At 40.2% G+C, this 72,089-nt stretch overlaps 3 protein-coding genes and 3 long non-coding RNA genes across 6 annotated transcripts; 2 read left to right on the forward strand and 4 right to left on the reverse strand.

Moving 5' to 3' along the window:
- Positions 1 to 22,975: 22,975 nt before the first annotated feature.
- LOC116048430 lies at positions 22,976 to 23,796 on the reverse strand. The gene is made up of 3 exons (XR_004104629.2): positions 23,637 to 23,796; positions 23,194 to 23,304; positions 22,976 to 23,093 (listed from the first exon to the last, which is right to left on the reverse strand). It is a non-coding gene; the product is annotated as an uncharacterized LOC116048430 (long non-coding RNA).
- A 10,517-nt stretch (positions 23,797 to 34,313) lies between these two features.
- Positions 34,314 to 38,886, reverse strand: LOC116048232. The gene is made up of 11 exons (XM_031297203.2): positions 38,803 to 38,886; positions 38,409 to 38,555; positions 37,450 to 37,595; positions 37,181 to 37,317; positions 36,963 to 37,056; positions 36,761 to 36,872; positions 36,449 to 36,672; positions 36,187 to 36,358; positions 35,929 to 36,056; positions 35,392 to 35,803; positions 34,314 to 34,626 (listed from the first exon to the last, which is right to left on the reverse strand). The coding sequence occupies exons 1-10, from the start codon at positions 38,882 to 38,884 to the stop codon at positions 35,486 to 35,488; spliced, it is 1,560 nt and encodes a 519-aa protein (XP_031153063.1). The 5' UTR covers positions 38,885 to 38,886; the 3' UTR covers positions 34,314 to 34,626; positions 35,392 to 35,485.
- A 3,082-nt stretch (positions 38,887 to 41,968) lies between these two features.
- Positions 41,969 to 45,354, forward strand: mtnr1ba (melatonin receptor type 1Ba). The gene is made up of 3 exons (XM_031297546.2): positions 41,969 to 41,977; positions 42,473 to 42,655; positions 44,420 to 45,354. The coding sequence occupies exons 1-3, from the start codon at positions 41,969 to 41,971 to the stop codon at positions 45,167 to 45,169; spliced, it is 942 nt and encodes a 313-aa protein (XP_031153406.2). The 3' UTR covers positions 45,170 to 45,354.
- An 8,348-nt stretch (positions 45,355 to 53,702) lies between these two features.
- On the reverse strand, positions 53,703 to 54,170 carry LOC116048334. Its single transcript, XR_004104613.1, has 3 exons — positions 54,092 to 54,170; positions 53,888 to 53,975; positions 53,703 to 53,773 (listed from the first exon to the last, which is right to left on the reverse strand). It is a non-coding gene; the product is annotated as an uncharacterized LOC116048334 (long non-coding RNA).
- A 408-nt stretch (positions 54,171 to 54,578) lies between these two features.
- LOC116048513 lies at positions 54,579 to 59,648 on the reverse strand. The gene is made up of 3 exons (XR_004104664.2): positions 59,639 to 59,648; positions 58,716 to 58,720; positions 54,579 to 54,744 (listed from the first exon to the last, which is right to left on the reverse strand). It is a non-coding gene; the product is annotated as an uncharacterized LOC116048513 (long non-coding RNA).
- Positions 59,649 to 68,761: 9,113 nt separating this feature from the next.
- Positions 68,762 to 71,199, forward strand: LOC116048424. Its single transcript, XM_031297544.2, has 5 exons — positions 68,762 to 68,897; positions 69,534 to 69,799; positions 69,914 to 70,104; positions 70,400 to 70,490; positions 70,891 to 71,199. The coding sequence occupies exons 1-4, from the start codon at positions 68,805 to 68,807 to the stop codon at positions 70,459 to 70,461; spliced, it is 612 nt and encodes a 203-aa protein (XP_031153404.1). The 5' UTR covers positions 68,762 to 68,804; the 3' UTR covers positions 70,462 to 70,490; positions 70,891 to 71,199.
- Positions 71,200 to 72,089: the final 890 nt, after the last annotated feature.

Below are 72,089 nucleotides of genomic sequence, written 5' to 3' on the forward strand. Positions count from 1 at the left end.
TTTGTACACTGAACGGAGTCACTTGTTAGAAGTGAAATGAAAGAAGTGAATTTTCTTAATTGTGAAAATCGTTCTATTGATAGATTCTTGTTTTAAGTATTTTCACCTAATACAGTTAAAAAACGAAATCAAGCACAAAAGTATTGTTTTTAGCAAAATTGATATCAGCCTAAAAATAAATATATTCTCTTGCTATGCTGTTTATCTTACTTAGATTTTATAAGACCAATAATTTTTGAGTGAATCTAAATCAAGTGACTGCAAACCTTTTATATGCTACTTAAGGCGAGACACTACAGGTGAATAGGCTAAAATTTTTAAATAATAGATATCTCCATGAAACTTCCTCAGTTGATTACTTACACAAGTCTATAAAAAAATGTATTACAAGTTTTTGAAATGTTTATGTTTAATTATGCAAATTAGGCATTTTCTCATTAAATATGCGCAATTTTGCATATATTTTCGGTAGATAGATCTGAACATATGATAAAGCCAGGTGCAAAATTCTTTTTTCATTTTGTTTACACACAAGATGAAAACAAAATTACAGAGGGATTTCAGGATATCTGCTTTCATTACCTAGGAAATCAAAATATACTGTCCATAGCCCTAAAAAAATCGATTTTCGCCATGTTTTTTAGCTTAAAATTTCACATAAATCAGGGCAGGAATGATTTATTAACAAATCCCTCTGTAAATATCTTCAGAATACTACTAAGTGTATAACTGGAAAGTTTGGTGTACATAGGCTGAGATGTTTATACTGGAGAATGACAAAAAACTCATTTTGAGAAAACGGCATTTAAAGATTTAAATAGTGGAATTTAATACATTTCTATTGGAAAAATTGCTCAAAAACAGAATAAATGCCCAGGCCCTTAGTGATAATAATATAGAATATTTCAAGCTCATGAAAATTGATTATTTAATAAAATGGCAGGCATATAAGGCCTACAACTGCAGTAACTCAATGAATTAATATTGGCGTATCATGCACAAAGTTGCAGACAAAACCCACGCTGGACAGTTGTATGGACACAGAACAAGACCAACAATGGATGTAACAGCTTTTTTAAAGTCCAACTGTCCATTCCAGCACCGTAGGCATATGTATTTTAGCTGTGCTTAGACTCTTGCGCCTATGTTTTACACTGGCAGCTGTGACGGTCTCAGCTTTTGAGGTCCTGAGCATATCAGTTTCTCTCATTGAATTGACCGTCACAACTGTGCTCTGAAGCCACAACTTCTCCATAAAAGAAAGCATGGCAGAGGCACCTTCATGGCCATACTTGCTGCTGCTCCAGCTTACTTTTCCCACAAAACAGTCCCCTCAGTCAGCTGATGGTGAAGATAACTAACCAGGCTCCATTCAGCACTGGTTCATAACACAACATAACAAAACTAATTATGACTCATTCAAAAGACCAATATTTAGAACATTGGAGAAAGCAAACAAAGTAGACTAAATTATTATTTGACAGATTATCTTCACACTGTCAGAGATACAAAGAAGAGACGGATCCTGACTAAATACAGGCTCAGTGACCACCAGCTGGGTCAGACAGAGATACACTTCCTCCTCCACTGGGAAAAACTATCTTCACTAAGAGAATTACACTTTGAAAAAATAGCCAAAAAAAGTTAACACCAGAAGAGAAGCTGGTAGTTCTCCTGACAGCTACATATGGATCTGCCTGCTACAGCCTGAGGGACTCACACCACTTAGGATCCCAAAATTACAGATTTGTTTAGTAGCCTATTATATAGTAATTATATTATACAAAACTGTAACTGTTGTGTAATGTAATTGTTTTGTAATATAGTGTGTTGTATCGCGATCAGTACAGTGTGGTACATATGTGACAAATATTTAATATATGACATGTAGGCTATCACTTTCTGTAAACTGCTTTGAGAGAGAGAGAGAGAGAGAGAGAGCGTCTGATTACCTCCGCTGTCTGAACACTCCTGTTTTCTGAACGACAGTTTAAACATCAACGTACTATGTGAAGGCATTTCATCATCTGTTGTTTAGTTTGTAACCCCCTGTGTCTTCTTGCTAATGACAACTGTTTTCGTCTTCTCTGAGGTGATTTTCGGCCGTTTTCGACGCATTTCTTTCAACATTTTGAGCTACCGCGGAAATGTCAGAGCACGTCACGTGACGATTCTGAACGAATCACGTTGTCAGAAATTGGCATCAGCCAATGAGATTGCGCATTTTGAGTTAAATCCCCCCTTTTACTTTCACGATTGGTTGCTGATAAAAAGGAAATGACCATATTTGGATCCGACAGCATTGTAGAGGAGAGAGAGAGCTTTCCAACGGTATATGTGATGACAGGGTGCAGACAGCGATCGCGGAGCAGCGGGATGATTTAGAACGCCAACTTTTTGTTTGAATTTAGGTGAAATCTACCGCCACAAACAGACAAAGTGTAGTAAAATAAAGACCTAAATGTGTATTTCAGACTTTATTTCACCACAAGTCTGAAAGAAGACATGTTATTGAAGACAAATAGCCCAAAATCTCAAAATTGACCAGTGAAAAAAAACGATGTTTTTGCCTGCCGTGTCTCGCCTTAAAAAACTTAAATGGAGCTGGTTTAAATAAACATTTCAAAACCGCACTCAGAACAACCAAAAACAACCAAACGGGAACGTTGTGTCTCTACACAACGTTCCCTAAACGTTCCCTAAATGTTCTTTGTTAGTGGGGTAACTGTCACTAACCCCCACCCCCTCCCCCAACCATCTTGTAGGTGATTGGCTGGAACTGGTTTGTTGTATTTTGGTGCACAGCCTGTGCCCCTAGTGTTTGTTTGACGTTTACGACCCCTGTGTTGTCTCCCGAGACCGGGCTTTTTCACAGTGTATTCAGGGGGCAGGCAGCTAGTGGATCAAGGAGAGATTCCTACGATTTGAGACACAAATGAAATCATACTGAAACCATGCAGGAACTCATAGTGCACCTTTAAAGGGGAACTATGCAGTTTTTTTTAGCTTAATTTACCTTAACTGAACAGCTTCGGAGTCATTGGAATGGTTATATGACTTTTTTTGAGTTGAATGGTGGTCGTCTCACCTCCCCCTAGCGCCTGTGAGCGGAAAAACCACCCTTGCAACTTTTGGCCGGCAAGCCGCATCAGGAAGTATTGCATGATATCAGGAACAAATTGCTTCACGGCACTGCACACATATGCCCATTCAGGAACCGGCCAACAAGTTAGTGATGGAGTTTTTCACACTATCGTCATGGCTGAGCCGGCAAAAAAAGAAGCAGAAAACTAGGAAAGCATTGTCAGAGGAATAGAGAAAGAGGAAACGGCAGACTGACCGAGCTAGGAGTCAGACAAAGTAAACATAGCAGCTGCCAAATATCTATTCCTAAGCTGTAGGGGGAGCTCTATAGCGAAACCTTAAAAAACAGCGAAGAAATTACCAAAACTGCATAGCGCCCCTTTAATTATTGAGGTCATTGTTAAATGAATAGGAACTACTAACACTGTATTTTGTGAATACAGCCCATTTGCTTCAATGTCCAGTTTGTTTTGCATATGATCAAAGCCAGTTGTTGACTTTCCAATTTTACTGCTTTTCATTTAATACATGTTTAATGGATTTATACTTTTTTGTGCTTTTCGAGACTTAAAGGAATACTTCACCGATTTAGCATTAACCTTTGTATCAGTAGAAACACGGTAGTATTTCCGAATGACTGTGCTTCCCTCCCTCATGTCCCCCTGAGACGAGAAATCTCTGGTCTGGAAAAAATCTTCCGATGACGGAAAACGACGACTTTTGCGTCATCTGAAGATTTTTTGCCGAGAGGCAATGGACTACAGCCAGTAGTAGGCGCCACTTCCGCATGTTTTCAACCCACCCTTAGGGGGTTGGACTGTCATCTTTACCCGAAGCTTGCCGAAGCAAAACGAGTGTCAGCCATCTTCGCTAAACTGGCTCCGTCTTTTCATCAGAAAACTTTTACAACAATTATGTGCATTCAAACTACCGCACAGCCGGCACTAGCCAGGGAAAGGGACCTCGACAGCGGCGTGCAGGAGGTCGAGACAAGCTAGATGGAAAGCTAACGCTAGCGGGCCACCTGTTCCATCCACCTGTTAGGCGTGGCTTGGGAGTGGACTCTAAAGCAGCGAAGCAAGTGCATTCTGGGATTTGGTGTCTTTCATCCACATGAGCCAAAAACACATGTTCTGGCTTTTTTCGGCCTAGAAGCCACCAATTTCTAAAAACAATTCACATTTCTACTACATAAGTGACCCAATTTAAAGATATATTCATCTTTCCAACAGTGAAATATCCCTTTAACCATTTGAATGATGGCTGCACCAGTAAAGCTAGGGATTATCCTTGGCTCCAACAATGATGAAAAACTGACTATAGAGTCTGGCATGCCAAAGTCTGTGGAGGATCTTTTAAACGAAATCAGATGTCAGTTTGATATAGATGGTGACATTAGACTCCAGTACATTTACACCGACTCCGGTAATGAGTTTTACTTAACCAAATTAGCGACATTCAAGACAAAATCATCCACTTGTCTGATGCTACAGGCAACATTAACCAGAGTGGGGATGAAACATCCTTGTCATCTTCTGACACAATATTACTCTCCTCCCCTGATTCAGAAACTGCTCGATCCCAGCGGCCTACAGAATTCCAAATACCTAAGTTCCCATATGATGTGGACATACAACTTGAAAGTGCAAATTAGGCTTTCATATCAAATCGAGTTCTTCTGAACCCCAGTCACAAACTTGTTGGTTATTAGTTATTATTAGTTGGATATCTTGGAAAGTCTGGCTGAGTAAATCCTCCAATTCAAGGCATATCCTTCAAACTTGAAAATAGAATCTGCTGCTGAAGCTTTAATCAAAACACACTCATGTTTGAGAGAACAAGGCTTTTTCAGCGGTTTCTATGAATGGAAAATAAGCCTAAAGTACAAGATGGCAAACTATAGAACACAACTTAGAAACTTGGGGTGCCCAGAACTGAGCATCAATTCCCTCAAGCACAAACCTGCAGACAGATGTCAGCCTGCCTATAATGTCAAAAAACCCAGTAAGGTAGAAGTAAAAAAAAATTCTCGCTATCCTGCTGGACAGACCCAGGACAGCCTTGAAGGTGAAAGATTGGCATTGCTATCTGAGGTCAAGAAGAGACATAATGATAAAGTTGTCAATGAGAAGATGGCCAGGACCTTTGCATACAGGAAGCCAGGGGTTTTAAAAGTGTGAGGCCCATCTCCCATGGGGGGCGCCATAGAGTTTCAGGGGAGGCATAAAAAAAAGCAGGGAAATATTTAAAAAATAATAAAATAATTGATGCTTTCTGGAAAATAATGATTTGGTGGATGAATGGAATTGAATATATATATAATGCAATTTGATAATCACTCTCTCAGTCCTGACAGCAGATGTGTGAAATTATTTTGAAAGGAAACATCTAGTTAGCTAGCAGTGAGAGCAACTTTACCCAGCACGATAGAAAATGTCTAAACCCAGCAGAAAGCGCAGAAAGTATGGTGATGTATATTTAAAGTTGGGATTTTCTTGGACAGGGCCAGCCGATGTTCCACAATGTGGGGTCTGTAAAGCGGTTTTGGCTAACGATAGCATGGGACCCTGCAAACTCTGCAGGCATCTGGAGACCAAGCACCAAAGTTTGGTGTCTAAGCCGCTAGAGTGTTTTAGTACAAAGCTAAAGGAACTAAAGACACAGAAGAAGACAATCGAAACATTCAGTACTACAAACTGCAAGGCAACTGAAGCATCATATCTCATAGCATTACGCATTGCAAAGGCAGGTAAGCCCCACAACTTCGGCGAAGCCTTATTCCTACCTGCAGCAAAGGATATGTGCTTGGTGATGATGGGAGAAGCTGCTGCGGCCAAGTTGAATGTCATCACCTTGTCTGACAACACTGTCCAGCGCCATATCTCTGACATGGCATTGGATGTGAAGAAGCAGGTGCTGGACGGTATTCATGAGAGTCCTTCTCCATTCAAATAGACGAGTCCACCGATGTGGCTAACTGCGCACAGTTAATGACTTATGTGCGCTACATCAGAGCGCTCAATGTCCAGGAGAAGTTTCTGTTTTGTCATTCTCTGACAGCTCACACCACGGAAGAATTATAGGCCTTGAATGACTTCATTGAGTATAACAACATTGATTGGAGGCGGTGCTGTGGTATATCTAGCGACGGGGCCACGGCAATGACAGGTCGCCACAGTGGTCTGGTGAAATGCATGCAAGACGTTGCTCCTGCTGCTGTTTGAAGTAACTGTATCATCCATCTACAGGCCTTGGCTGCCAAGAAGATGCCCGAGGAGCTGCGTGCGGTCCTGGGTGAGGCAGTCAAAATTGTGAACCTGATTAAATCCCGCGCCCTGAATGTTGGTCTGTTCTCCATCCTCTGCGATGAGATGGGCACACACTTTCGCCAGCTACTCCTGCACTCTGACGTCTGCTGGTTGTCCCAGGGCAAGGTCCTCACCCAGCTGTGTGACTTGCGTGAGGAAGTCTTCCTATTTCTCACCGAAATAAACTCTCCGTTGGTTAAACATATGGAGGACATGAACTTTGGAATTCAAAACCCCCTCATATTTGCACACTGGACTCTATGACAGAATTCAAAATTAAAACCCATCTTTTTAAACTAGCTTACTAATTTTAACTGCAACAATTTACCGTATTTTCGTTTTTCGGTCAAATGGCCTTTTGAATGGGAGTGCTAGGGGCACTTTTATGCTAGCCTCAAAATAGCTATTTTTAAAACACTAAGAAGGCTTGACACAACATGAAACTTTGCTCTAAGTATCACCAGGGGCTCTACACCATTCACAACATTGTTTGTGTACGAGTTTACTAAAAAGAAAGGTTTTGAACAACTCACCGTAGGTCTTGTTGTTTCCGGCCGCTACCACCTCGTTAGTCAAAACGAGTCGATATCCGAATGCGAATGAACGGACTCCATATGAGGCTCTTTTTTCAACTACGAGGTCAATATTGTTTTTCAATAACGACAAAACAAGAAATAATCTGTGCATTTATATGGAACTAAGGTTTAGGAATTTTCCATCTTTACTCTCCTCCCTGTTATGTTGCATTCGGAAATCGATTGTTTTTGACTGAGAAAATGGCTGCGGCCGGGAACAACAAGACTCGGAAGTCGGAACTGAAGAAGCATTTTGGATGAGAGGTGAAATGTCTTCAAGAATTTCTAGCTAGTCCAGTTTCCTTTGCTTATCACAGACAACCACAGACCAACAACATATTTTGTCATTCATTCATGGAGGACTTTTAAGAGCAACACTATTTATCCAGAGGATTAATCTACCAGTAGTTAATAATAATAATAATAATAATAATAATAATAATAATAATAATAATTTTACATTTTATTTATTGCTGCCCTTTAAGACAAACAAGATCACCTTACATCACATAACAATAAAACATACAATAAGCAACAGCATAGCAAAACAAGTGGGGAGTAGTGGGCAGATATTTAACCTCTGGTGGGTTGTGTCACCTGAGGGTAAATGAGTCACATGGGAGCTGTTGGGAACTGTTGTGAGTGGTTTGGAGTCACATGGAAGTCGTTGGCACATCCAGTCAAGGTGGTGTCACATGAGCAACAGCAGCAGCAACAACACGGTAACAGCAGCCACAACAGGGGGGCTAATAGGTTATTTAAATCTGCTGTACCGGGTGAAATGTGCTTTCTGACATCATGACGCTGATTATAGTGTTTATGAATGAATTAAGGGACCGTTCGGTATTTATGGAATGGACCACCGGAGGAAAATAGGGTAGGGTCATATTTTTTTATTCTTTGTTGAGGGGAGGGTCATCCAATTTTTTTTTGTCTACGGGGAAGGGTCACCCAACTTTTGTATTCATGAGTAGAGCAGAATTTCAAAGTGGCTTGTTTGGTGCATATTTATCCATGTAGCTCCATGTAGCTCTCTCAGTCTCGGCCCCTATTGCTAGCAGATGGATCCCTCCCTGTTTAGTCAGCCAGACCTGTAGCTTTAGAGACCGTGGGATTACCCACACTGAATAAATCCCGCTCGCACATACAAACACAAAACTGCTTTGCTAGCTCAATCGTGGTAACGTATCGTAACTAAGACATCTGATGAAAAAATAATTTTATTCATTAGCATGATTGCCGTACCGCTTAGTTCAAAAACATCCAAAACACCGTACGAAAACATAGCTGACCAGACGCAAGCTTTTATTTTGAAAAGCCGAAACTCGGGGCGCAGACAGCACCATCCGGCAGCCGGGAAGGCATGAGATGGGAGGTATATCCTTTCAGTCCCGGTGATTATTTGTGATTATTTGTGAAAATGTGCAAACGACAGCCTTTTCAAGGCATTTGAGAAGGAAGGAGTGGTAACATGCAAGTTCCCAAATTGACGCTCATCTGAGAAATGGAGTTTTGGATAATGTTCAGCTTCGGCAAGCTTACCTATGCTAAAATATACAATGACTGAGGAAGCCTAGTGACGAGTCCATAGCAACCAGTCTTGAATTACTCAGTGTGCTTTGCTGAATGGTCTCAATGTTTTATTGTTTTATTTCTAGGGCTGTCAATCGATTAAAAAAATTAATCTAATTAATTACATACTCTGTGATTAATTAATCGAAATTAATCGCATACATAATTAACGGTGCCTGAACCGTTTGCCTGTTTCAGAGCATCAGAGAGAAGCGCAGACATATCAGTGGCACCAGATTTCGGTAGCCAGGGTTGGCAGGAAGAACATTTTTACAAGTAAATGTTCTAATCAATGATCCAGGCAGAACATTCTCGTCTCCCTCCTTCATTTTACAGTCCAATGGTGGCTAGAACGGCTCCGGGTCAAACGTCAATATGGAATGGATTAATCTGCGTTATTTTTTTTAATGCGTTTTCTCAGATTAATTAATCGAAATTAACGCGTTATTTTGACAGCCCTATTTATTTCATGTGAATACTAGTTCACTAGATGAGTAACTTAGTATTTGAAGTAATGCAGTAATGCATGAAGTGTGCATTTAGTTTCCATGCTTATTGTGTTTCCACAACAATGTTAGTGAGTAAATCTACTGAAATGGCCACCACGCCATAACAGAGGAGTGTGATGTGTAAGATGAGAATGCAGAGGTTTAGTCATGTACATCATGGCTTTAGAAAAACAATGGGAATCTGTACATCTTTGCCAAGCGTAAACCAGTAAAATACATTGTTGGGGAGGGTCATCCCTTTTCTCCTAATCATTTTGGAGGGTCATCCAAAATATAATGCTGGTGAAGGGAGGGTCAGGTCTATTTTGACTAAAGGTCCCAAAACTCCTCTGGTGGCCCCTTAATTAAATAACAAACAGTCCCTAAAATGAGGTGGTAAATATATACTTCTTGTACTGATACCGCATGGTTACTTCAGTGGCTTTGTCAGCCAAGGTCTGGCAGCTTTGTCTGCCATTGAGACAGTGGTGCTGTTGCGCAGGCTGCTTTAACACTGACACAGCTTTTCAGGTATTCAGCGTATTTTCAAGCATTTCAACAACACTGAATCAAGCATAACAGGGTCTGTGAAGGAGCCTTCTCTCCCACTTCTCAAAGCAGAGCAGAGATCCTCTACAGCCTGTCATGGATTGGTTGTGGGATGGCAAAGTTTGCCTGATGTAGCTGGAAAAGCAAAGGGGAGTACATGTGGAACAGTATTGGTATGTGTATAAAATACCTACTGAAAGAAAGAGTCTCTCCAAGACTGTTTGATCCTGCCTGTCTTTGTTAAATAAGCTTTGTTTCTGATGTTTTAAACTCTAATTCCTTCCTATCTTCCCTGCATCCATCTCTTCTCTTTGTCTTGGCTGCATTTTAAAATGTATATTGAATCAAACTCTTGAGCCAGAAAATGTCCTGACACATGAAAACGGATTAGAGATGATAGATCGCATTTCGTGTTCAGTCAGAATGTGTGATTTTTAATTACTGTTGAAGGGTGAACAGGGTCAACTCTGGGAGGAGAGTGGTAGGCTGAAAAGGTCACTAGTAGGGGGACAGTAGTAGTGGTGCCAGGAAAAATATGCTGAAAGGGCAGTAACTTGTCTCTGCATTGAATTTCACTGTGTATGTTGTTTCTGTCCTGTTACCGTCAGCTCTCTTTTCACCGATAGAGGGACTCGAGGAACTCACTTGATTTTGGATTTTACTCTTCACATCTTTGCTTCATACGTTCATGTTATAATAATAAATACTGCCTTGTTCCTTGTTATAGTTGAACTTAGAAAACAGTTACACATTTTGGGAAGTACACTTATATATGTGCTTTCTAAGATTGAATCGAGAAGATCAGGAGCCAGATGCACACAACTCTGAGTACAGTGTAGATTCAGGACTAAAACTCAGTGTAGATATACATATGCATTTTTTTCTTCAGATTAAAAAAAGCCACATGCCTGATTCTGTTAGGCTCTAGTTTTTCTTCTGACTCAGATTCAGAGACAAACACAACGGAGACAGAGAAACGGTTAAAGAGTTTATTTTCACAATCGGAATACTGCAGTGGGAATAATAGTTCTGGATTGAGTGGCTCCGATGGGGACAGGAGCCAGAGGTAGCAGACAGGTGAGTGGCTAGGCAGACAGAGACTGGACGGAGGACGGCGGTGAGACCCGTCCTGACTCACCCAGTCGATCCACTGCGGTCAAGCCAGCCTCCACTTCGAAATGAGCGGTCAAAGTAGCCGCCCCTATATTTCGCGGTCCGCGTATACACTTGCTATTACGGTGAGACCGTCAGAACTAAAAACAGGGAATTTTCCGACAAAGGCAAGTTCCCATTCATTTATTCTGTCTGTCTGTCTGTCTGTCTGTCAGAAAGAAAGAAAGATAAATTTTAGCACACCTCACTGTCACTGCATGATATGCAGAATTCCAAAATAAGAGCCCCCCAAAACTCATATATTAGCTGTTTTGTCTACACATTCAGAAAATCATAAAAAACAAAAGTCCTAGCTTCCACATTTCAATTTCACCTCAAATGGATAGGACACCTTCTCACGGTGTCAACTACAATGTTTCAGGACATTCTGATGTTGTTTTCCAAAATAAGAGCCCCCCAAAACTCATATTAGCTGTTTTGTCCATACATTCAGAAAATCATAAAAATAAAAGTCCTAGCTTCCACAGACCAATTTCACCTCAGATGGAGAGGACACCTTTTCAAGGTATCAACTACAATGTTTCAGGACATTCTGATGTTGTTTTCCAAAATAAGAGCCCCCCCAAAAATCATATTAGCTGTTTTGTCTACAGACAAATTTCACCTCAGATGGAGAGGACACCATCTCACAGTGTCACTTACAAAAGTACAAGACATTCTGTTATTGAATTTCACATTTACATTTTTTTATTTGTTATTTACAAATTATTTAAAACTCTTAACACTTTTTATAGTGAATATGTGAACACTTCTTTAAATGAACAGAATGTAATTAGCAATATTATTTCTAATACTTTAGTGTTTGATGAGACCAATCACTGTTCCATGTGCGCACAGAAAGAGCCAATTGGAAGTAAGCAATGTGTGACAAAGTGGGTGAGTTTTTTTGTTCATTTGTAAAAGGAGAATCGTAAAGTGAAAAGGAGTAGCAATTTAAAACGTGGATCTATGTACAGTGAGGAAAATAAGTATTTGAACACCCTGCTATTTTGCAAGTTCTCCCACTTAGAAATCATGGAGGGGTCTGAAATTGTCATCGTAGATGCATGTCCACTGTGAGAGACAGAATCTAAAAAAAAAAAAAAATCCAGAAATCACAATGTATGATTTTTTTAACTATTCATTTGTATGATACAGCTGCAAATAAGTATTTGAACACCTGTCTATCAGCTAGAATTCTGACCCTCAAAGACCTGTTAGTCTGCCTTTAAAATGTCCACCTCCACTCCATTTATTATCCTAAATTAGATGCACCTGTTTGAGGTCGTTAGCTGCATAAAGACACCTGTCCACCCCATACAATTAGTAAGAATCCAACTACTAACATGGCCAAGACCAAAGAGCTGTCCAAAGACACTAGAGACAAAATTGTACACCTCCACAAGGCTGGAAAGGGCTACGGGGAAATTGCCAAGCAGCTTGGTGAAAGAAGGTCCACTGTTGGAGCAATCATTAGAAAATGGAAGAAGCTAAACATGACTGTCAATCTCCCTCGGACTGGGGTTCCATGCAAGATCTCACCTCGTGGGGTCTCAATGATCCTAAGAAAGGTGAGAAATCAGCCCAGAACTACATGGGAGGAGCCGGTCAATGACCTGAAAAGAGCTGGGACCACCGTTTCCAAGGTTACTGTTGGTAATACACTAAGACATCATGGTTTGAAATCATGCATGGCACGGAAGGTTCCCCTGCTTAAACCAGCACATGTCAAGGCCCGTCTTAAGTTTGCCAATGACCATTTGGATGATCCAGAGGAGTCATGGGAGAAAGTCATGTGGTCAGATGAGACCAAAATAGAACTTTTTGGTTATTATTCCACTAACCGTGTTTGGAAGAAGAAGAATGATGAGTACCATCCCAAGAACACCATCCCTACTGTGAAGCATGGGGGTGGTAGCATCATGCTTTGGGGGTGTTTTTCTGCACATGGGATAGGGCAACTGCACTGTAGTAAGGAGAGGATGACCGGGGCCACGTATTGCGAGATTTTGGGGAACAACCTCCTTCCCTCAGTTAGAGCATTGAAGATGGGTCGAGGCTGGGTCTTCCAACATGACAATGACCCGAAACACACAGCCAGGATAACCAAGGAGTGGCTCTGTAAGAAGCATATCAAGGTTCTGGCGTGGCCTATGGCGTTATATATGTGTCACATTCCTGAGCGAGTAATTGTATGTTTTGAGCACAGAGAACTATATTTTGCAAGCGCATTACATTGCATTTTGAACAGAAATGTACACTCGCAAAAAACAATTCAGTTTGAGTAAATAAAAACCTATTTCGTACACAATAAATGTATTTGCATGTCTTTCTCTGCTCGCAGGTAGACGCTGCTGCGCTCCGGTCATGTCTCCCTCGCTCTCAACCTCTTCTCTCTACGCGCTCAACTCTAGACACGCTCGCTCAGATTTTCACAGCGTTACAAGTGTGCCACAAAACCAACCAATCGGCTGTTCGTCTCCAATTAGATCGCAAGTAGCAGGAAACAAAAATCTAGGAGGAACAGTCTTTTTCAGTTTACACCTGTTGGTACAGCAAATACTGACTACAGTTGAGCTGTTCGACTAATGTTACTGGATTAAAACACATTTCGGTCAGTATTTTGTATTATGGACTTATATCACAGAAATGTCTTAATATTTGTGTGTACTATAATGCCGTTGTTTTCTTTGACTTATATCTCCTTGTGTGTTTAACGTTAATTTGACTCATCCTTCACAAGCAATCTAGCTAGCTCACACACTGCAGCCGACATGTCATCTGAACAGGCCTCGCAGCACTGTAACTAGCTAAGTTAGCTAGGTCTCGCAATGCGAGACTGAACAGCAGTAGACCTGTCACACTATAGCCACATGTAGCTAAGTAGTTTTTAATACTTTGGTTACATTACCGTATTTTATTAACCTGAATTATGTTGCTATATTAACTTGCGAAGGAGCTATCCGTTGCTAACGCTAATTTATCTCAAAAAGCAGAAACGTTAGCTAACTACTGCCAAGATATGATTTTACTAGAGACCAGAGAGGTGTTGTAAGACTCGTCAAGTGTTGTCATGTGTTTACGCTGTCTTACAATGAAACCATATCTTGGCAGTAACATTAGTTAGCTACTGCTTTTTGACATAAATTAGCTAGCTAACGTTAGCAACGGATAGCTACTTTGCAAGCCAATAAAATATAGCCTTGGCTAACAGAATTAAGGTTAATAAAACACGATAACTATGTAACCAGTATTACAAACTTCTTACAAGTGGCTGGATTGTGACATTTTAGGTGTGTTCGGATGAATATGTTGGATGCATAGCTGGACTGTAATTGAACGGTATTGTGATTAACACAACTATTAAGGCATGTCTGTAATATACCGGTCAGTCAATAATATAAAATACTGTAGATCAGTGCTTTCCAACCCTTCTGGTCTGAGTTTCCCCCCACAGCCCTGTCATATAAACTCACATACCCCGCCCTATCAATTCCCAATGTATTCACACTATTTATCATATTAAAGTGAATATTCTTACATTTTCATGCAATTGAACTGTAAACATTTAGGTTGGTTTGGTCAGACATTCTACTAGCTAGCTAGGCCTTTTACTTGAAGTGTGGTTAACGTTTCAAAATTCATCCATTACTTAGTTAGTTAAGCCAGTAGGCCACTTTTAGCTGTTTATTTCTACCATTGATTACTTCGCTATATGTTTAAACATGTGTTGAGCTGTTTTAGCTGATATATTGTTTTAAATCAATCATAATTCAATTATTTTAATTAGTTAAGCTGTACCCACTGGCTACAGCAGAGATACCCCTTGCTGGGGCATCACGGCAGGTGTTGCGTCAAAGACTGTTTCCCTGTAGATGTCTTTCCTGCTACTTGCGATCTAATTGGAGATGAACAGCTAATCAGAATTGACCTTTTGATTCTGCGATTGGTTGGTTTTGTGGCACACTTGTAACGCTGTGAAAATCTGAGCGAGCGTGTCTAGAGTTGAGCGCGTATAGAGAAGAGGTTGAGAGCGAGGGAGACATGACCGGAGCGCAGCAGCGTCTACCTGCGAGCAGAGAAAGACATGCAAATACATTTATTGTGCACGAAATAGGTTTTTGTTTACTCAAACTGAATTATTTTTTGCGAGTGTACATTTCTGTTCAAAATGCAATGTAATGCGCTTGCAAAATATAGTTCTCTGTGCTCAAAACATACAATTACTCGCTCAGGAATGTGACACATATATAACGCCATAGTGGCCTAGCCAGTCTCCAGACCTAAACCCAATAGAGAATCTTTGGAGGGAGCTCAAACTCCGTGTTTCTCAGCGACAGCCCAGAAACCTGACTGATCTAGAGAAGATCTGTGTGGAGGAGTGGGCCAAAATCCCTCCTGCAGTGTGTGCAAACCTGGTGAAAAACTACAGGAAACGTTTGACCTCTGTAATTGCAAACAAAGTCTACTGTACCAAATATTAACATTGATTTTCTCAGGTGTTCAAATACTTATTTGCAGCTGTATCATACAAATAGTTAAAAAATCATACATTGTGATTTCTGGATTTTTTTTTTTTAGATTATGTCTCTCACAGTGGACCTACGATGACAATTTCAGACCCCTCCATGATTTCTAAGTGGGAGAACTTGCAAAATAGCAGGGTGTTCAAATACTTATTTTCCTCACTGTATGTAGCAGTTCAGTGATATTTCTAACTTATTTTAGATCCAGTGTGACCGCTGCAAGAGGTGGTACCACGAAAAGTGCCTGGGCATGACTCAGAAGAAGCTGAAATGGGCCAGAGTCAATAATTGGGACTGCATTTTGTGCTGTTAAATCTGTCGAGTTAACAGAATTACTAAATTTGTTATTTATCTTTTTATTTATATTATGCTATTGTCAATTTTGTTTTGTAAAATAATATTGCTAATTACATTCTGTTCATTTAAAGAAGTGTCCACATATTCACTATAAAAGTGTTAAGTTTTAAATAATTTGTAAATAATTAAATAAAAAAATGTAAATGTGAAATTTAATAACAGAATGTCTTGTACTTTTGTAAGTGACACTGTGAGATGGTGTCCTCTCTATCTGAGGTAAAATTTGTATGTAGACAAAACAGCTAATATGAGTTTTGGGGAGGGCTCTTATTTTGGAAAACATCAGAATGTCCTGAAACATTGTAGTTTACACCTTGAGAAGGTGTCCTCTCCATCTGAGGTGAAATTGGTCTGTGGAAGTTAGGACTTTTATTTTTATGATTTTCTGAATGTGTAGACAAAACAGCTAATATTTGAGCTCACTGTAATAGCAAGTGTATACGCGCACCGCGAAATATAGGGGCGGCTAGTTTGACCGCTCATTTCGAAGAGGAGGCTGGCTTGACCGCAGTGTCGATCCGGTGTGTTCTCTTAATACATCCATGGTGTGGAGGCGATGAGAGCCGAGTGGCAGAGTGAACAGCTAGCAATGAGAGCTGAGTGGCAAGGTGAGCAGGCAGCGGGCGAGCAGGTGAGCAGGTCACAGCAGGAGAGCGGCAGGTAAGCAGCAAGTTCAGAACGGGATCTGAACAGAGGAGAGACAAATTAACGGAAGTACAATGAGGCATCAACAACAGCTAGAATGCGAGGAGACAAGGAGCAAAAATAGCTGGTAATTTGCAGAGCCAAGTTACCACTGGTAATGTAACGAACTGGCGAACAGCCCGGGTAGATAACTGCTGGGTGATTAGTGGAATGTGCTGCAGCTGGCTGGAACAGAGCAGGAGAGAGTGGCCACGCCCCTTGACCTAGATCCTCCTGAGAACTCGCCACGGCAGGTGGAGACAAACACAGACAACAAACACAGGGAAAAAGGGAAGAGGAAAACAGGCAGGGAACAGGGAGAACAGAGCTGACCCATAACAGATTGTGTTTCATAAATCTCGACCATTGTGCAGGCCCGGATTGGCTAATCGGGAGCACCGGGAAAATTCCGTTTACGTTGTTTTTCCGACTACCAGTATTCACATGGTTAGGATGGTCGGGATGCGTGTTCTTCTTCTTCTGTTATATTGGCGTTTGGCATAACAACTTGTTGCATGACTGCCACCAAATGTTGGGCGTAGCCTACACTGTAAACCCCAATCCATCCATGACACAAAATTTTAATGTTACGTCCACACAAATGGTCAGGATTGTCAAAACAACATAAAAACTTTATGTTCATTTGACACAAAAAATCATCCCATGTGAGGTTGACATAATCTTTTTATGTTAAGTCAACAATTTTTGACTTTTGAGTTCATTCTACTTAAATGTATAACGTCAACATCCCATAATTAGTTCAAGGCCAATTAACAACACCATATATACACATATATTTTTATAGTTAAGTAAACCTAAAAAATGGTTGTCAAAATATGTACTCAATGTTTTTATGTTCATATGACAAGCGGTCACTTTCATGTTCAAATGAAAATATTGTGTTCACTTAACACAACAAAAACACATAATTACAACATAAGTTCCAGAGTTATGCTGAACACATATTTTGTGCTGTTTTACCATAAAACTGCCACAATGTTTTGTGTTTTTACCAACTTATTATGTTTTAGTACACATAATTAAGTTTTAACTAGTCAAAGCAATGTTAAATTTAAAGGTTGAGAACAACTTCCATTTCTTTGTTTGTCTAATTTAAAATGTTTGAATAGAAAGGATACATACAATTTGTGTTATGTTTGATTTGATCGTACTGCAGTCAGATGCAATTGGTTCATTGGCTGGTCAATTCCCATGGTGCAAGGCGGTAAATAGAGTTGTGTTAAAATTTGCTGAAAAGTTTGCAGTTTGTTCGAAATACAAATGTAACTTTATGAATTCCGTTTATTAAACGTGTCTGCTTAGAATTTTTGTTGCCTGGTAATTGTCATTGTTGTGCTGATTTACATTTGTAACCATGAGTTAAGTGACTGTTACGTTTGATAAGAGCTGGAGTATTGCAGCATTAGACTTTGAGCAGTAATAGGCCTCCTTCAGCCATTAAGCGGTGGTGTGTCACTTCAATAGTGGTCTTTTTGTGTAAAGTGATGCAAGATCAGCGGCTTTAGAGGGGCCCCTATTTTGCATTGGCCACTTGGCCGGCCACACCCAAACACTCATGCTATTTCCGCTATAGATGTGGTTATGTTGTTTTAACTGTTTAATTGTTGTTTGTACATAAAATTAACAAGTTATGACACATCACTTTTTGTGTTTAATAAACATATAAATACTCATTAAGTAACCTGATCATTCTATGTTAATATAACGTAGAATAATATGTTTTTTTTTTTTTTGAACATATCTTTATTAAATTTCTTCGGGGCATATACAACATAAAGGAATACAGTTACTGAGTAAAGAACAAAGCCCTCCTTTTAACCCACCCGCAACCCCTTAAATTAGTAGAATAATATGTTAAGAAAACACTAATTATTTTTGTTGCATGACTAAAAAAATTATGTTAAACTGACATACATTTCCTTTCAGATAACACTCATGTGACACATTTATTTTATGTTTAGTGTACTCAAAACTTTAATGTTACCATACTGTACTAAATTAAAAGTTTTGTGTGCAAGCCAGAGGTGTGGACTCGAGTCATGTGAATTGGACTCGAGTCAGACTCGAGTCATGAATTTGATGACTTCAGACTCGACTTGACAAAATGTACAAAGACTTGCAAATCGACTTGGACTTTAACATCAATGACTCGTGACTTCACTTGGACTTGCACCTTTTGACTCGAGAAGACTTGCTACTTCCCACTGGGGAAGAAAATGTTCACACGGCCGCGCCGCTCTCAGTTTACCTGCATCTGTGAAAAAAATATGCACCACCTGTATGCATGCAGAGAGCACACGCGCTGCCTGCACGACATCCAATCACTGTAGTCCCACGTTGTTTTGATTCGACAGCATCTAAGCAGGCACATTGCAAGACAGCCAATGAAGCACAAGCAACAACGCGCCAGTTGGCAAAATGATACCGAAGATAGTTTCGTTTGGCTATAAAAATTACGAGGTAGTCGACAAAAAAAGAGTTGCAATTTGCAAAACATGCGGGTTACAAGATTACAGTCGGAGCTGCCACAACGTCCAACTTTGACACCTGAAGTTGCACAAAGAAAGGTAAGTTTTGAACGAATGCTAAGCACCTTATCGGATGTATGTACCGTAACATACTAGCTGCTGCATATTTACTGTCTCAACGACACAGTAAACGCACGTCTCCCTTGCTGGTTCATGCTTACAAAAATAGGGATTTTTGAACCCTGATTATATGAGGTACATGAGTGTAGCACACTCAGATGGAAAACCTCGCCAACATCATGTCAACGTCCGTTTTAAAGTAACGTTACCATAACACAGTCACAGTAGATCCACCATTAGCCTTCCCTTTTCATATCAGGGGTTGTATTGGCTATAACTACCGCCTCGCTATACATTATCCCGCTTATTACATGGCTACCTACCAAATAAATACTTTGACACAAAATATTGATTTAAAAAGGAGTTTATTGATTTAAAAACGATTGTATTGCTTCCGCTAAACCGAACTGCGTCCATAGCAACGCTCTGTTTTTCATGGCAACGGTCTGTTATCAAGAAATAACAGTAGTAATAGTAATAGTAATAGTAGTAATGTTCAGAGATGCAATAGATTATTATAGTTATAGTGTATAGTACAGTTCTTAACTAATGGGAATATTGTTTAGCTTATTTTTGGTTTAATTTGGTTTACTTTAGTTATTTAATTTATTCAATTATTTTGTTTTGCTATACTTTTCATGCCAACTTGCCATGGCCCCCCTAGCACCCCCTCGCGGCACCCAGGGGTCCCCGTCCCCACTTTGAAAACCACTGCTATAAAGCATATGACTTCAGTTTCTTGAGAGAAAGGGCTTTCTTATGACTTTTGAAGCAGTGAAAATATTCTTAATATTGCATACACTGAAACTGAAATGACTTGAAATGACTCGAAACAAAAATGGTAGGACTTTGGACTCGACTTGAGACTTGTTGGCTTTGACTTGTGACTCGACTCGGGACTTGCCTCATCTTTGACTCGACTTGACTCGGGACTCGAGGGCAAAGACTTGAGACTTACTTGTGACTTGCATAACAATGACTTTGTCCCACCTCTGGTGCAAGCCGTTTCCAAAATTATTTTAGGTTGAGTTAGCGAATTCGGATTTACAGTGTAGAGCATCAGGTGTGTGAAAACCTGGTGAAAACATGGAGGCTACAATAATTTGCTGCTGTTTTCTTATGCGAGCATACAAACAGCACATCGTCAGGTGTTTGTGTTATCTGCAGGACAACGAACAGGAATGGACACGGATAATGTGTTGTTTTTTTTTTTTATACATAGGCCTATTTATGAATAATTTGAAACATGTTATGTCTGTGTATGTTTCTCAGCAGAGGCATTTGTCCACAATAAACAGTTTATTGTCATTGAAATATGTTAAGTGAACCAAAGTCGCCTACATCAAACGTCAGTTGTCAACAACGCGTCACCAACTGGGAAACTCGGTTAGCAAAATCTGGCCCGAGTTTCCCACCTCTGATTCCGACAGGAAGGGACGTGAATGATGACGTTTTCACTCAGAAAAACGTTTTTCCGATGTCCATGAACGCACGGATAACCCGCCATGCCGTCACTACAGCACCTACCACTCATAGTTTTCACGTGACGTCACACCAATATAGAAACACCCTCCTGGAGGGCAAAAGGCTTTCCTCCATGATTGCCCGTAATTTTTACCAGGTTAGTGCTAAGTAGGCTACTAATTAGTAGGACAATTATATTAAAATACCAAATTCAGTATAACTCATTGCTTAAACAGCCTACTGTACAGGAAAGCAGATAAACCCCGAATATAAACACAAAGTGTTTTTCCATAAAACCATTAGGCCTACTATTTTGCGTTAATTCTCGTTATGGCCCGACTGTGACAAAACGAACTCGGACCTACGGTAAATATACACAGCTACACCGAGTACGGAACTGACACTAGTACAACTGCTTTTGGCCGGCACTGGCCCATTCATAAAACGCCGTATTTGAGCCAGCGCGAGTACAACCGCTTTTAGCCGACACTGGCCCATTTATAAAACGCTGTATATGAGCCAGCGCGAGTAAAACTGCTTTTAGCTGACACTGGGTCTTCATAAAAAGCCGTATGTCAGCCAGAAGTGTTGTGTACGGCTGAGTTCCATAATTCTCGTTGTGGCCTGACTGTGACAAAACGAACTCAGGCCGACGGTAAATATACACAGCTACACCGAGTACGGAACTGACACTAGTACAACTGCTTTTAGCCGGCACTGCCCATTCATAAAACGCCGTATTTGAGCCAGCGCGAGTACAACTGCTTTTAGCCGACACTGGCCCATTTATAAAACGTCGTATTTGAGCCAGCGTGAGGCTGAGGGCGCCACTCACCCCCAGGACCCAAGAGGCAGACACACACATTTATCTACAGATAGTACTAGAAGTTATTTAATATTATCCTAAATGCGGCAGCAAATTAGAAACATGTACTTTGAAATTGCGTTGTTGGAGGCAATGCAGGCTGATGGTTAGCCTACTTTTGTAGCTATCTGTGGGAAATAAAAAAAGCCAAATGAAATGTGAATGATCCCTCTTTTTCTGACTGCTGGAAGGTGATTGATTAACCTGCAAAGTGATAAAAATGCAGATCTGAGAGCACGTCAGCGGTGACGTGTAGCCTGATATTCGATGTAGCCGGACTGAGAATATTGTTCAGATAAATGATGGACTGATGAGAAGTGGTACCGTTCGGCTCAGAGAATGAGAGCTCATCTAAACAAATCTAAATAACCCCCCTGTTGTAAAACTGTGAATTCTTTCTGCTTCAACATGATGCTGTTGAGAAGGAAAGGACAGGCCCTGTCAGACATCTCCGCCAGACTCAGGGTTTCTTCAAGTAAACCTGCCAGCGAGCAGGTTAGGTTCCCAGAGTCAGTTACCATGGTGACTGACACAGAGTTTAAGATACCTCTCATTCAGAAACAAAAAAACAGAGTTTCCCTCATCTCAGGGTTCACTTACGTTTTCACATAACCTGCTTTCTGGAATACCCCTCTGGAAACTCTGAGAAATTGTATCAGTATGGTATACCAATACTGCTACCGGTAAATAGTCCAACATGTATTTAGTAATTACTTGTGGTCAGTTTCCGTGTGATCTAGCTGCTATAGAAATCACAGAAGCTTTTAAATAGACTACATGTAACTCAAAACAATTACGTACCTGTAATAGCCTGCACTTTGTCAACATCAAGCAATAATGTAATAATGTGGGAAAACATTTGGTTTGTTAGTTAGTAAAAGTAATGGTACTTAAGCTCACTACAGCACAATAAATAATGTGGGAACACCCTGAATCATTGTTTAATAAACATACTGTGTTCTGACATGTCAACCCCTCTAATTCCAATCTGAACACCCACCGTGAAGGGATGACATGATTTCATTCATTCCAGGTGCCATGCCATGACCAGTATTATCATCCGTCAACTTCTTCAAGAGAGAATGAGAGATTAGAATCACATTAAACTTCATTAAGGTACAATAGACATTTAAAGAACCTGATGTGAGGAATTGTGGGAGGAAATAGCGGCAGATATAATGTTGTGTTCATTTTGTACGTTAGAGATTGTGATTATTTGATGCTTGTTTTTCTGGATCCCAATAAAAACAACAGACAAACACTACAGTTTGTCAAGCTGTCATGCTGACTGATCTGTGAATGACAATCTGACAGCTGGGATCCAATCCTGTGCACACTTTGTAGGTCAATTAAGATTTATGATTATAATTATAATAAATGCTGTTCTAAAAGGTACTATTCAAATAAAGTTTTTAATTATTATCAGCCCTTATTTGTTATTAGTGACAATATTTTTAGACACACGTGTGCACGCGCATGCTTTTGACTTCTATACTTTATTTCTCAAAGGAAATACAGTATGTTTAAAGGACACTCTTCTAATCCACACTACTGTGTGGGACAAAACATTAATGAAAGGTGTTTGAAAATTATTATATTGATGAATATATTAAATAAAAGTAAATGAAATACATTATGCTTAGTTGGCATGCACATGACAGCCAAAAGGAGTTTATATGTGAAAATGAAAAAAAATTAAGTTTTCCATGCAGTTGGATGTAAGATCTCTGACCTTTGCCTGACCTATTCATTCAATATAATATCATTTTACCATAATAATATAATATTCAATATAAATGTACTTGCCATTCTCTGGGCTGAGGAGAAACCCAACTCTTCATCTGAGGCATGGTCTTGAAACTTTCAAAAGGGAAAAGAAAAATAGCTGTGAAAAGCAATACAACAGAGAAATAATTTTTGTCTGAGAGTACACAACAGCTGGGAAAGAAGTATGACTTACAATGTCATGCCGTTGTGGACTTCCTATGTATGTGGCATCATCAGAACTTGGACTGGATGCCAGGGGTAAAAGCACACGTCTTGCTGCCTTGTTAATCTTTGCTCGCTTTCCCTGAAGAAAAACGTTTATATGGTAAAAGTAGGAAAATGATTAGTTATATCCTGAAATTTGAGTTGTACTAGAAACTACAATATGTCATTAGAAAAAAAAGATGTTGATGTTGGTATTAACTAAAATTGTAGTCAAGTTTTTAAAAAATAAAATAGACAAACTACCTTAATAATTAACACAAAGAAACATGCAAAATAGGTGATTCACAGGACTAAAAGATTCTGTCCAATATTCCTCAAATCAAGACCTTTTAGTGAAGTGTCTGAGGGACACCACATTTTTTGCTGTTGTAAACGTTGTAGCCCCCTGCTCAAGAAAGAAGTATGCCTTACCCCATGAACACGTTGTGGAGATTCTTTCTTAGAACTGTAGAGGTGATCTTGTGTGTCCAGGGCCCTCTTCTGAGACAGGGAAGTCTTCAGGTTTTGTAACACCTGGTCCCTGGCTGCCTCTTTAATCCTGGTTTGCTTTGCCTGTCAAAAATGTTTGACATAAAAATGTTGGCGTCCTACAGAAAGCTTTGTGTAATCAAGTTCACATTTTAGATGTCTTCTTATTTCAAGTTCCCTTAATTATCTCACCACCCCTTAGATATAGCATATTTGGTGTCTCTGTACATAAAAATGCATGTAGTAGTTGAATCTATCTGTAGACCTACCTGCCCATTCATAAAACGCCGTATTTGAGCCAGCGCGAGTACAACTGCTTTTAGCCGACACTGGCCCATTTATAAAACGCCGTATTTGAGCCAGCGTGAGTACAACTGCTTTTAGCCAACACTGGCCCATTTATAAAACGCTGTATATGAGCCAGCGCGAGTAAAACTGCTTTTAGCCGACACTGGCTCTTCATAAAAAGCCGTATGTCAGCCAGAAGTGTTGTGTACACAGTCGGCACGACTCTGACCCATTATCTTTACTCCGATGCCGACACTGAGCCGACAGTAGCGCTTTTCAGCCGGAATCGGCCCAAATGTGCTTGCTATCTGGGTAGTTAGGAGCAGTGCAAGATGCTAGCGACCGTGCAAAACAACGTTGTCTGCAAACCACCGTTCATGTATCAAACTTTTTCTTGTAGCTCTTCAGCAGTAGCCGCCTCTAGTCCAGTTTGCTGCTAACAGTGAAGAGCAAGGCCCAGTAACGTTACCAAGCTCCAGTCATGAGCCCAACGCACCAGAATGGGCAGGTAGGATTGTCATTCAGAAGAACTAATAGTAATGAAGAACCCTGCTCAATGAAAAATGCCCTGAGATAATTAATGATACCTGATGATTCAGCAATACATTAATGAAACTGACTTGACTTGATTTGAAAGCTTTGTAAAAAGGGGATATTTGTGGTGAGAAATAAATAGTCTAGATGTACCGAAAAAGTGAAAGTGAGGAGCATTTATGGGTACAAGTCGGAACCGGCCTACTTTACATATTTCAAGGGTGCTGAATCCAAAAAAAATGGTACCCAAGCGGAATTGTGAGTTTTTGACCTTCTAATTTGCATATCAAAATGGCCGCCAAGTTGCCTATCTTGCTCAGTCGTTGGACCATTTTCCCCTAGTTTTTTTGTAAGTAGGCAATCAAAGATGAGGAAATTAAGTTTCTAGATCTATAGTCTAGGGTCAGAGCAAGGATATAGTGGAGGCTCAGTGCCTTTTTTTATGTATGTGTGTGTATATATATATATATATATATATATATGCAAAATACCAACTTTAAGGTGAAATTAAGCATTATTTGTGTCATTTTTTAAGGCCGACATAAATATTCAATCAATATCACTCTTAAATGGTCCCAGTGTATATATGATATGTGATGTATTCCATATTACATAATAACTAAGAAAAACACCATGGCAAGTTGTCTGAGATTTCATTTTTTTATGCTCTTAATTCAAACATCGAAAAACCCAAGTGAATAGGGAAAAAAACACCATGAAACTTCCCTTGAACAGATCTACAGATCACATCTTGTTTCTGTATATTTTCTTTCATGTTTGTAGCTTAATTGCTTTGCTGTCTTCTTCTGTAAGTTCCATAGGTCGGAGTGACCTATGGAACTTACAGAAGAAGACAGCAAAGCATTTCTCTATATTTCCTTTGGAGTCTAGCTTTCGCTTTCTTCTGTTATATTAGTTCTACAGATCACATCTTGTTTCTGTATATTTTCTTTCATGTTTGTAGCTAATTGCTTTGCTTTTTTCTGATAGATTTTTAGTTCTGTAGTTCACTCCCTCTGTAAATTGTTTTTGGTAAATTGTTTTTATACATTTCTAGTTTGCTTGTGTGCCATTTGTCTTTGGAATTTCATTTTGATTAGTATTTCTTTCTGCAGTCCTTTTCCAAGTTATTTGGTTACCCCTTGCCTTGGTATACTTGAGGACTACAACTCCACATTTAAACATGTTTACATTTAAACAAACAGACATTGGTCATCACTCTGACATGCACACATTGCAGTGCATAACAGCCCTGATTTTCGGCACTTGCACTGGCGTGTTGTGCATTGTTTTTTACAGGCACACAGGATCATTTCCAGGCAACTTTCAGGTATTGGATTCTGTGACATAAGAATGGGCTGTAGTCCTGAATCGCCATGTTTCCATCCCATGTCCAAGGGTGAATGAAGCTCAGGTGTGGCATAGTGAGCATTTCTCCAAACCATTGCCTGGTAGTGTACTCTCAGCAGATGGAAGTGGAGCGCATCGCTTGTCGCCGGCATTGCTTCTGGTTTACCTGTCCTGGAGAAAAGTATATGCCTTGCTGCATCAACAGAGTCTGTTTTATGCACATCATATATTCTGCAGACAAAAGACTCTGAAGATCTTTGAGTCTCCTCCGTGAGATCACCAATTCCGAGGTTGCTGAGCAATTGATGGTGCATTTTCCAGACTTTCCACGATGTACTTTTGGTGTGACTTGTAATGTATGATGTGGTGTGACAACCAGTTAGTGCATGAAATGCTACAAGGCTTGGTGCTGAATCATTTGGCAGTTTGTTAAAAACAGCATCAATGGGTATATATTGTGGCTTCCTTGTGGTACCAGACAACAGCCAGAGTTTTTTACATGCTACGTGCGGGAAATGGGAAACCAGAATCACAAGCACATCAGTGGCTCTACACGACTACTGTGTCTGACTGGTGCACTGTATGTAATACCAATCGGTATATATGTTTGGGGTGGAATTATAAGAAATAAACTTGTATCAACAAAGGTGGTAGTCTTTAGGGCACAACTGGGAAAAAACTAGCTAGCTGTTTTTCCCTCCAAAACTGTTAGCTAGTTTTCTCCCAGTTGCTAGCCATCTCAATATCATTGAAATACACAAGTTTGACCCACTATGGTTGAAAAAGTATCATTTTGGATAAATAGGGTAACAAGTTCAATCAATAACTAAGGAATATTGACATTGTTTGTCCAAAAAACAGGAAACTTACCAAAGGGTGTGAAACTGTTACGATTCTCTTTGCTGTTACATTCACCTCAGGCAAAGGGTCCTCAGAGATGGGACTGACCATGCTATGTCCTGATCTAAATATTCAACTTGGGAAGTTTCATGGTGGTCTCTTTTTGAATATTTTTCCCTATTCACCTGGGTTTTTCCCGTCTTAGAATTTAGAGAACATGAAATCTCAGACAACTTGCAATGGATTTTTTTCTTTGTTATCATGTAATATGGTGTACATCATATGTCATATCAACAGGGGAAATTTCAGAGTAACATTTATTGAATATTTATGCCCACCTTAAAAATGACACATATAATGCTTAATTCCACCTTAGATGTTGTACATTTGCATGTATATACATAAAAAAGGCAGTGAGCCTCCACTATATCTTTGCTCTGACCCTTGACTATCGATCTAGAAACTTAATTTCCTCATCTTGATTGCCTACTTACAAAAAAACTAGGAGGAAATGGTCCAATGAAGATGGGCAATTTGGTGGCCATTTTGATATGCAAATTAGAAGGTCAAAAACTCAAAATTTCGCTTGGGTACCATTTTTTTTGGACTCAGCACCCTTGAAATATCTCAGGTAGGCCAGTTCCCGACTTGTACCCATAAATGCTCCTCACTTCTTATAGAAGGCCTTTTTTCTGAAATCCGTCTAGACTAAAATGTAAAAAATTTCATTTAGTGTCAGAAACAGAGCCAGGACCCAGTTGTGAAGAGACTAATGCTCTCACTGTGAGAAAACTTAGGCTACTGTTTTTGCACTGAATTGGAAATGATATTTTTCAAAAATACAATGAATTACAAGGCTGTAGAGAACAGTGCGCCTATTGCAGACTTATATTCTGAGGTTTTAATTACATTATTTTAATATAGTCAGTCGTGAACTAAAGTGGGCCGGTCTAAGGCATGAAACTCTAGGGCTGAAAATGAGTCCCAATCCGGCCCTGGCCATTGTGGTACTCTGCTCACGTAAACAGGCCTCATTTCAACACAAATATATCAATAATTAATGCATATCAATACTTGTGTCCGCTTCACCACTTATTAGACCTGTTAGTGTGAAGGTTCTCCAACAGCACCAGAACAGCCATTACACACAGCTGTGGCTATTTATAGTGCCAGTACCACTGATTCCTTCCATGTAGGCCTACCTGTAAAGCATAATTGCCGGTAACACCAGGAAGTCAGGCCAAACAGGCAAACAAATCTGACAAGGGACAGGCAAGCTAGCCGACAAGGAACCTAGAGTGATGGTTACAGAGTTTCCGCGGGGTCTTAAAAAGTCTAAAATTTAGTGGAGTATTGTGTTCTAGGTCTTAAATTATTTTTAAACTGGTCTTAATTTTCCTACGTGCATGCGACACTACATCTAATGCTCATTGACATGCTCCCGCAGCGCTTTAGAATGTTTTATTTCCGTGGTGTTGTAGTTCTTTCTTTCGCTATTCAAAATATACTTTCATGTATTACCACTACAAATGAGACCAACATGCAACTTCTATTGTAGCCAATCAGCTTTTGTGTTATTATTGCGAGACTATTTCCGATTGTACCACAGTCATAAAACAGATTTTATTCATCAGCTATGGGGAAGTGCATGTTTAGCGATACTTGGCCTGAAAAAACATTTCAGGACTCTTTAGGACTTTTATTTTTGTATGACGTCGTGATATAGGTGTCATTGTTGTGGTTTTCTGTTATAGTTTTTCTTGTTTTATTGTGTTAATTCATTCCCCATTTCCTTGTTGTTTACTGTCTCTTGTGTTCTCTGTTGCGTGTTTTCATCCTTGTGTATATTTTTTGCTTCAGTTTCCTATTTTATTTTGTAGTCTGTTTCTCCCTTGTCATGTCTTGTTTTACTTCCTGCCTCATTTTTGTGATCCTTTGTGATTGTCCGCCTTTGTGATTGTCTGCCCTGGGGTCCGTTTCAGAAAGCAGGTTTAGTGAAAACTCTGAGTTTGTTAACCCTGAGATGAGGGAAACTGGGTTTTCCGTTTCAGAAAGAGAGGTAACTTAACCTCAGAGTCAGTTACTATGGTAACTGAGTCTGTGAACCTAACCTGGTTGGGAGCAGATTTTCTTCTTCTTCTCTCTCATTTCCTCATTCATTCATTCAGTCTGTATCAGGCGCATTTTAATGCAGTTTGTTATCTGCGTGAATAAAAACCACATTTTTTCACAGTCCATCAGATATGTAGATAGGCTACCTTATCCGTCCTCATATCACTAACATCCACCATCGAGAACATGCTTTAACATCCCAGCAGATTCTTTGTGTCGCATTACGTTTTTTGCAAACGGCATTTTTCTTTATTGGTGATGCGGATCATACTGTTGTAAAGCCACTGTAGCCGTCAGAAAAGTGTGACTCGCTCTGAAACGTTTTTTAAACGTTTTTTGTAGTTGTTCCCTGGACACAAACCAGTGAGAGCCATTAAAAAGAAATAAATTATTATACATTATAGTTCTGTTAATGATCATGGTGCTGCAGCCTCAGAATGGGATATAGTAGTAGCCTAGGCCAAGCTTACTTTTTCGCCCGCAGGATTGCAACCAAATGAAATTATAGGTGTAATACAATTCCAGTTTTCACCAGTAATATTATAAGTTAACTGTGATTAAATATGAAATTAATACACTGTTAATGCTTACGTATTGACTCAAGCAGCTATTTTCTCCCATAGCAATTCTCTCTCTGTTGCAGCAGCAACCGCTGCTTTTTTTAACTAAATACATGTTCAAACTCGTATGTGCGCATGAGTATTTCCGCCGACCCGTTTGTTTGTGGTTGTTACCATGGTGAATCGTAGTAACATGGCTCCATTCATCTTGCCTTTTTCTTGTGGTGGTGCACGTGCGTGAACATACTCAGAGTTGATTGAACCAATTCAAATCAGCTGTTCTGAAACCGAAAACTCAGAGTTTCCCATCTCAGGGTAAATCAACTCAGACATCAGGGTTAGACTCAGAGTTTGTTAAACCTCCTTCCTGAAACGGACCCCTGATGTGTTTCACCTGTTCCTGAGCCCTTGTGTCACCTGTCCCTTGTTTCACCCTCGTTACCTTGTGTATTTAGTCTCTGTGTTGTCTTTGTCTGTTGTCAGATGTTTATTTCTACCCCGTTTTTCTCGGTGTTCCAGTTTATTTTAATTCCAGGGGTCCGTTTCAGGAAGGAGGTTTAACAAACTGAGTGTAACCCTGATGTCTGAGTTGATTTACCCTGAGATGGGAAAATCGTTTTCGGTTCCAGAACAGCTGATATGAGTTTGTTCAATCAACTCCGAGTATGTTCATGCGCGTGCACCACCACAATAAAAAGGCAGTATGAATGGAGCAATGATACTACGATTCACCATGGTATCAACCACAAACAAACGGGTCGGCGGAAATAATCATGCGAACAAACAACGAGTTTGAACATGTATTTCATTAAAAAAGCAAGACAGCGGGTGCTGCTGCAACAGAGAGAGAATTGGTGTGGGAGAAAATTGCTGCTCGAGTCAATGCGTAAGCATTAACAGTGTATTCATTTCATATTTAATCACAGTTTATAATATTACTGGTGAAAACTGGAATTGTATTAAACCTATAATTTCATTTGGGGGCAATCCTGCGGGCGAAAAAGTAAGATACTACTATATCCCATTCTGAGGCTGCAGCACCATGATCATTAACAGAACTATAATTTATAATCATTTATTTCTTTTTAATGGCTCTCACTGGTTTGTGTCCAGGGAACAACTACAAAAAATGTTTAAAAAAACGAGTCACACTTTTCTGATGGCTACAGTGGCTTTACTATTACAGTATGATCCGCATCACCAATAAAGAAAACTGCCGTTTGCAAAAAACGTAATGCGACACAAAGAATCTGATGGGATGTTAAAGCATGTCTTCGATGGTGGATGTTAGTGATAAGAGGACGGATAAGGTATCTACATATCTGATGGACTGTGAAAAAATGTGGAAATGAAAATACATCTAGTCGGGACTCAATATCATCTCCCGACGTAAACTCTCTGTGAAGTAATACAGCTTTTTCATCAACGGGATCGTCGACAAAAGGACATGACATGTTTGAGAAAAAAACGTTTTATAATCTGCCTAATAATAAGTTTTATTTATTAAGTTTTTATTCATACAGATAACAAACTGCATTAAAATGTGCCTGATACAGACTGAATGAATGAATGAATGAGGAAATGAGAGAGAAGAAACCTCGAGTTTCTTGAAGAAAACCTGCTCCCGATCAGGTTAGGTTCACAGACTCAGTTACCATAGTAACTGACTCTGAGGTTAAGTTACCTCTCTTTCTGAAACGGAAAACCCAGAGTTTCCCTCATCTCAGGGTTAACAAACTCAGAGTTCACTAAGCCTGCTTTCTGAAACGGACCTCTGGTCTTTTGGTTTCCTCAACATTTTTTGGAACTATTTTTGCCTGCTTACTTCATGACTCTTTTTGTTGTATCCCTTTTTATTTATTAAATCTTCGAACTCACTGCCCTGTCATCCCTGCATTTTTGGGTCCGCAATTTCTCTAAATCCTGACAATAGGTCCTAAATTTTAGCTCAATTGTTTTTTAAGCCTCCAACGCCTTCCAGGCAGCTAACCCTAAACTTAACCCTAAACATAACCATTGCCGCGCTGCCTGGAAGGCGACGTTGGGGGCTTAAAACACCAAACACCTACATTTTATTCATATTTGTCTTAAAAAGTCTTAAATTTGACTTGGTAAAACCTGCAGAAACCCTGTGGTTAAGTCCTCTACCAATACAGATTTGCTTTGCTAGCCCAGGCTTAGATAAACAGTCCCTCCAGGATTTCGTGGCCTTTTTTTGAGATTGTTGCAGCCCAAAATGCCTGATTTAGCGGAAGCCTTTGTAAAAAATTGCCATAAAAGTTGCGATGTCTTTTGTATGTTTGTTGCAATGAAGTTGTGAGAGACAGTGAAAGTTGCAAAAAAAGTTTTTTTGTATAGTTCTTTAAAAATAAAAAGGAAACTACACAGTAAAAACAGAAGTGTTAATTTAACTCCTATCGAGTTGAATTTAACTCTGTTTCAGATAACATTTGGTCCCACTCGAAATCAGTGTAAAATTTACTCTTTGGTCAGTGTCAAATTTTTAGAGTTAATTCTACTCAATATTGTGTAAAAAATAACAATGAAATGTGTAAAAATATTTAACACTGTAGTTTAATCACACTGTTAAGAGTAATATGATTACACTGTATAGAGTTAATTTAACTACAATTTTACTTTTAAAAAAAATGACACTTTAAAGTGTAATGATATTTACTTTTCATCTCTCTACAGTGTTTTTTTTTCTTCAATATAAATCATATGATGCAGTGTTATTGAATTACATAAATATCAATACTATCAAATGAAATCAAGCACAATAACAAGATGACAGCACCCACATTTATTGAAAAAAAAATATATATTTCAATGTCAGTTAATTTACATTGCAAACCCATTGCCTTGTCTATGACAGAGAAGTATAACATCATAAAAATGTTCACCAGAGAAAGCAATATGGCACAACAAGGAGCGCTGTGTCATTTCCTCCATATGACATTTGTATGTCAAAAGGCCTAGGGTAGTGCAGGTTGTCGACATGAAAACAAACTAAATCATGCTTTGATCTGATCACCTCATATGCATGGAAATGTTCTTGAAAAGTTACTGTAACTAAGGCACTGTGAGTAGCAACAGTTTTTCACGCATTATCAGAACTGACTCAATCTGATAAAACAAGGGCACTTCAGATTCAACTTTGCCACAGATAACCAAGTGTGGGCGATAAACAAACCCATTATGTTTAGCCCAATTAACCTTCATAACCTGAATGCTACTGGGCACTTGCATTGCCATAGCAATTCCAGAACCTCCTTTTACCATATTTAAAGCCACCATTTTTCCTGGACCAATATCTAACCGACTAAAAGTTGTTGAACTTCGCCAACTATATGCCATATGATTCTGATGCTTTTTTGCCAGCGTTTTGGTAATATTTTTAAACGATTTAAGCTGTTTTTTGAAAAAAATTATGTTTGCCTTCATACCTCATACACCAACTATGAAGTACAGGCCCTATTTTCTGGATGCAGCGGGGATAGTGGATAAGAAAATGGTGCTTTGGTAAAAGTTTTTTCTGAGGATACAACTTCTTAAACAGTGTATGGTGATCCACAATTAAATGTTTTAAATATACACATAGACCTTGAGATAACATGGGCGAGAATATAATGTTAATTATTTGAAGTAATAAAAGAAGCAGGCCCCAGTGTTCGTCAGTAGAAGTTACCAAATCTCCAAAGATAAGAGGTACATTCCTAAGTAAGCACCAGGACTGAACTGCATTCAGTCCCAGATCATTAGATCCTTCACCTAAATTAACAGCCACAGGCCTATTGTTTCTCTCCATGAAACCATAATCAAAACTTTGTATTCTTGAATGTATTTCTCCTGATGTAACATGTTTTTCTTTCGAATACAGAAATAATAACTTCAATTCGTACTGGCCCACCCCTTCTAACACATCATGCATCACATCAACTGAGAAGTTCTCAGTTGTGTGAAAATACATCAATGAATTTAATATGCATGACCTTTTCACACCAAAAACATATGGAAGGGATGGATTACAAGCCATTTCTTGACAGTGAGCAGTGTGCATATCTTTGGTGCGTAAAACTATTTTGGAAGAATCTTCAGAGAATTCTGTTTGAAAGTCCTCCTTTTCCGCTAAACAGAACCTGCAACAGTACCTTGCACTGAAAGACTCCACCAGACCAAACAAACTATGCAAACCCAAATTATCACCTGTTACCTGTACTACAGTGCCACGTACATAACCACTGTATAATGGAATCTCAATACCATCACTCTAACACTTTAATGTCTCGAACAATGGGAGCAAAAATTTCACTAAAACCATACCGTTTAACATCTTGAGTATGAAATAAGGCGCACAGGTGTATGTTAGCCAAAAAAAAATTCCATTTTGGAGAGAAGTTTCTTAAAGTAAAATATACTCCACCCAATTTATGAATACCTCGCTTAGAACCCAGAGGGTTGGCGACCTCAAAATCATCATAGAACATCTGGACCTGTATTGTCTGCTTCTCAGTTGAGAACAGGGGGTGACTTTTAAAAAAAGATCCATCACAAATATCTCTCAGTCTAGAGTTGCTGGTAGCTGAGCTTTGCAACATTTCTGCAACATACTGACTTTTAAATATTGACTGCAGTGTAGATAAAATTGGAATATACATGAATTTATCTTGAACTACTACCTGATCATATGTTCCAGTCTTTTTATTTCGCCTTGTGTCAAATCTTGAACCAATCACACATTCAACTGGTTCTACTATTTCCCACTTGGCAGTCATAAATTTTGATCGCTTGTATTCCGAATTTAGAATTGTGAAAGGATTCTCTAACCCCTCAAAACACGCCTCAACTTTCTTGCACATTTCGGTTTCTCTTTCATTACTAAATACATGCTTTATCAGTCTCTTTAGCATGCTGATGGATTTCTTGAATGATCTCTTCCATGGAATTCACTACAGAATTCACTGTACTTTGGCCAACACCTGCTGCCTTTAGATCAGAAATTACAGCTGCACAACTATTTACAATGTATGGCGAAAGTAACTCTGACTCAGCCTCTAAACATTCAGTCGACACTTCAACGTGAGAAACATTACTTGTGTTGACGGTACTTTGAGGATATGAAAGATCATCTTCTACAGAATCAACTAAACTGCTTCCATGGCACTTATTAAGATGCTTTCTAAAACCAGAAAAGCTACCAAAAGAACGTGAGCATCCTTCTTGACCACATTTCAGAAAAAGAGTCCTGCCTGTACTAGGGCTGAACGATTTTTGAAAATAATCTAATTGCGATTTTTTTCCCCAAATATTGCGATTTCGATTCGATTATTTTTTTAAGCTCTTTGTCTTCTGTATTATTCAACAAAGAATAATATATAGTACACACACACACACACACACACACGTAATTTTTTACAGTGCACAGAGAGGATCTGCCTCCAGCCCCTCCCCCTCGTGAAGTTGCTGCCGTGTGCACTTGTTCAGAGAGGCTATCGTTGCGTTAGCTAGTTGCTGGTGTTCTTGCCGTGGGATTAACTGTACTAATAAAACTGTTGAAACACCGCGGCCACGCTGTTGTGAAAGCTCCCCGAACGTCATTTATCAGAGTCTGGTTGTTACCCCTCTCAGTGGCAGCTCCTCCACTCATATCTTTATAACGGAGCTAACCGCTAACCGGAGCTAACCGCTAATCAGAGCTAATCGTTGCCAACCGAGCCTTGAGTTCTGTGTGCCTGTATCCATTTACTGCATGTATAGACTCAAGCCCGAATAAAACCCTTCATTTTATTAAAATGGCTGTAAAAGTTTTAAACTACAACTCAGAGTTGTTTGAATGACAGAAATCAGCTCAAGGTACAGTGTAGCGTTAGCATGCTAGTTGATGCTTTCTCTACGGAGTACAGACTGATTGCTCTCGTGAGTCATGTGATCAAATCGCAGCCTTTGCGATTAGGAAATCGCGTTTTAACATATCGCGATATTATCGAAAATGCAATTAATCGTTCAGCCCTAGCCTGTACATAGCCCATGAATTACCTTAAGGTGCTTAACAAGGTTGTTTGGACTTCCATGGTCACTTTTGCAAAGAAAACACTTCATAGTTTTATCTCAACGCACCATTCTTGCTCGCAACTCTGCAACTCTAGGAGTCTCCTTTGTTTCCCCCATGTCGATGTTATAGATGGTTGTTTGCACAAAAGTGAAAAAGCTGCTCAAGGAAGAACTGTATGACGTACCAAAGACGTAATGGGCTTTAAAGACTTCGTCAAAAGCTCCTACTGAACCTGTTGCCTTGCATGGAACTGCATGCTTGTCAACCACAATGAAGTAGGAGTGAATGCTGCTCTGTGTGGATCCCTGGGCGAGAAGGTAGGGCTGACTGCTTTGGGTGATGTTGTCTAGATGCTGCTGCACACTGGTTCCAACCTACAACAAAACACATTCAACAGAATTGTTTTGGTGACTAATCTCTGACAATAGATCAGATCACCTCAAACTGTGCACAAGATTGACGTGATGGAAGATATATTTTAAACAACTGTTAAGCATACCTTTTGAAATCTGATGAGCTGATCTACAGCTTGATATGCAGACATCCTTCCCGGCCTCTTTCTACCTTGTGCAGATGGTGGTAGCAAATGTAGCAGCAGCAAGATGGCAGACATGTCACTGTCCCAGCCTACAAATAAGTAAATAAAAACCTGGTTAACATTATGCCATAGCATAACATTCAAATTGACAACTTGCACCATTACGGAAATGTATACTGCACACCTACATAATAAAAAAGTAAAACAGTTCATTCATACCATTCTCAACTTCAGCAGCTGACTCAGCATTGCGCATCAAATCCAAGAGTTCTGTGGTGGGTACAAGTCCATGGCTTTCCTTTATTACTTTTGCTTTGAAAGTGGTTGGCCACTTCTCCAAGAATTTGTTGGCCGTGGCCTCACCAAACAGAAGTCTGAAATCTTGTTCTATCTGCAATGTAACACACAAAGACAGAAATGATGAGTGTTACCTGATGCTACATTGGATATTTTGGTGATGCAATGAATTAAGTTGTCATACCAGTCCTGGTGTGTCCAGAAATCTTGGGAAGACCAAGAAGACATCTGATGATTTGGCTTCATCGTTGACCATTACTTGCCGATATGTGAAGGTCATTTTCATCTTCTCACGGACAGTGTTTTCATCAGCAGAGTGTCTCAAAACAGCAATAGCTGCTTCCACATCCTCATCAGATGGCTTTCTGTCATAGGTGAAGGGCTGACGACCATGGCCTGGCCCACCAACTTAAGACAAAATACAATGTTAAGAACTCCTTTCTGTACAATTCACAAGTCACCATTATAATTTTATGTCACTGATCAGTAAACATACCTTTAGGAGATTTGCTGACTGAGGCACCTCTTTCCTCTGCTGTTTTTCTTTGTATGATCTTCAAGCGCCATGCAAGGTATCCCGAACCACTCTCCGGATCGTAGTAATGTTCCTATGTGATTATAAATAAATTATAAAGGAGTACTATTCCCATTTCAAAGAGTGAATATGTGCATAATGTTGCAATAACCCATTTACTTACATATCCATGCTGTGAGTATGGGTCTTCTAGATAGGGAAACAAAGCTACTATCCCCTGTGCATACGTCACTCTGACACTTTTGGGGGGGGATGTCCTAGCATATGAATTCAAAGTTAACATTACACTGAATTAACATTGCACAACACATTTTACATAATTAATAACTGTAAAATAATAACAATGTTTCTTTACAGCCCATCTATATGCTTAATGCTTACCCATGTGTTTCTGTCATCTCAGCAGCAAGTATGTTAATCATCTGTCTTCTGGTGGCATCTGTCAGAGATTTGGTTTTTCCATACTCTTGCATAATGCGTTCACCACCAGGCTTTGATGTTAGGATTTTTTCAATCAACTATAGGTGGAATAAAATGTGCTTTCCGTAATTGTAAAACCATATGTAATGCTGAAAAAATAGTTAGCTTAAGAACACTTCCCATGATGAAACAACATTCAGATTGGATTTAACAGCAAGTTGACCACTTACCGCTTTTGCCTCATAGTTTATGTGGCATGGCCTTTTAGGCTGGCTTCCTTCGCCAGCGGCTACTTCTTCAACATGGTCACACACAGTGAAATTCAGAATGACGGTGTCATCAGATGTACCCGAGCATGATGATGATTGAGAAGTATCTGTTCATTATGAAATTTGTGCAAAACATAGAAACATATTACAAGAAACTGTTATTTTTAAAGCAGCCATATTATGCTCATTTTCAGGTTCATAATTGTATTTTAAGGTTGTACCAGAATAGGTTTACATGGTTTAATTTTCAAAAAACACCATATTTTTGTTGTACTGCAGTGCTCTCTCTCAATGCTGCAGCTCCTCTTTTCACCTGGTCTCTGTTTTAGCTACAGAGTGAGACCTCTTTTCTTCTTCTTCTTCTGTACTATCTTTGATTGCACTGCACATGCCCAGTAGCTCAGATGTAGATCATGTCAGCTAGCTAGCTCCATAGACAACTTCGGTCAGTTACAAGGCAGGATTAGCTGGGAGACTTCTAAATGAGGGCGCACATGTAAGTAGTTCTTTTGTAGATTATGGTGAACTTGTGTGTGTTGTAGCAGTGCTTTGCTACTGAGAACGAGGTAGCATGCTAGCGTTAGTATGCTAGCATTAGCATTAGCGTTAGCATGCTAACGCTACGAGCTAATGGTTGCGGTTAGCCTGCTCGTTTCGGCTTGTGACGTCACAAGCCGTGCCGATTTTGAACAGCTCACCCAGAGACTGAAGGCAGGACACATTCAGAAACCGTATCTCACGCTAAACAGCATGGATGGATTTTTTTCAAAGTTTGTATGTGTGTGGAAGCACCAGAGACACAACATAACACCCCAAATCCCAGAAAAAGTGATTTTCTCATAATATGGGCACTTTAAGACAATAAATGTTCTCATTCTTTAAACTAAACAAACTAATTTGTGAATTGTCTGAATGAATACCAAGTCCATTGCCCAGCATGATTCTGAAAGTTCCAGGTGACTCCTTCACTATTTCTTCAAAAACATCTGAGTCAACTTCTGTGTCAGACTGGTCATACACCTTAATGTCTGGCTGTCTGCTTTCTGGTATGTTGAATTTTAGACACACTGTTTAAAAAAAAAACACAAAAAACATGCATTCCCTTCTCACAAGAATCCAAGGTCATATTTAAGTTTGCCTCATGTATTCACAAAATGATAAAAGACAAGGATCTACACCTGATTTTATGTTACTGAAAATATAAAGCACAGCAGAAATGATTATGGACCTAACTAGATATCATAAGATAATAGCTTAATGCTGTATTATTTTGTCATTAGGGTGATATATATTGCTTTAACCTAATATACCCACCTTCTTTCAAGAAAGCATTGAATGTCAGCTCAGACAACTTGACGTATTTCTGCTCTTCCCCGAGCTGAACGCGCAACAGCATTTTGCCTCTGTTAACAAAGAAAATATATATTCAAAATCATCATTTAGGGCTGGTTCAACTAAGAGTTAGCTACCTATCCATTTCTCTCAGTAGTGCTACGCAATGCACTATGCATTACGTAGACGTTACACTGCAATTACAAAGGCTGAAGAAGACAAAGTTGTACTGGTTGAATATAACGTTAGGCTACTATTTTCTGCAGCAAATGGGTGTAGGCTAGTTAAAGTTTAGAGGCACGTTGTCCCATTAGCTACCAAATAACTATGTGCCAAAGTTAGCTAGCTCATTAGCTATTTTAGTTCGAACAGTAACCGTTAAAATGGTTAAGCAATGTTAAACAAACCCGTCATGCAATCAGTGATCTAAGTTATCGTTTTATAACACCAACAGCTAGCTAACTATCAGAAGCATGCTAACATTACCAGTGTATATAAAAAAAACAGATTAACCTTAGTGTAGGGAAGCCTGGGAAGCTAACAATAACGTTAGCTAACAATACTATCTGTATAAATGTTTTGTTGTTAGCGAACGTTATTTTACGTATTTACCATTCTGACCAACTTCATTCGTGAAAATATTGCAACACATAAAGAAAGACAGTTACCGATACTGATTGCTAGCTAACCCCATGGCAAGCACAATCACCATGCCAAACTGTAGTGTCCTTCAAACGAACTGATTAAGTTAATGTTACCTATTTTTAGCCATATGAAACAGCAACCCATTCACAAAAATATCCAACATATTCCACGGGCATATCATATAACAGTTATTGCTGTCAAACATCTGAACTGACAAGCTAATTTAGCTGGCTGATGACGAGCTCACTGCAAGGGGGACCGCCGCATGGAACTCGTAATATGACCTCAACTAACATCAGCACAACTCTAAAATTGTGTAAAGTTAAAAAAAAACGGTTTGGTGTTGACAACACAGGGATGTTACTTACCTAGCAATATCAGTGACCTACTCCTTTGCAATCTTCCTCCACCAATGTACGTGCCAAACTTCAGTACAGCAGAGTGGCGGGTATTTATCACTGCTGTAGAGTTGAAATTGTCACTGCGTATCTGCAGATTTTTACACTCCCTCTTAACTCTACTGATAGAGCAACTTTACTCTCTAAAATGTTGAAAATACTCTATCTGGGTTAAAATAACTTTACTCTGAAATATTAACACCCCATTTTTTACTGTGTAGGTTACTAGATTTCCTAGTAACCTTACAAAAAAGGCTCAGGATGCTGCAAATGTTTGTATAATATGAAAATGACTGGTGGATTTAAGACAAAAAATAATAACTTATTGAATTAATCAAATTTCAACATATGTGTCAGTGGCTTGTTGATCTTTACATTGTTAGTTAATTTCCTAACCTGGCCTGGGACACACATTCATAAGGGTTTGATAAAGTACTTATTTGACTTTAACTTTTCATTGCACTTACAATATAGAGCATAGCTGTCCTCAATTTAGGTCATCGTCTCATCTCTGTTTTTTTCTGCATCCACCATGTGTGTTTGTGTGTGTGTGTGCGCACGTCAGTCGCGGGGGGAACGGAGCACGCCCGCTCGCTGTAGAGAGCCGACAGGATTGAAACAGCAGCAGCTTTTAGCGACTTTAGAGTAAAAAATCGTTACAGCGTACATTGATGTTAAAATGTATACAGGTTGGCAGGACGGTCTGAAAGGTTTTGCACGGTCTTTCGCTGTACTTTTTGTTGGTAAATGTGAGATGTTCGAGTCACACACACGTCTTATCTTCATATCAGAAACAAGGAAATTATCAACCTGTTCTCACTCCCGCTTGGTCAGTAGCTCCCAGAGTGCACGTGGGACTGCTGGGATTGGTTGAAGTTGTGGGAAACTTTAGGTTATTGGTCAAATTTGCGGAAAAGTTGCAGTGATTGGTCAAAATTGCGAGTCGCCCCAAATTCACAGTGATTGGTTGAATTTGCGTGAAATCGCGAAATCCTGGAGGTACTGGATGAAACTTTGCAGAGTGTCAATGTCAGAGCTGCCTCCTTGTGCTCAACATTGTTATTTTGGCAGTGCTTAAGAAGTCTCCAAATGGAGGCGTGGGTTTATATCCCACTCCTGACACAGCTTTTCGGGCAGTGGTGGCCTAAAGGTTAAAGAAGCAGCTTCCAGGTATGAATGTGTAACTGTGTGAATGTGACAGGTCGTCGTTGTAAATGAGAAATTGTTCTCAATCGACTTACCTGGATAAATCCAAAAACAAAAACAAAAACTGGATTTTGTGAATCACCTCATGAACTTTCTCCACATGACATTCTTCATCCGCAGAGTCCAAATTAGGCAGCAGACTTGGCTGGCAACAAAACACCACATAGCACGTAATGATCAGATAAGGGAACAAGGGAAGTGGACCGGTATATGTAGCAAGTAACTGATGAGGGAAGTAAGAACAGGTGCACAGGTGTATGAGGATGTCTAGTGAAAAAGTCAGAGGGCATCTGGTGGACAGGTAGGGAATGTGGCTGAAGAGGGGGAGAGGGACAGAGAGGCAGAATATCACATATTTAGCAAGACAACAAATTATTTACTAAGATGCTCTGATCCTCTTTGAAGTCCACTTTGTATCTAAATAAGTTGGTAAAAATCTTTATGTTTCGGACTCCTAATTGGAATAGGTAACCTAGTCATAGTCATTACTTTACTTTAAAAAATGTTTTTTCATCTTAAAACCGATTGCCAATGTTTTCAGTAACGTCATCACTGTTCCTCTCTCTATTTAGAGATTATCATTGTTGTGTCTAGACTGAGGTTGTACCCTAATGTTTCTCTCCCTCTTAGTTACTTGGTTTGTTTTTTCATTGTTGTGGTATATAGCATTGTGCCTTGTACTGTTCTGTTTTCCATTTGTTTTGTGAGTGTTTGTTTGGGATCCCCTTAAAAACGAGATGATACATCTCAAGGGGTTTATCTTGATATAATAATTTTCTATATAACCTGTGAAAGGACATGGCTGTGTTCATATACAGTACACAGTTATGAGCTCAGTGTTTCTGTCTAGCTACCTGTGATAGTGTGATTGATTGGTTGACATTGTTAAGAAGTCTGCCATGGGTGAGGTGTGTCCATGCATATACATTTAAGATTCAAGATTCAAAATCCTTTATTAATCCCACAACTGAGACATTTCACTGTTGCAGCAGCAGGGGAGAGAGAAAAAAAAGTACAATTTGTATTTACACTATTGCACTATTGTTACATTATTGCAGTTATCAGTCCTGGTATGTGTGTGTGTGTGTGTGTGTGTGTGTGTGTGTGTCCATGTGATCTACTGGAAGCAGTGCTGATAGTCTGACAGCAGCAGGCAGGAAAGACCTGCGGTATCTCTCCTTGACGCAGCCTGTCACTGAAGGAGCTGCTTAGTACTGACAGTCTCCTGTATGGGGTGGGATGAGTCATCATGGATGATCATTTAGCCACTATTCTCCTGTCTCTCACCACCTCCTCTGTGTCAAGGGGATATGATATACGAGAACAGAGCTGGCCTTCCTAATCAGCCTATCAACACGGACCTAACATTTCCCTAACATGGACCTGCTACTGCTACACTAAAGGTTATTACAGTGTCAATCACACCTTCTCATGACTCTGTGTTTCCTCTCCTTCCATCCTTTACAGGAAATGTCTTTGTGGTAAGCCTGGCCTTCGCTGACTTGGTGGTTGCATTCTACCCCTACCCTCTGGTGTTGTATGCTATATTTCATGACGGCTGGTCACTGGGTGACACTCAGTGTAAGGTAAGCCATGACTGTATATCTAATGCTGATTTGTTTTATAGTTTTTAACAACCTTGATCTTATTTCTGCAGTTGAGCTCAAGTCAACTTAATTTATATAATCCAAGTCACAAAACTCTAGTTTACCTCAAAGTACAATCTGTACATCTAAGTACACCCTCTGCCTTTGATTCAGATAAGGAAAAACTCCCAGAAGAGGGATACCTCTCCCAGGACAAGCCGACATGCAATAGATGTGTGTACAGGGTAGACAGAAATAATAATAATATGGAGAAATGTCAATAATAGTTAGCTAGATAGCAAGAAGAATACGCATCCAGTAAGATGTCGAGCAACTTCGAGGTGCCCCCAAAACAGGTAGGACCTGAGCCACATGACCTCCTGGTTACATTTGATACAGAGGGTGTCAGAGATTCAGAGAATGGCGGACCCAAAAGCAGAGACGGTAGGCAGTGGAATAGTGTGAAGATTTAATTTACTTAATTTAATTACCAATGAAAAATATACAAACAGTCCTGGATAAAGCAGGCAAAAAGTAATCCAAAATGAAGACCAAGACTAAATAGAATACAGCAACTGGGAACACTAAGACTAACCGGGAAGACTCAAACACACGTAATACAAAACAAATACAATGATCTGACACAAGACAAGGGCAACACAAAGACTAAATACACAGGGTAACGAGGTAACAAGAGACAGGTGACACAAGGGCTGGGAAACAGGTGACAGACATCAGACAATCACAAGGGCGTGAAAACCAAAAGACAGGAAGTAAAACAAGACAAGACAGAAAACCAGACTACCAAAATAAAACAGGAAACAGAAACATACACAACCATAACAGAGGGAGAAGAGACAAGATGCACTGACACTGTCTGTTGGACTGGGTAATGATGTTAGAAGTAATTCAATCAGGAGAGACTTTGTTGCAAATATGCAAAAGGTTTATTTGTCACATATGCACAAGGTTGAACTGTATTGAGTCTTTGGAGATTAGACTCCATCGCTGTGTAAATAATATTTTATAAGGGAGTAGAGAAGCCACGAGTGGGCAGGAATATCCCACGATGGAGTCTAAACACTGGTGGTGGTGAAGGAGTATGAAGACCGGAAGGACGGAGCCAACAGGAGCGGTCCGCTGGAGGAGGCCCCGAGGTGCCATGGATGACGATGACGGGAGGTGAAAGGGGAGGAGGAGGGTTGCACGCTTTGCCTGGAATGACAACTGACAGCTGCAGAGAGAAGAACAGATTTAAAGCAGGGATGCAATGCTGTGATTGGCTCTTGGAATTAATGTCCAATTCTGGTTGGTTTAACTGAAAAGTGAACGCCCCGAATCAGCTGATCAGTTTAGGAAAGAGAGGTAAATGAAGCTTAGAAGTCTTCCTGAAAAAAATTACGCTGAGCTTCATTACTATATATCTATGTGCAATTTGTCATTTGGTTAAAGATTTACCTCTTGAACCACTTGATTTGGTGCTCAGTAAATTAGTCTTTGTTTTTATGGCTGGTGCACAAAACTTTGTTCTTCTCGCTGCCATTTACCTGCAGTGCTGGGAAAGTTACTTTGAAACTGTAGCTCATGAAGCTAAGCTACTTTTTGTTTGGAAGTTGTTAATACAGCAACTGTTAGTGGCAAGTTACCCTAACACTAAAGCTATTTCTCATCAAGGAACAGAAAACAAATGCACGTATTATTGTGTGGTGTTTTTATTACTACAATGAGCTGTTCTCTTTCTCTCTCTCTTTCTCTCCCTTTCAGGTGAGTGGCTTCCTGATGGGCTTTAGCGTCATTGGCTCCATCTTCAACATAACCGGCATTGCCATCAACCGCTACTGTTACATCTGTCACAGCTTCAGCTACGACAAGCTGTACAGCTACCGCAACACGCTGCTGCTGGTTGCACTCATCTGGCTGCTGACGGTCATAGCCATCCTGCCCAACTTTTTTGTTGGCTCGTTGCAGTACGACCCACGCATCTACTCATGCACATTTGCACAGACAGTCAGCACATCCTACACCATCACAGTTGTGGTCATTCATTTCTTTGTGCCCATTTCTGTGGTCACCTTCTGCTACCTGCGTATCTGGATCATGGTCATCCAGGTGAGGCGGAAGGTAAAGTCAGAGGTACGCCCACGCATCAAGCCCAGTGACCTGAGGAACTTTATCACAATGTTTGTGGTGTTTGTGCTGTTTGCTATTTGTTGGGCACCACTCAACTTCATTGGGCTCGCTGTTGCGATCAACCCTGAAGCAGTGGCACCTCACATTCCAGAGTGTCTCTTTGTGGTCAGCTACTTCATGGCTTACTTCAACAGTTGCCTTAATGCCATCGTCTATGGTCTGCTGAACCAGAACTTTCGCAGGGAGTACAAGCGGATTGTCATGTCTGTATGGAAGCCACACCTTTTCTTTCAGGAGACATCCCGAGGGGGCACTGAGGGCATGAAGAGCAAACCCTCGCCAGGACTCAATAACAACGAGCAAGTAAAAGGAGAAACTCTGTGACACTGTTTTCCTCCTCGTTTATCTCATCATCCCTCCTCTTCTGTGCATACTTGTGGAGTGTCATTGATCAAACTTTAATCTCTACTGTGCCAAAGCAATGGAGTCTTAAAAAATACAGTGACCAACATAGACTGTGACAAAGATTAAAATGAAAGAAGACATAAAATGAGGCCTATTGAATACAATAGCTTCATTATCCATTATTTCAAGAGTGCCATTTGTAAAACCTAAGGCTCATCAATTTCAGTTTGTATTTATTTTATCTGAAGAAGGATTTTTTGTAATAGTAGAAAAGCTTAATTTCATTTGAAAACCTGATTTTGAAATTTATTGACTTAAAGTTGATTTTATGGTTTGACGCCTGAAACATTGCTCATCTTAGTGAAGTCAAAAATAGTGACAAAACTATTATTATTATATTATAGTTATATATTAAATAATAATAATAGTAATAATAATGATAGCTTGCATTTCATGTCGAATTTCAGGGGACCCAATGACACTTATATATAGGACACTATTATACACAAATAGAGGAAGACAAACAGAAATAACACAAGAACAGAGAATACTAGTGACCATGTTTGCAGGGGATAATAAAATGAACTGAGTCAATAGGCTGTGGTAAACAGGTAGGTTTTCAGGAGTTTTCGAAGGAGTCAATAGATGCAGCATTACAGATTTCTGCCAGGAGAGCATTCCAAAGGGTGGAGGCTGAGAAACCCTTGTCTGAGGACCGCAGATTCCGGGAAGGTTTATAGGGGTGGAGGAGATCTGATGAGTACTAGGGGGAAAGGGCATTAAAGGATTTGTAAGTGCGGAGGAGAATTTTGGGAGCTAGTGAAGGTGGATGAGGTTTGGGGGTGATGTGCTACCAGGGCTTTGTGCGGGTGAGAACCTTGACAGCTGAGCCTGTCCAGGGCTATCCTGAGTACATAGGACTGGACTCAATTGCCTTTATCCAGATGGGAGGTGATAAAGCCATGGATGAGTGTCTCTGCCACAAAGTCTGTGAGTGACGGCCGGAGTATGGGGATGTTTTTGAGATGGTAGAAAGCAGATTCGGTAAAGGATTTAACATGTGACTGGAAGGAGGTGAAGTCCAGAATGAAACACTGGTTGCGGACTTCAGGGGACAACCCTTTCTTATTCCTAACTCTTAAAATACTGACGCTTGGTCAATGTCACCCTTTATGAAATCACCCTTTAGCGTCTGTATGGGCCGCACCTAGCATAGCAGTTGCTCAACCGCGGCGCTTAAGATGACGTAATGTTCAGAGCGACAACGGTAGCGAGTTGTATGATTGACCGAAAATCCGCATAAGGAGGTAGGTCGGGTGAAATGGGTCAAACAATGCAGGACTTTCGACAACTGTCAAAAATTGACATCAAAGGCACCAGACCAAGCATAGTTTTTTCACATTAGCCAGCTCTGACTGGGGGATCCCAAGGCGTTCCTAGGTCAGGTTGGACCTAGTCCTGGGTCTTCCCCGAGGCCTCCTCCCAGCTGGACGTGCCTGAAACACCTCCCTAGGGAGGCGCCCAGGGGGCATCCTTACAAGATGCCCGAACCATCTCAACTGGCTTATTTTGATGCAAAGGAGCAGCGGCTCTACTCCGAGCTCCTCACGGATGACTGAGCTTCTCACCCTATCTCGTTCTTTCGGTCATGACCCAGCCTTCATGACCATAGGTGGGGGTAGGAACGAATACTGACTGGTAGATCGAGAGCTTTGCCTTCTGGCTCAGCTCTCTTTTCGTCACAACGGTGCGATAAATTGAATGTAATACTGCCCCCGCTGCGCCGATTCCCCAACCAATCTCCCGCCCCATTGTTCCCTCACTCGCGAATAAGACCCCAAGGTATTTGAACTCCTTGACTTGGGGTAAGGACTCATTCCCTACTCGGAGTAGGCACTCCATCGGTTTCCTGCTGAGAACCATGGCCTCAGATTTACAGATGCTGATCCTCATGCCAGCCGCTTCACGCTCGGCTGCGAACCGATCCAGTGAGTGCTGAAGGTCACAGGCCGATGATGCCATCAGGACCACATCATCTGCAAAGAGCAGCAATGAGATCCCCAGCCCACCGAAATGCAACCCCTCCCCACCCCGACTACGCCTCAATATCCTGTCCATGAATTTCACAAACAGAATTGGTGACAAAGTGCAGCCCTGGCGGAGGCCAACCCTTACCTGAAACGAGTTCGATTTACTGCCGAGAACCCGGACGCAGCTCTTGCTATGGTCATGGATGCGCCTGAGAAGGGATCCCCTCACCCCATACTCCCGCAGCACCTCCCACAGTATCTCCCGGGAGACCCGGTCATACGCCTTCTCCAGATCCACAAAACACATGTAGACCGGATGGACATACTCCCAGGCTCTCTCCAGGATCCTTGCAAGAGTGAAAATCTTGTCCATTGTTCCATGACCAGGACGGAATCCGCATTGATCGGCCAAACCCTCCTTTCCAGCACCTTGGAGTAGACTTTACCAGGGAGGCTGAGAAGAAGAACTGATACCCCGGTAATTGGCACACACCCTCGGTCCCCCTTTCTGAACAGGGGAACCACCACCCTGATCTGCCACTCCTTTGGCACTGTCCCAATTATTGCTTTTTACACATCTTAAATCCCTGCACACTCATTTCAATGAGGCTTGGTAATCAGCTGCATGAGTTTCAGATTTAGAAAGTTTGTGATCTTTATCATGATTAATCATACTATTGCTTATATCTTGCAAAACAGAATTTCTTCCATGCATTTACAGATATTGTTGGAAAGAAATCGCACAAGTACTACTATCTAGTAAATAAATTAAAGTAAAGTAAATATTAACTGACAGTTATATTACATGTTTCTGTAAAATTGCGGATTAAGTTACTTAAGATGGCGGCGCGGATTCCCCCGAGGGCAAGTACTTAGGGGAAGTGAAGGAGGGTATGTTGAACCACTATTGAAACACAGCTCATAAGAGAGCTGCACCAGTGAGGCCTGGGTATTCAGATTAATGGGTGTCTGTGTCTGCAGAAATATTCAGGAGAATGAGGATACTGATGTGTGTGAACCAACAGCAATAAGGAGGCCATTGATGATTTTGATGAGGGTGGCCTTTGTGCTTAGTTGTGCTCTGAAGGCAGATTGTCATGCCAGATTTCAAAGAGGTGTGGTTAATAATGGGGCACAGGGTAGGTAGCTATGCCTTGACCAAGGCTATGGGCATGAAGTCCAAAGAACAGGTGGAGGCCTTGGCTTTGATCATCTTAGTGACATTAGGATCATTCACATGGGAGAAGGAGGAGGGGCAGCACTCAGGCAGACATGCAGCAGAGCGAGCAACTCTCTATGACTGAGGATATGAGGGTAAGCCTCCTGCACACTAGCTGCATGGCGTGAGTGTGTCAGCTGCGTGACATGTCTGTTTTTACTTCGGCTCCAATGTTAACAGGTTAGAGCTTGCACACTGCCTACGTGACACGCACGTCTCAGGCGCGGCTCGAGCTGCGCCAAAAACGCGTGCATGCTAGAAATAGCATGCCTATTTTTCACGCGACACGCAAGCATGTTGGAAGCGTTTCCAGGCAAAATAGAATAGGAAAATATTTATATGTCATTTTGACACGAATACATTTAATAAATGACATTTTGATGTTTGAAAGTCTCTAGGTTTTGACATAAATGCAGATATAAATGTAATTTAAAAAAATAATAAATAATTATTGATTTTCAAATATTGCACCTGTCAATACAGAACAAAATATTCTGTAGCCTATTTTGCCGTCAATACTGCCGACGTTGCCTTTGCTGTAATCAAATCAGTATATATTTATGTTTAACATGAAGTATACTACTGCTTGAGTGCAGTTTTGGGAAACATACATGTGTACAGACAATGCTAGCAGCAGCAGCAGTGCTGCGTCAGACACGTTTCTGGTGTGCAAAGACAGAAAACGCCATGCAGCCGCCACGCAACAGAAACGCCACGCTCACGCCACGCAGCCAGTGTGCAGCCGGCCTAAGGATGTGAAGTTTGAGGTGGTGGATCGACATGTAGTATATCTGATTGCAGGTCAGACTTTGGTGCTAGTATTGTTAAAAATACATAATATAAAAAAGAGCCTCACCTAATTCTCAAAAATACTATAATGAACCTAATCTGTGGTATAGTAGAATTAAACACAAACACTCTTCTGCACTAGTACTGGGACACCTTACCTTCGTGCCCTTTTCAGATCAAACCTTTTCAGTTGCACTAGTGTTAAGTCTGAATCTCATTTCTCTGTCTTACACCTTACCCCTACCCCTTCGTCTTACCCCCAGCCCTTGTCCCTCGAAATTGAGTGGTAAGGGCTAGGGGTGAAAACATACCCCTATGAAATGAGACACCACTTGGTTACGGTTACGTCATCAAACATTGTCGCTAGCCGGCTGCTACATCACCAGAGGCGACAAGTGTTGATCACAAACTTCAAGATGCCGTCTGCAAGTGTATGTATGTCGATTGCGTGGGCTTTAGTGATGTTTTTGCGATTGTCTGCAACAAATAGCAGAAATCAAGCGAGAAGAAGAGGTCTACGTCTACGACGTCTACGAATGCTGGTGGATCAGCTTATGGTATGTATGGATTAGTTGCAAACAACGTTATGTTGTACTTAACGTTAACCGAACTAACCAACACAGTAGCTAGCTGAGCTGGACTCGCGTACCTTACATGGACTTGTATTATATTGTAATACGAACCCAGTAAAGATTTATGTGTACAAGTATTATTTTGTCGATTTTTGTCCCAGTCCAGCCCTGCTTTGTTCTGGGGTGTGGGGGGGGGGGCAACTCTAGTCACGATGTGTTTTATTTTGGGGGGGAGACGTAACTGTAGCCACTATGTGCTTTGTTGTGGGGAAGGGGAGACGTAAGTATTATTTTGTCGATTTTTTTGTCCCAGTCCAGCCCTGCTATGTGCTTTGTCCTGGGGGGGGAGACGTAACTGTAGCCACTATGTGCTTTGTTGTGGGGAAGGGGAGACGTAAACAGTTTAAAGTAGTTTAAAGGGGCAAACATTTTTCCAACTAAGCCCATTAATGTGTGTGAAATGGTTTTCTTTTCCAGACTGGTGCTCCAACAACAAACTGTGCCATAAACCCCAACATGCCTGTACTGCGCATGTGGTTCAATGTTGAGACTGAGCTGAGGTAGGATTTCCGCCTCACCAGAACAGCGATGCACAGCTTACAGAGGCTTTTGCAAAGGGAGCAGGACCATGGCTGGGGTAATGAGCAATATACACCTATTGGCTGGCACATGGAATCTCATATCGGGTGGTGTCCCATGTCTTTAATGTACCAAAGGCTACAGTTCACTGCATCATCCACAGAGTGGCCCAGAACATATGGGACAATCTGAGGAGAGCAATCTACTTCCTTCAAACAGTGGACCTGCCTGCAGTTGGTCAGGGATTTGTCAACATTTCAGGAACCTCTGCATTCCACAATGTGGTTAGAGCAATCGATGGCAGCCACATACGGATAAAACCACCCCAGCGTCACAGATTAGACTATTTGAATTATAAAGGCTTTTACTCAGACAACATGCAGGCAATATGTGACTGGAATGGCAGATTTCTGGACATTTTTGTGGGGTACCCGGGGTCTGTCCATGACACACAAATAATGAAAAACAGCAGTTTTTATACCATGAGACGGTATACCCCAACGGGCTACACCCTTCTGGGGGATGGTGGGTATCCCTGTTTGGAAACTCCAATTTGCCTCATCACCCCATTCAAGGAGCCAGTGCATGGACAAGTACAGCAGCGATGTAATTACTATCAGTCAAGGGGGCGTAGCATAATTGAAAGGGCGTTCGGCATGATGAAGACCAGATGGAGGTCAACGCTTTTCAGAGCTTCGGAGGTGAAGCCCACGTAAGCCCAGGTAATTGCTTCATGTGCCTTTTTGCACAATGTGTGTATGGACAATGGTGACACACTGGTTCCAGATGAAGACATTTTAATGGATAACACCCAACCTCCCCGTGAACACATGGCATACAATGAAACCTCTGGGAATGACACAAGAAACAGACTGGCTGCCCTAGTTTCAGACAATGTGCAGGCCCCATGAACATGACAAGTGTTATATGCATGTATATATTTTATAGATCTTTGTTCATTTTGGTGGTGGTGGTGGATATGAATGCAGATGTTCTTATCTGTGTACTACTTAGGTCTGTTTGCAATAAATATTTGTATAGGCATTGCATGGTGTTTTGTATATCTGTTTCAGTTATCACGGTTTTGAATGTCATTGATGTTCAGAAACACTTTCTTTGTTAACAAAAATCTGTCTTTATTGCCCAATAAAGTAAACATACAAAAAACAGGACATTATTCAGTACTGTATACTGTTTACAGAATAGCAATACAATAGCAATTTACAAAAAATATACAATAACAATTGAAGAGAGGGAAGGAATGGTGCAATATCAGCGTAGTCTAAGATTTAAATATGTAGTGCAAGGCAGTTCAGTGCAATGGTAATATATAAATATATATAAATAACAAAATTGTAAGATTGAAATATACATGAGGTAGATGAGCAGAACAGTGTTGACTGACTTTGTTCAGTGTAAGGGTGGGGGCAATAAATGTCACACATAAAAAAGGCACTCAAATGTATAAAACTCCAAAAAGACAGCAAATAATAAATTTTGTTATTTTGCAAATAACAAAAAAAAAACTACAGCTTCTCTACCATCTTTTTAAAGAGGGCCAAGAACCTCTCTGTCTGTCTGTTGCTCTCCTCGTGGCGCCTCTCCTCCTTATTGGACTCCTCAGTGAGGAAATCCAGGATGGGATTATTTCTTTTTCTTTTCTTTTTGGGTTGGCAGTTGGCAGTGGTGAAATGCTGGCTGCAGAGGTGCTGGCTGGGGATGAGGGCTCAACAATCTCCTAAAGGAACAAGATAAATCTTGATTTACAATCCACAAATGTTTGTGACCATGTCATGTGAAAATTATGTTTCTATATATATATATATATATATATATATATATATATACAGTACTGTGCAAAAGTTTTAGGCAGGTATGAAAAAATACTGTAAACTAAGAATGCTTTCAAAAATGGAAGTGTTAATAGTTTATTTTCATCAATTAACAAAATGCAGTGAATGAACAGAAGAGAAGTCTAAAATTAATATTTGGTGTGACCACCCTTTGCCTTCAAGACAGCATCAATTCTTCTAGGAACTCGGCTGGTAGGTTATTCCAAACATCTTGGAGAACTAACCTTCTTCTGTGGATGTAGGCTTCCTCAAATCCTTTTGTCTCTTCATGTTATCCCAGACAGACTCGATGATGCTGAGATCTGGGCTCTGTGAGGGCCATGCCATCACTTTCAGGACTTCTTGTTCTTCTTTACACTGAAGATAGTTCTTAATGACCTTGGCTGTATGTTTGGGGCCAATCATACGCCTCCCTGATGGTATTGCATGATGGATAAGTATCTGCCTGTATTTCTCAGCATTGAGGACACCATTAATCCTGACCTAATCTCCAAGTCCATTTGCAGAAATGCAGCCCCAAACTTGCAAAGAACCTCCACTATGCTTCACTGTTGCCTGCAGACACTCATATACACTCAAATTTTGACTCATCAGTCCAGAACCTGCTGCCATTTTTCTGCACCCCAGTTCCTATGTTTTCGTGCATAGTTGAGTCGCTTGGCCTTGTTTCTATGCCGGAGGTATGGCTTTTTGGCTGCAACTCTTCCATGAAGACCACTTCTGGCCAGACTTCTCCAGACAGTAGATGGGTGTACCTGGGTCCCACTGGTTTCTGCCAGTTCTGAGCTGATGGCACTGCTGGACATCTTCCGATTTCGAAGGGAAATAAGCTTGATGTGTTTTTCATCTGCTGCACTAAGTTTCCTTGGCTGACCACTGCATCTACGATCCTCAACGTTGCCCGTTTCTTTGTGCTTTTTCAAAAGAGCTTGAACAGCACATCTTAAACACCAGTCTGCTTTGAAATATTTGTCTGGGAGAGACCTTGGAGATGCAGTAGTACCTATATACTATAATTGGTTGATCATACACCTGACCACAATCCTACAAAATCCCTGACTTTTTGCAAGTACCTAACTAAGAATTGATGCTGGTTTGAAGGCAAAGGGTAGTAACACCAAATATTGATGTAATTTAGATTTTTCTTTTGTTCGCTCACTTTGCATTTTGTAAATTGATAAAAATAAACAATCATTATTTATATTTCTGAAAGCATTCTTAGTTTACAGCATTTGTTCACACCTGCCTAAGACTTTTGCACAGTACTGTGTATATATATATATATGCTCTCTCTTTCTCATATATATATCTTTCTTTTATATATATATATATATATATATATATATATGAGAAAGAGAGAGAGCATTACAATAAGAACATATTAACATTCTGCTATTCTGAAATTTATACATACCATGAGGATTGGCGTGGGATCATCATAAAAGGAATTATTTAATAATTTTAAAGGAATAAAATTGCCAGGTTGCAGCGGTCACTTCCCCCCTGTCCGTACCTGACCCTGTTCTGGGAGTTCTTAGTTCCTGGAAGGACACACAACACACACTAAATTAATGCCTACAACCATATAGTATGCATTCATTGCCTTGTATGAGATTGAAGATGTAGGGTTTTTTCTTTAACGGAACATCACATACCTTGTATCTTTGCTTAAGATTTTCCCACTTCTTTGATGCCTGTTGGCCAGTCACTTTTCCCTCCAACCCAATTTCTTTCATCAGTGTCCTGTATCATAATCAACAACAATGTACATGTACATGAACAGGAATGAATTACAAATGATTACAATAATACAGTACCAAGACAATAATGAATGGCTACAACATGAACGTATGACTCACTCCCATAGTTGCTTTGCAGCATATTTTGATTTTAGAAACTTTGGTTTGTTTTCAGACCTAAATTGGATGAGCTGCTGGGTTTCCTCAGGCGTCCCTATGTGATACAGGATGGTTTATGTAAAGCACGTATCGATGGCTCCAAAGCAAGTAGTGTTATGCACTGATATCAAACAAAATTCACTGCTAATGGAGTTTAGTTAACACTGTAGAAATGCATGGAGTCCATTCAAGGCAGAGAAATGCGGGACTGTTGTGCAAATAAGCAATGTAACGTTAGCGTAGCAAACTAGCGATTTTTAAAAACGTTTCAATTACAAACATGGTTGCAAATATATACGTACAGGACTGTGTAGAGCACAAAACAAGTCTTTCGTAATTTTTAAATCAATTCTTTAAGCCGAAAATACTTACATTTATGGGTCTCTCTGGACAATCTGGCTGCCATTGTTGTCGGTTACGCAGTATATTCTGGGTACCCCTTGCTTTCAAGTAAGCTCTCGTCTTTGCTTGGTTTTAAGGGGTATCTAGCCCTTCCCCTTAGCCCTACCCCTCGATCAAAATAAGAATTGGGATAGCCCTTACTCTCACATGAATGCGCAAAACTAAGGGGAAGGGGTAAGGGGAAGGGGTAAGACAGAGAAATGAGATTCAGCCTTAGACTCTAAATAGAAAAATTGTCTATTACCCCATTTCACTTTCAAGTAGTTCCAGGAACTAAGAAATCCTAGAAACTACATTCGGGGAACTAAATCAGGAAAAAACTGCAAAGATTAGGCATATTAGCCTGCAAACAGATAAAGGCCCTGACACACCAACCAGACGGGCCGACCGTCGGCAGAAAAGGCAGTCGGACTGATCAGTTGGTCCCGAGGTCCAAAAAATGCCTCAGAACACACTGAGGCGACGCCGACTTGAGCGTACGCTCTGCGCGTGCGCGAAACGTAAGACGTCTCCATAGAAGCAGGCGGCGCTGCTCTGTATTGTTTCCATTAACCGTCTGATTATTTCCCAGAAAATGAAAACCGGCAGCTGATTGGACGAACGCGTCACGTGGTTCTTTTTTCTCCGGAAATTCACAGCCAGACTGTCATGACGGCTTGTTCAGAATACGATCTCATATTGTACACCAAAACGTGTTTCTGAAAACCGACTGCCCTGTCTCCGACTGAACATGTCGGGTCGGCCAAAATGAATGCTGACGGCTCCTCAGATGGCTGACGGCACGGGACACACCGAACAGACTCGAGTCACCGACCTCGCTAGACGGTCCGATGGCCGATTATCGGGCTGGTGTGTCTTCTCTCTAAAGAAACAACAGTGGTGTTTGAAACACACTACAAAATAGCAACTTACTGTTGGAAATGAATGCAAAAGAGACCTGCAGCGGCAATAAGAAACTGAAAACTCCAAAGAAGCAACAATATGCTGATTATCTTGGTGGTTATTTTTAAGAATATATGCTATATATATATACTGTATATATAGTGCTGTCAATCGATTACAAAATTGTAATCAGGGGCGACCTCTATGCGCCCCATGTAGGCTGCGTCCTTTGCAGTGGCCGGGGTTTGAGTCCGACCTGCGGCCCTTTGCTGCGTGTCATCCCCCATCTCTCTTCCACCTTTGGTTTTTATCAAAACTACCATCTGGAAGCTTTTTATAATGAAACTTGCCATTCAGCAGAGTGGGCACTGTCCTTTGTCATTATTTCCCACGTTTGCTGAGCCACACGTATCACACGAAGCGTAACCATCCTTTACATTAAAAAAACACGTTAACGTTGACAGCCCTAATACATATATATAACCAGTGTTGGGAGTAACGCGTTACAAAAGTAACGCAATTACAGTAATGTATTCCTTTCTGCTGTAACGCAGTAATATAACGCATTACTAATTAAATTTCGGTAATATTATACTCGTTACAATCTCAGTAACGCGAGTTACAACGCATTTTAACGCAACATTTAGTGGTGCATTGGTTTTTTTAACACCGCGACACATTTCTTCACAGGAAAAAAAAAAACGTATTATTTTCCTGTCGCTGTATTCAATGGTTGAGATGACTGCAGAGACAGATACATTTGCGAGATGGATATTATTTTCAGGAGTTATTACGCTGCGTTGAAGTGAGCTGTCCTGTTTCTGTTCCCGTGGTCAGAACCAGAGACGGTACGGACAGCATGTATGTCCCAACAGGTGACGGTAGGTCAGCGGTTGACAGATATAAACATCTCGGGAATTAATGTTGAGGCTTGCTACACGTAAATATCATTGTATTTTTATCAGCCGTGGAGAGTAACTATGCCTGTAGTGGAATGGCTTCGAATGACGACCAAAAACGCTTGTCTTTTACTGTGACCATTTACTGTTCAATATGTTGCAGTTTTACAAACAAGAAAGTGAACTTGAGCCTGACGGACATGTTGCTTCTCAGTAAGCTAGCAAGAGTAGGCTACACAACAGACAACTTCCGTGTAGCCTACTTCAAAATAAAAGCACTTCCTGTGACGGTTCGCAGTAAAACTAAATTACTGTTAAATAAGGTTGTGTAGGCTACCTTTTCACAAATCAGCTGTAAATCAAGTACTGTAAATAATGTTAATAGTGAGTTTTAATCACACTATAATTGAACATTTCCTTTAGAGTGTTTTAACCTAAACAACATGAATTTCTTATTGAAGTGCTATAAACAAACATTTTACAACAATGCCGTACTTTTAATTGAGTATTTTCATTTTCTCCTACTTGCCTATTATACGTTTTACTTATCTATTTTGTATAGCTTTAGTTACTTTGCATATTTATATTAATTATACAAAATATGAATAATCTATGATGTATTAAAGTGGATAAAGAGGAGACTTTATTGATCCGGTGGTGAAATTCACAAGCTAGCTGCCAAATCAAACTTCCCCTGTTATTTTGGTGAAAGTAACTCAAAAGTAATGCAAAAGTAGTGTAACGCATTACAATTCAGAGACAGTAATATTGTAATATAACTAATTACTCTCAAATGACAGTAACTAGTAATCTATAATGTATTACATTTTGGAAGTAACTTGCCCAACACTGTATATAACTACATTGAATGAAATAGCAAATTAAGTTTTGTTTAGTCTTATCTAACTACATATCACTTTTTTTAACGTTGAGAAATTTGAGAAATGTATTTTTGCATTGTTGATTTTTGTCATGGGATTTTCACCTGGTTTTTAGTAGTCAGAATATTGAACGATAACTTCCATGCTTTTTTACAATAAGAAAACCAAAATTGATGAGCCTTAAACATGTATTGCAAATTATTATAAGATGTATTTATTTGATTAGGACAATGCATATTAATCAACATTTCTGTAAATGTGCCAGTGTTAGCCAGACGGTTACTTTTCAACTGTAGTCCTAGATACCTAGCATGCATGTGTTTATGGTGGGAGGAAACCGGAGCACCTGGAAGAAACCCACACAAACATGGGGAGAACATGCAAACTCCACACAGAAAGGCCCTGCCCGGACCAGGGATCAAACTCTGCAGTGCCAACTTGTTGTGAGGCAGAAGTGCTAACCACTGAGCCACCGTGCTGCCCACATTATATATCATGTTTTGTACACCTCAGGGTGCATGCCTCCTCTACTGTGTGGGCAATGTGTATTTGAAAGTGAAGGCACCTAGAGATTAGTAATTTAGGTGTTTTGCATTTTCACGTCTATGATGGTTGTCTGAAAGTCCACACAGTGGCTACTGCATTCTTCTGTATTTCTGTAGTGTACTACTGTGTGTTTTGGCGCACCACATGTTTTGAAAGTTAAACTGTATGAAAGAAATAATTATAAAATAATTCTCTTTTTTATGATAACAATGGGCAAATGCACTGCAGCATGATGAATCCCAAACAGATGTATTTCACTGTGTTACTGGAGGATGTCTCAAATGTCTAATAGGTATTCCCATGGTTTGTCAAAGTGCATGATTTATTGTTCATCAAATGAAGATTTTACCAAAAAAACATGCTGGCAAAAGGCTATGGTGGGGTTACAGGTATATGATTAAGCTATTTTACCAACTACCAACTACCCTATAGTGTCTCAGTGTGTTCACACCGAACAGGAATTTGCATGTGAAGTCAAAGCAAAGGTGCAGCTGGACATGAACACACACAAGCATGCACACACACACACACACACGCACACACGCACACACGTCAGTCCTTATTACAAGCCAGGTGGCCAAAAGCATGCAATTTTGTGTTTAAACATTCATTATCAATGTCTCTCAATGTCAACCACTTTCCCCATTAGTTAGGGGGGGAAACCAGTGTGGGATGACCACTTATTTTTCCTGTTGTTGTATTTCACTCCATGTGGTGCTTTTTTTCTCTATTCAAACTACTACTACTACTACTACAAATTTGACAAAAGCAAAGAATATGAAAAACCCACCTGCTTCGAATGTTATCAGCCAATTTAATCAGTTATTATGCTTTCATAGATATGAGACAGTATGGCCCTACTCTGCCTCCTAGTTGGCTCAGTCAGCCACTATCATCTATTGGTAAGCTGGATCACCCACCCATCGTACTCCTCGGCTAAGCTGTAACTGTAGCTAACTGATACTGCTAGCTCACCTAAGCTAGCTAACGTTACAGCTCAACCAAGGAGAGAAGGCAGACATTGTTACGGCCAAAATCTCTAAACCTGGGCAACTCGCACCAAAAAAAATCTAGATTAAGGTAAGAGGGAAAATGTTTTTCTTGATTTTGGGGGGAACTGCCCCTTTACAATTACTTACGACATTCTTAAGTAATGTCACTGACAAACGTAAAGTAGTTTTGTTGTCTAACCTAACCAAGTAACAATTGTTTTGTTTGAATTCTGAACTGGACTCCCATAGCCCATACCAAGGGAGTAGATGGTTACAGCCCTCTGAACCTCCTAGTATGTTTAGCAGGCCCCCTCTATCCCATATCTATGAGGCTGGTAACCAGTGATAATGCCCATTTAATGGAGTGATAACATTTTAACGGGTGCAAAACTATGAAATTCAGGGACAGAATAGATTATATGAAAGGGTAATTATATTATTTATACATTAAACACTATTTTTTCATAATATAAAACTCCTATACTGAAGTGTATCAGTCCTCAGTGGTGTTACTTGGACTGTCCACAGCAACACATCACAGCTCAGCAGGTTACTCAGCTGTAAACCTGAACAGATGCATGAGTTATGTAAGAGGTCACATACCAGATATGTATGTCAGTCTTTACATTCAAATGGGGTGGAGCTAGCCGTGCCCATCAAAGGAATAGAAAATTTGTTTTGATAACACGTCAAATTTCAAAGTATAAACAGGCTTTTAATGTCCTAAGATGCTAGGTTTTAACATGGTTTTGACTACCTGGCTTACAGTTAGCATGTGTACAGTCAGTACAGTCACTGTTTAAAGAGCCCCTATTATGCTTTTTGGGATTTGTCCTGTCCTTTAGTGTGTTATATAGTTTTTGTGTATTTAATAGATATATAAAGTACTAAAAAAACACATTTCACTGCAAATGGAGCTTTCTCTCTCACAGACAGCACTTTTTCTCAACTGCCTGAAAACGGCTCGCCCACATTCCTGTTTGAAATTCCTCCATTAGTGATGTCACTGATTGAGAATGACAGTTTTTCATATGTGCTGCTCATATGTGCTGCCCGAGCAGTACAGCCTGTCCAGTGGCTTGTTTGAATTTGATTGACCAATCACAACAGAGTCGGCCAGCTTCCCAATCAGAGCAGACTGGGCTTTTCAGGAAGGCGGGCCAAGAGCTCAGAGAGAGTGTTTCAGCAATGGGAAGTATGAGAAACATGTTTTTTGAACATCAAAGCAAAAGGAGTATAAAAATAAAAAGGAGTATAATAGGGGCCCTTAAAGCAAATAAACTGAACAAAGATCCAGACCTCTCCAGCTGTCATATTAGTGCAATAATGCAAGACAAAAATTTGCTTACTTCAGTGTGAACACACCTTTAGTCATCAGACAAATGCAGTGCTATAACATTCTGATTTGTCTGTTAAATTGTTTGAACATTTAGGCATTAAAGCCTACAATAAAGTAATAAAACAAAAACCCTTAAGGTATATAAAAGTGTACTTATGCAGTTTACAGGTTTTATCTTAGTAATGTTTAATCTTAGTAATGATGAAAATCACCAATTTCTCTATGCATTTCATACTTCATATCACGACCAGAGAACATGACAGCAAAAGAAGCTTACTCAATACTTGTAATGATGCTACTACTGTTTTATTCAGTGTATCTTAGTAAACACCAAGGGCAACAGTTGGTGCAGGCTGATCTCCAGGCCTGTCATGCTGTATTCCATTTTGGTAAAGAATGTGCACGAGTTTTATGGTTGATCTGTTATTGTATGTCTGAATTGTCTTTATTACTTCTGCTTTTAAGATGATAAACGGGTAGGAATTGATGTAGTAAATATCTCTGCTGTAAATGCAATGATTAAATGACAAAGAAAAGACGTTGTTTTGTTTTTAAAGGACCACTAAATAACTTTCTCATGGATTTTCTTCAAAGATTCTTCTTCACCTAAGTTTGACTGTACTGACACCAACCAACATAATCATCTCAAACATTTTAACAGTAACCCCACATGGCTTAATGAGTGAGCCGTGCAATTTCAGGACATACCATACAATCTCAAATAAATAGCTGGGGCTAGTACGCTCTTGATTACATTCTAAAGCACAAACAAATAATATCAAACACATTCATTTTTTGTAGACAGACGATCTTATAATCTGCAGTTCATTCATTGCAGGTGCAGTAGTAAACAAGGAAGTAGGATACTCTATCGATTTAGGACCCTATAAGATGAGGGGAGAACATTTCTCTTTCTTTGATATCATTAAAAGTAAAGTTAGGCTTTGCTGTCAGCTTCCTGACTCAAGACAGAGAGAAAAAGAGAGCGAATCGTGTGAGCCACTGAACTGCAGGTTGCAGACATGTGTCTAGGGAGATAATGAGGGGGAAAAAAGCCTATTTTCATACTTTTAGGTTCTTACGCTGGGTTTTCACAGGCTGTTTTTTCCAACTACAACTTTGAGCAGTGAACATCCAGACACTTTAGCCACTGTCAGCCTTCTTCGCTCATACCACTGTTCTTAGAGAGAATGAATTGAACTCTGCTCTGCTCTTGTTGAAGCTGCGTGTGAAATCCCAGTGTAAAGCACAGTATGTTGTTGTTTTATCTGTGTGCGGCAACATGTGACGATTGTGCCCCCGCCCATTTCACATTTAAAAAGCAAAAGTTGTAAGCGACCCTGGTTGTGCGCAATCCACATTGAAATCGACCCACCTCTCAACTCAAAGTGGGTTAACCCTTTCAAACACAAAGTCAACTCTGGTTCAACCCTGGTTGAGTACTCCAAGATGCAATGAATGTTCTTTTGCATTTCAACTTGTATGTTGTTTTAGGATTGAGCACCATTTCATTTATAAACTAAACAAGCCTGTCTTATGCAGGACCACCATGGAAATTGAAATAAGAGCATTTTTTTATTTAATATTTAATTGTACATTAAAACAGCCTTTAATAAATTGGTTTTCAAATTCATGAATTTATCCAAGTTAAAGTTTTCAAAGTTAAACTTACAGTAAATAAATCAATAATACATCATTTAAAACACATTAATGAATTACTAAATAAAAAGAGAGTTAGGTTTAGGTTAGGGTTAGGTAAGCAGACATCAGGGTTGGTGGCACCGGTGGGTTAGGGTTAGAGGGGTTAAAGGTGCACTATGAGTTCCTGCATGATGACACTTCTGTTGACATTCCAAGTAAATACAAAACAAAACAGAGCAAGCTCGCCCCTCCGCCCATGTTTCCGTAACCATGGCGTTATATATGTGTCACATTCCTGAGCGAGTAATTGTATGTTTTGAGCACAGAGAACTATATTTTGCAAGCGCATTACATTGCATTTTGAACAGAAATGTACACTCGCAAAAAACAATTCAGTTTGAGTAAACAAAAACCTATTTCGTGCACAATGAATGTATTTGCATGTCTTTCTCTGCTCGCAGGTAGACGCTGCTGCGCTCCGGTCATGTCTCCCTCGCTCTCAACCTCTTCTCTCTACGCGCTCAACTCTAGACACGCTCGCTCAGATTTTCACAGCGTTACAAGTGTGCCACAAAACCAACCAATCGCAGAATCAAAAGGTCAATTCTGATTGGCTGTTCGTCTCCAATTAGATCGCAAGTAGCAGGAAAGACATCTACAGGGAAACAGTCTTTGACGCAACACCTGCCGTGATGCCCCAGCAAGGGGTATCTCTGCTGTAGCCAGTGGGTACTTGGAAAGATTGTGGAGTAGCTTAACTAATTAAAATAATAAAATTATGATTGATTTAAAACAATATATCAGCTAAAACAGCTCAACACATGTTTAAACATATAGCGAAGTAATCAATGGTAGAAATAAACAGCTAAAAGTGGCCTACTGACTTAACTAACAGTTGAAATGATTAGCTAAAAGTAATGGATGAATTTTGAAACATTAACCACACTTCAAGTAAAAGGCCTAGCTAGCTAGTAGAATTTCTGACCAAACCAACCTAAATGTTTACAGTTTAATTGCATGAAAATGTAAGAATATTCACTTTAATATGATAAATAGTGTGAATACATTGGGAATTGATAGGGCGGGGTATGTGAGTTTATATGACAGGGCTGTGGGGGGAAACTCAGACCAGAAGGGTTGGAAAGCACTGATCTACAGTATTTTATATTATTGACCGACCGGTATATTACAGACATGCCTTAATAGTTGTGTTAATCACAATACCGTTGTTTGAATTACATATCTCCGTGTGTGACTAACGTCATCCTTCACAAGCAATCTAACATTAGCCCAGCATGGATAAAGTCCAGCTATGCATCCAACGTATTCGAACACACCTAAAATGTCAAAATCCAGCCACTTGTAAGAAGTTTGTAATACTGGTTACATAGTTATCGTGTTTTATTAACCTTAATTCTGTTTGCCAAGGCTATATTTTATTGGCTTGCAAAGTAGCTATCCGATGCTAACGCTAACGTTGGCTAGCTAATTTATGTCAAAAAGCAGTAGCTAACTAATGTTACTGCCAAGATATGGTTTCATTGTAAGACAGCGTAAACACATGACAACACTTGACGAGTCTTACAACACCTCTCTGGTCTCTAGTAAAATCATATCTTGGCAGTAGTTAGCTAACGTTTCTGCTTTTTGAGATAAATTAGCGTTAGCAACGGATAGCTCCTTCGCAAGCTAATATAGCAACATAAATCAGGTTAATAAAATACGGTAATGTAACCAAAGTATTAAAAACTACTTAGCTACATGTGGCTATAGTGTGACAGGTCTACTGCTGTTCAGTTTCGCATTGCGAGACCTAGCTAACTTAGCTAGTTACAGTGCTGCGAGGCCTGTTCAGATGACATGTCGGCTGCAGTGTGTGAGCTAGCTAGATTGCTTGTGAAGGATGAGTCAAACTAACGTTAAACACACAAGGAGATATAAGTCAAAGAAAACAACGGCATTATAGTATATTATGTAGTAATATTAAGACATTTCTGTGATAAAAAATCAATAATACAAAATACTGACCGAAATGTGTGTTAATCCAGTAACATTAGTCGAACAGCTTCACTGTAGTCAGTATTTGCTGTACCAACAGGTGTAAACTGAAAAAGACTGTTCCTCCTAGATTTTTGTTTCCTGCTACTTGCGATCTAATTGGAAACGAACAGCCAATCAGAATTGACCTTTTGATTCTGCGATTGGTTGGTTTTGTGGCACACTTGTAACGCTGTGAAAATCTGAGCGAGCGTGTCTAGAGTTGAGCGCGTAGAGAGAAGAGGTTGAGAGCGAGGGAGACATGACCGGAGCGCAGCAGCGTCTACCTGCGAGCAGAGAAAGACATGCAAATACATTCATTGTGCACGAAATAGGTTTTTGTTTACTCAAACTGAATTGTTTTTTGCGAGTGTACATTTCTGTTCAAAATGCAATGTAATGCGCTTGCAAAATATAGTTCTCTGTGCTCAAAACATACAATTACTCGCTCAGGAATGTGACACATATATAACGCCATACGTAACTGTCATGACTAGCTGGCAAACTGTCACTAACCCCCACCCCCTCCTCCAACCATCTTGTAGGTGATTGGCTGGAACGTGTTTTGTTGTATTTTGATGCACAGTCTGTGCACCTACTGTTTGTTTGTCATTTACGACCCCTGTGTTGTCTCCCGAGACCGGGCTTTTTTACAGTGTATTCAGGGGGCAGGCAGCTAGAGGATCAAGGAGAGATGCCTACGATTTGAGACAAAAATGAAATTGTGCTGAAACCATGCAGGAACTCATAGTGCACCTTTAAGGGGAAGAAGATAGGCAATTAGCACTTAGAAGAGCCCATTCTTTGCCATGAGGACAACAAAGTCATACCATCAGTAGCAACAGGGTGATATAAGGTGGTTCGTTAATATTGTCGTTTCTCTACTCCTGTATTAATAAAAGTTGAACTCAAATGAATGAAGTGCAGTGTTAGGCTATTTATTTATTTATCTACACATGCTGCGCCTGCTCATAGGCTATTTTTATTTTTTTAATTTTATTTTTTTAAAGAGACCCCCACAAAATTCATACCCTGGATTAAATACACACAATTCTTAGAGTGGGCATTACCATTTCTCTGTGTTACATAAACATTGTGGTTGTGTTGATTTCGCACCCAATATTGGTGCTTAAAAAATTCCCTGTGCCAAATAGGTCTAGGGTCAGAAAGTGGAGAATATGTGGTGATGGTAATAAGGAACTGACAATACGAGGCTTAGTTTGCTGAAAAGGTCTTCAGTCCTTTGCGTAGTAAGGTCCAAGTCTACCCCCTAGTGGACGGAGCAGCAAACAACACTTTGGTGGCTTCTCTGAAATCCTCCTGTTGGGTACTGATTATGGACAGTAACAGTAACTGTGATATAACTTAACCTGCATAAGTATGCTTGGGATGAAAACTGGATTTATACAATAAAGCATGAGTGTCTGTCTCTCTGAAATAAACCTTAATGTCCAGTCTGAGATTATCGTTAAAATCAGGACCCTTAAATGTGGTGGTGTCTAAGAAATCAACAGAGGCAGTGTCGGCGCTATGGTGGGGCATTCGAGGGCTGTGCCCCCCCTAGCGGTTATTGATGCCCCTCCTACTACAGGCCATGGCGTGGCAAAAAAAATATCCCTTTTAGTTATTATTTTAATATTAAATGTGCAAACTGTTACTTAAATAAAATGATACGAGGAGAACGCATAGCAGGTTACTAGGCTTGGTCAATGCTCATTCATTGGTCCTCAAATGCCCCACCATAGGATTCTGCGCGCTGCAGCGCAACTTGAGCTGTTGTTTTTGTTTTGAATCGAAAGAATAGAGCTAACAGTTTGTCTGTCCTCATAGGCAGTTAGCCTAACTATTGAGAAAAAAAATGGATTTACGAAAATGGCTTAGACCACCTCCTCCTCTTCAGCATCTTCCAGCAGCAGCAGACTCTAACAATCTGGCCGCCACCACCAGTACAGCCACGGTCTCTGAGAGGCGTAAGAGCCAACCTTGCCCTTCGGCTAATGCTATTGCTAGCTTCGGACAACCGCCAACGGACATAACGGACCAACGCAGCGGTTGATGATCTGGGGACTGACAAGCCTGTTCAAATTGTGTTAAAGTGCCCATATTATGAAAAAAACTAGGGCTGTCAAAATAACGCGTTAATTTCGATTAATTAATTTGAGAAAAAATAACGCGTTAAAAACAATAACGCAGATTAACGCAGATTAATCTATTCCATATTGACGTTTGACCCAGAGCCGTTCTAGCCACCATTGGACTGTAAAATGAAGGAGGGAGACGAGAATGTGCTGCCTGGATCATTAACTGGAACATTTACTTGTAAAAATCTTCTTCCTGCCAACCCTGGCTACCGGAATCTGGTGCCACTGATATGTATGCACTTCTCTCTGATGCTCTGAAGACGATACAGGCAACACAAACACCGCTGCATGTGACGCTAGTTAACACTATACTCAACAGCAGCTAATGTTAGCCCACCGCTAGCTAGTTAACACTATACTCGACAGCAGCTAACGTTAGCCTACCGCTAGCTAGTAGTTGGATTAAACACGGTTACAATGCTGACAGCTAACGCTGAACGGTGTAAAGTTTGATTGTGTTTTACTGTAGAGGACTGTGACTCAACAGCGGGATGTAACAATCTGCAGCTGCCGAGCTGCCGTCGGAAAAACAACACAGACGGTGCGTTCAATGAAACTGGTAAACTACACCTTCGTGGTGCATTTGAAGTTATTGTAAATGTCCTTGGTGGTTATTTTTGTCGTTCAACAGCAATTTATTAGTGAAATAAGTTATTGTTATTGTTATACATTATTATTAAATCATTTAATTTTGACCATATGGCCTTAGCAATAAACAAGCCGTTCTTTAATGTCACCGACTGTTGTTTAGTACCCTTTGTTTTCTTTTCTTTTTTTACTTTCTTAAAAAGTATCGGTTCAGGCACCGTTAATTATGTATGCGATTAATTTCGATTAATTATATACTATATAATTAATACAGTTTCTGAATGTGTCCTGCCTTCAGTCTCTGGGTGAGCTGTTCAAAATCGACACGGCTTGTGTCGTCACAAGCCAAAACGAGCAGGCTAACTGCAACCATTAGCTCGTAGTGCTAGCATGCTACCTTGTTCTCAATAGCAAAGCACTGCTACAACACACACAAGTTCACCATAATCTACAAAAGAACTACTTACATGTGTGCCCTCATTTAGAAGTCTCCCAGCTAATCCTGCCTTGTAACTGACCGAAGTTGTAGAAACAGCCTTTCTTTTACTGTCTATGGAGCTAGCTAGCTGACATGATCTACATCTGAGCTACTGCGCATGTGCGAGTGTAATCAAAGATAGTACAGAAGAAGAAGAAGAAAAGAGGTCTCACTCTGTAGCTAAAACAGAGACCAGGTGAAAAGAGGATCTGCAGCAGTACAACAAAAATATGGTGTTTTTTGAAAATTAAACCATGTAAACCTATTCTGGTACAACCTTAAAATACAATTATGAACCTGAAAATGAGCATAATATGGGTGCTTTAAAACAATATCCTGTAACTGTTTACAATGGTAAGGGGCGATCATTTGTTGATAAATGGTTTCACAACAGAGAGTGGTTGGAGTACAGTGTCAAGGCAGACGCAGCATTTTGTTTTTGCTGTCGGATTTTCAGCTTCACTAGAAAATCTGGAACATTGGATGCCTTCGTGAGGGTGGGCTATCGTAACTGGAAACACTCCATGACCAAACACCGTGGATTTCATAAACGTGAAACTTCGAAGGACCACATGTCTTGCTATGCAATGTGGAAGGAGAGGGAGATGCGTCGCAATACAGGGAAGAAGGTATCAACCCTTGTCAATGCAAGTCAACTAAGGAATAACTGGTATTATGTGTCGTCACTAATAGATGTAGTTGGGTTCTTGGTTAAAAACCAGTTGCCGCTACAGGGGAAGATTGACGCTTTTGATGACATGTCGGAGGGGGGGTCTGGACTTTTCCTTTCCATGCTTTATTACACTATTGAAAAGGATCCTGAATTGGCTAATGTCGTGAAGACAATCCCTCGCAATGCCACTTACACCTGTCATGATATGCAAAATGAACTGCCAAGTTTCATGTTCCTTGCCAACTTAACCCACAGGATCCTTTCTCTATTGGACCCACCGAACAAGCTTCTCCAGAGAGAGGACACTGACTTGTTGACGGGTTTAAGTGTTGTGGTGAGTGCAACAGCATGTGTTAAAAAACTCCGTTGTGATGAAGAGTTTAAGCAGGTGCTGGATACTGCCATGGCCACCAGCGAGTCACTGAGACCCGGGCCCAAACGGAGACGCATAGAGAGCACACGGATGGATGGTTACATCGTTATGGGGCCTACAGAAGGACACAGAGGTGACGATGACTTGGAAACTGAACTTCGGAGATTGTACTACAACACTGTTGATTCGGTGATTGGGGAACTTGAGCGTAGATTCAGCGAGCTCAACTTACAACCTCCAAGTGAACTTGCAGCACTAAATCCAGAAGGCGATAACTTCCTTGATGTGAAAGCTGTGAAGCATATTTTCGACCTGTCACAATTGATTATAACGCTGACGCTGAGTTCGAAGTTGCTAAAGAGTTTTTAATGTCACAAAAGCAAGCAATGCAGGGAGACTGGACCATACAGCACATAATCTCAACGTACCACAACCATCTGATTGCCATGCCCAGTGTGCTGACTGCTTTTTTAAACATGCATTAACATTTGGCGCATCCACAGCAATGTGTGAGAATTCATTCTCCACTCTGAGAAATGTTTTTTTGGAACACAGACGCTCAATGCTACACGAGAGAAAAGCCCGTTCCCATTCGAGAAAGACTTGACACGCAAATACACAAGTGAATGGAAGGACACAGTACTTACAAGGTTCAGCAGCAACACTCGTTGCCTGCAACTCTTCTGAACAGCCACTGCTGGCCATTTCGGTTCCTATATTGTATTAAAGTATCCGAGTATTTTTCTACAGGATGGAACAGGTAACAAGCCTACAAAGCAGTGTCCCTCAGTGGTGCTACATTATGGATCCATCATTTGTGCTTTTCAGCGCCGCCAAAAGAGTGACGCTGAGAGAGGAGGACATGACGGTGGAAAAGATTTCTAAAATATTTCGGGTATGGCCATCGAACGTTGATTATTGTTCTCACACAGTATGTCTTCCAAAGATACGTGATGTTAGCTAGCTAACTAAAGTTAATGAGTTTTCTAGCATTATGTTTTGAATGTGTGACATTGGGTGAACTGTTAAGTAACTGTGACAGCTAACTTAGTTGGCAGTCGCATAGGTGTTAGTTAGTGGTGATGTTGAAGTATTGTGTTGTACAGAGAGGTGTTTCTGTTATTTTTCCAAACCGTAATCGTGTCAATTAGGATAGGCTCAATGACATATAAGTTAAGTTAGGTGTTTCTGTATCACCTGTAACTTTCTGTATTCTGTAACTTAAGGCAATACAGTTTAATAGCACCACAAACTCCATCCTCTAAAATGATCATACAGTTGATGGAATGCCTCTCTAAAACAGTTTCAACAAAAATGTATAACTTTATGACATTATAACTTTTGCATTATAATAACTGTACATGCTTTTTTTGCAGGACTGTTGTATTGGATTACATTAATTTTAGCTTACGTTAGGTGAACTTAATAAACTAGCAACCGATAGTAGTGCTGGATTTATGCACCTAACAATAGTGGATACGGTTATTGAATTCCATTACCAGGATTTTTCCTAAATCTTACTTCTTTTTAGGTAACCAGCCAGAGCCTGTACCTCACTGACGATACCAATGTGGCAGTTTTCCCTGGAGCAGAGGGCCACTTCAGTTCATTCGACCTCAGGAACAAGGCCCATTACGAAGTACACGGGGCCGGGGCTGTGCTGGATGCTGGTGTTAATGTTGCTGCGGGGCCACTACCTACTCCTTCCACGAGCAGCCAGTTTCGCTTCTCCAGGTCGGCTAGCTCAGCAAGCCCCTCAGTGCCACTCAGGGCTCAATCCCTGAAATACTTTACAAGGTAAGGCACATTTTTTTCAATTTCCATGCCCTTGTCAATAGAATATAAATATAAATGTTATCTTGTATGTTCAAAATTTTGAATGAACCTAAATTTAGTTGTTCTGAATTCCAGGACTGTCAGTCTGGGAGAGGTACAGAGTGGAAAGCTTGTGAACAGCAGAATGGTGGGTGTAAGATTTACTGAGCAGGAGGCCAGTGTCCCATCCATGATTGCCAAAGTAAAAGATGCCTTAGGAAGCAATGAACAACTCATCCTGACAGACCACAATGGAGTGGAAATATTGGACTCAGAAGGAGCAAGAGGTGCTTCATTTGATCAATTTTATTTACCATCTCAAATTATAGTTTAGGTAACCCTGTGTCTTGAAAATGTACTGTGACAACATCAAGTTTTAAGTTGCTTCACAGCTAAGTGGCAAATATATTGGGCTATTAATTGTCACGTCAACATTTATAAAGTCTCACATTTTAAACTGGAGCCATAAACAATGTCAAACCTTTGCCATTTCAGATAAAAACTAAATGAATATGCATTCACATGTCCATCTTCAAGAGTGAGCTCTTATTGATACATACTGTATATTTTGTACTCAATTAGGCACCTTTTATTGGAAGCAGAACTCGCGAAAAATCATGGCTGTACCAGAGGTTGATTTCTAAGCTGTGCAACAAAAGAGGCGAAGAATCTCGTAAGTCGGACTACCAGTGGCTTCTGTTACACTCCCTCAGTTTTTCCTCCTGACATCAGGCACTGTAAAAGGCTGAGCATGGCCTGAATTAAAGAGCAGAGCTGGTCTGATACAACATATTCAAAGAGACTACATGAAAGCACCTAAAATAATGGCACATTTCTCTGTCAGTCTGTCCAGAAACACTGCCATGTTTATCTGAGTCTTTTCTTTGATACAACTATATCTCCTACAATCGGACATCTTCAGTCAATGGACACTTTATGCAATATTTGATTGGCACAAAAGCAATCGTTTCTGTGTCCATAATCAATCTGAATGTAATGGCATGTCACATCATTTGCATACATTAACAGTTTCTAATTATTTAATATATACATGTGGCGTTTCTCTTTCACAGACGCAGAGATGATGAGAGTGGACTGGACAGTGTGTTCGAGAAGATCGAGGAGCTTGTCTTGGCTGCTCAGGGTTTGTCTGAGGTGAAAACTGCCATTCAGGGACTCTCTGACCTGGTCCATCGAAAGAGGAACACAACATTGGTACTGACCGAAGAACAGTCCAGGAATGTTAGGGATACATTCACTTGTCTGGTTTGCAGAGGTAAGTCTTGTCCTTAGGAAGACAAAAAAATAATGTATTCACCCTGACAAACACATTGTTGTTGTTTGGTGGAATTTATGATGTAGTGGTCATTTAAAAGCTTAAGTGTCCTGCTCCTGGTGTTCTTTGTATAGCCAATTGAGACCAATCCGTAAAAACAGAGCCATTCCTTAAGCATACTTCAGTAATTTACATCCGTGATGTTAAGTGGTACGGGGTGTGCTTGGAGCATCTGTAGACAGAGAAAGGAATTTGTTAATTCTCACTGAACTTATGCCATACATAGACTCAGTTACATAAAGGATACTTTTTGAAACGCTGTCTGACATTCAATTGGAAAATATTTTTCATTCTTCATTTAGTATATCTTGTATTGTGTTTTCAGACCTCTAATATGTATTTCTTACACTGTCAGGAATCATGGAAGATCCAGTATTTGCAGCATGCTGTGGAAGTTTGGTCAGATGCAGATCCTGCACTACTTTGTGGCTTCAGAATTCCTCAATGTGTTTGAAGTGCAGAGCAGATGATTTTTCCATCATCATTCACAGAGTCACTGGCCTTTCTGGTGTAGTAAATGTCATGAGAGAGCTGGCACGCGAAGAGTAAATGCTGCTTTTCTGCTTGCCACCAATCCTTACTTGTCAGTGTTATATCATGTTATAAATACTTTTGATATTGAGGATTGATGTTTTTTATGTTGCATCGATGTTCTTAGCTATGGAGTTTTAAGAGCTAGAAAATGTAACGATGTTTTATGTTACATCATTTAGGGATGCACCGAATATTCGGCCACCGAAAAGTTTCGGCCGAAAATGGCCCAAAAGGGCATTTTCGGTTTTCGGCCGAAATACTTTTATCACCGAAACAATACGGCCGAATTGTTGTGATGAAGCAAACAGAAACCGCGACCTGTGAGATCTATTCGGATCCTCTGCACTTCATCGCGACTGTACTTGATCCGCGTTATAAAGACCATTACTTGGATGCGGAAAT

Source organism: Sander lucioperca, chromosome 5 (assembly GCF_008315115.2).
Source record: "Sander lucioperca isolate FBNREF2018 chromosome 5, SLUC_FBN_1.2, whole genome shotgun sequence".
Taxonomy (NCBI): domain Eukaryota; kingdom Metazoa; phylum Chordata; class Actinopteri; order Perciformes; family Percidae; genus Sander; species Sander lucioperca.

What these genes read in the sequence shown, in the direction of transcription:
- LOC116048232 (XM_031297203.2), bottom strand. Translation starts at nt 38,884, where the DNA reads ATGCTGTTGCGCGTTCAGCTCGGGGAAGAGCAGAAATACGTCAAGTTG. An exon ending in TTCTGGACACACCAGGACTG is followed by an intron (nt 36,359 to 36,448) that starts GTATGACAACTT and finishes GTTACATTGCAG; the next exon opens with ATAGAACAAGATTTCAGACT. An exon ending in AGCTGCTGAAGTTGAGAATG is followed by an intron (nt 36,057 to 36,186) that starts GTATGAATGAAC and finishes ACTTATTTGTAG; the next exon opens with GCTGGGACAGTGACATGTCT.
- mtnr1ba (XM_031297546.2), top strand. An exon ending in TGGGTGACACTCAGTGTAAG is followed by an intron (nt 42,656 to 44,419) that starts GTAAGCCATGAC and finishes TCTCCCTTTCAG; the next exon opens with GTGAGTGGCTTCCTGATGGG.
- LOC116048424 (XM_031297544.2), top strand. Translation starts at nt 68,805, where the DNA reads ATGGATCCATCATTTGTGCTTTTCAGCGCCGCCAAAAGAGTGACGCTG. An exon ending in AGATTTCTAAAATATTTCGG is followed by an intron (nt 68,898 to 69,533) that starts GTATGGCCATCG and finishes ACTTCTTTTTAG; the next exon opens with GTAACCAGCCAGAGCCTGTA. An exon ending in GGACTCAGAAGGAGCAAGAG is followed by an intron (nt 70,105 to 70,399) that starts GTGCTTCATTTG and finishes GTACTCAATTAG; the next exon opens with GCACCTTTTATTGGAAGCAG.